A 72,089-nucleotide genomic window follows, 5' to 3' on the forward strand; every position below is an offset into this window, starting at 1 on the left:
TTGTCATGCTTTAAAAAGTACACTTATTTTGATGTATTGATTCACGTACTAAAGCTGTTAAGGGCGAACGAGACGTGGGATGTATGGATCCATTTGCAAAGCTTTATTAAAAGACATGGTCAGAAACAACCAGGGTAGAACACCAGCAAACAGATATGGCACAGGCAAGACACAAGAGTATTCCGTTAAACAGGCGTGGGTTGATCGATGGCGAACGTAATCCAGAGGGGTAATCTGAGGAACTCAAGGAATAGTCCAGGCAAGGTGCAAATATAATCCAAAAGACAAGACGAAAGGGTAATCCAAAATACTCAGACAAGAATCCGAACACGGGAAAGCAGGCAAGGCAAGACTATGACAATGACTAGGTAAACTAGAGCAGGCTCCGTAAAGTAGCTATCAGCTAGGGAAGCAATATGCGCTTACAATACTCGGCAATCTGTAATGGTTTGAATGTGGCTTAAGCTAAATTCACACTACAGGATTTTAAGCCCGATTTAAATCCAATTTGCAATTTAATGAGCTCGCTGACAGGTCGGGCTGTGATCGGGGGAAAATCAGCGTGTCATCGGCGCTCGCTAATCTTTATGTGTGAACTACTCAACGATGCATCAAAGAGGCTTGCTGACGTGTCGCCGATGCCTCGCAGATGCCAAACGAATATCTAGCATGCTAAATATCTGGACTGGTCGGCCGACTGGACATCACGTGGTGTCAGGTGTCTCCACAAGCTACAGCCAATAAGAGAGTAAGGCAAGGGTTGAGGTCAGCAAAAGGGAGAAAAACAGCAGCAGCAAAAAGTGGTTTGGGGATTGTGTAGAGTTGTTGGGTCACAGAGTTGTTGTTAGCTCGTGTAGTGTGTCACCCCCTGTTTTGGATCATTTACGTAGTATCGCGTAGTATGAACACCACAACGACTTTAAGACAAAAAAATCAAGTCATTTAGTCTGAACAGCACAGCGATCTGCCGATGTTTAAAGGGTTAGTTCAGCCAAAAATTAAAATTATGTCATTAATGACTCACCCTCATGTCGTTCCAAACCCGTAAGACCTCCGTTCATCTTCGGAACACAGTTTAAGATATTTTAGATTTAGGTTCGGAACACAGTTTAAGATATTTTAGAAATGTATGTACTGGTAACGTGTCCATGTCCAGAAAGGTAATAAAAAACATCATCAAAGTAGTCCATGTGACATCAGAGGGTCCGTTAGAATTTATTGAAGCATCGAAAATACATTTTGTTCCAAAAAATAACAAAATTACGACTTTATTCCACTTTTTCTTCTCTTCCGGAAATTAAAATTATGTGACTGCTGTGCTGCTGACGTGTTCTCTGGTGCGCCCAATAACAAAGATAACACGTCAGCAGCGTCGTACGTCAGCGGCATCACTACAGTGCTGTGAACGTGGTCTTACGGGTTTGGAACGACGTGAGGGTGAGTCATTAATGACATAATTTTAATTTTTGGCTGAACTAACCCTTTAAAGTCCTGTAGTGTAAACTTATCCTTATATAGTGTGTGTGATTGGTTTCAGGTAAGCTTGTGATTAGTGCAACGGAGCATGGGAAATGTAGTCCAGGGTGCCATATAACAGTTTGTGTAGTGTGAGAGTCAATGTAATCTGAAAAGGTGACCTCTGGTGGCAATCGGACAGAAATCCATGGACAGGATTCATGACAAAACACATGTAAACTACTTGATTATAATTTTTACTGTAACTGTGTGTTCCCTATCTGTCGGTCACTATGAGTTATGTCGAATGACATATTGGGTCTCACTTGGGAGGCCAATCCTCTCTGAGTTTAAGAGAAAACGCCAATGAAAATTGGCTAGTGGATTTTACATACCTCAGCCACTCCCCGTGTCTACGGGTATAAATAGGTGACAGGTCCATCCACTCTTCCGATTTTTGCTTCGGAGCCAAGTGGTTGTATGAAAAGCTGTTATACTCCACAAAGCCATTCATCTGCTGTGTGTCTGGAAGCTGTTCTGGTTGGCAGTATGGTGCAAACAGTGGTGTCCCTTTCAGCGATTCCCCTGGGCGCTTCAACTAAAAGAGCAGATTTCCTAAAAGATCAAATCACAGACAATTTGTTTCATCCATATCCTTCTGGATGCGGTAGTTTCCTGTCCTCTGACAATGGCCATGTCTTCTGTGTCTGGGCACTCAGCACGCTGAAGACGCGTTCGTGGATGGTTCATGCCCGCACTGTGTGTGTGACCATGGAAACGCTGTGATCGCGTCTCTCCTTTCTTAAAGGGAAAGGAGCAGACCCCTCTGTCAGATTTGAGGATGACAGTGAGAGCTTCTCCGCCGGGCAACGCCCCACGTCCCATAGACCTCTCACCCCTTCCGCAGTGCTTGTCCTATGTGGCTGCTGGGTGTTTCTGCTGGGCTGTCTTACGACAGTCATTTGGTTTGCCGCCGGGGGATCAGATGTTGATTGCAGCATCGGGGGATGGGCTGCTGACCTCTGTGGATGAAGATTCGGCAGGGCTGCCCCCCTCGGGTGTTGTCGCCACTGCCGAATCGGACCCAGAGTTGACAGCCGTGCTTGCCCGGGCAGCTGATCGATTGGTTCTCAATGTAGAGCGCAGCTTACAACCGCGTTTTGCTCTGGTTCCTTTCTTCCCGGATGTGCATAGGGAAGTGACGTAGTCATGGATGGCCCCTTTTACAGCCAGAAGCCGCTCATTTCCTTCCTCCATCCTCACTACCCTCTATGGTGGGGCAGCTAGGGGGTGCGTCGACATTCCTCAGCAGGAGAGTGCGATTGTGGTGCACCTGTGCCCGCAAAACAAAGCCACAAGGTCACCACAAACACCTACACAAGGTTTTACAACCTTCGTGTAGAGCCAGTTACTTCCCATGTGTTGGGTAACAGGTAATTGGCGAGAATAACTGGCTCGGTGTCATGCTTGCTGCGCCATTCCCCCTCACACAGGGATGCGAGTGCCTTTTTTCTCCCAGTAGAGCTCCCTGGTTGGCATACCCTGGCCGAGCATCCTCCAGCACCCTCGGCAGTCAGACTTGGCGGAGCAGTCTTTTGCCAGGCCCAGTACTGGTGTTAGCATGCCCAGAGTCCCGGTCAGCCCCTGTACTGGGCTAGGTGTCCATATAGCTTGTTTCCCTACGGGTAATTCCATATGTGTATTTTTCCACGGTAAGATTTCCCTCTTGGTAAACCCCTGTCTTCCCTTGACAGACCCGCTCTGTAAGTCTCTTCTGGCAGCTGTTCCATCCCTCCTCTAAGGTAGGACCTGCCTCAGAGACCATTCCATATGCAGTACTGCCCCCTGGGTCAGTCCATATCAGTATCTCCACAAGTCACCTCCCTATGGGTAGGATGTGGTCTCTGTAGCGACCGTTTTCCTAGACTCGCTTCCCCATCATTCTGCCAAGCTGAAAGAACAAATAGGAACGATTTGAAGCAATCTTTCACTAAAGGTTAGAATCCCTTCCAATAATTTTTGTGGACGTAACAGCAGCATGGCCTTCTCCAGCAGCGATGTATTCACCCCTTTGGTACCAAGGTCAGTGAATTTGCGCTGGGGCTTTAGGAAGGTTATGACCTTAAGCGTAGCTTTTGTGACATGCCACGGCTTGCTGACAACTGCAACGCCACAGGGTTGTGACGGTGTTCAGGTTGTGGCGTTTTCCATAGGACCCCGTGTCATTCGACATAACTCATAGTGGCTGACAGATAGGGAACGTCTCGGTTACGTACATAACCCTCGTTCCCTGATGGAGGGAACAGAGAAGTTTTGTCCCCATGCCACAACCTTGAACCATTCGCTGTTGCCGGGACATGTTCTCGGCTCCTTAAAACCTGAAGAGTGGATGCACCTGTCGCCTATTTATACCCGTAGGCATGGGGAGTAGCTCAGGTATGTAAAATCCACTAGCCAATTTTCATTGGTGTTTTCTCTTAAACTCAGAGATGATTGGCCTCCCAAGTGAGACCTCATATGTCATTCGACATAACGTCTCCGTTCCCTCCATCAGGGAATGAGGGTTACGTACATAACCGAGAGGTTATTCAATATTACATTTAAAGTTTATATATTTTAAATGGTCTAAATTGCAGCTTCATCACAAATGTGTATTACAAATATATATATATATAAAAAACACATCATAAAGTGGAAATTACATTAAAGTCTATTTTAGTTTAAACAAATGCTTGTCAGTACATTCGCCATAACATTTTAACCATATTTCAAAGGTAATAAAAGTAATTATGAAATTATATCAAGATGTACTTAAGTCCTATTGGTGTGGGTCAAAAAAGTTCATTTTAATTGCATTTAATATAATTTTTGCTATACTGTAATACAGTTTCATTCAATTGCAAATAACATGCAAGTAAGTGTCTGAAAACTTTACATTCAGTTTGCACTCATGTATATCCTGTTATATTATAATATTAACCTAATAATTACTCTTTTTCTTTTAAACGTAGCTAAAGTCTTCTTTTAAAAAAATAATAAAATAAACACAATTGAACTGCCGCTGTTTTTTCATGTTCAGTTTTATCTTATAGTACTTGTTGTTTAATGCAATAATTTGGGTAGTCCTTTACAACTCAAATCTTTTTTTTCCCCCAATCAAATTGACTATAATAACACCTCATACTCAAATCAAACATGTCCGTTTCTCTTGGGATACAGTTAGTGGAAAAGAAATAAATCTGACATTAAAAACCTTCCATTCCGAGCATGTTATAATTATCTGTCTTTTAGATCTTCATGGTGTGCTTGAAGTTCAAAGCCACTGAATATGGCAGTGTTTTCTGAGCATACTCAGTCCTGGTGTCAGGATAAAGACGGCGATGTGTGTTGTTTGTTAATTGCTAGACTTGGTCAGAGCTTGTTGCCGTTTTGTGAGGTCCATTCCCATATTCATAGCGTGGACCATTTTATATATTTATTGCTAAATTCTGTTTATCTACTCCAGTTAGCTGATTATTGTTGATTTTGTTTTCCATTGTTTTGCTGAAATGAAGTGCGTACTCTCTCCTTCCAAAATAAATTGGTAAAATGTTCTGGCAAAGTAATGCACATACTTGTTTTGCAATGTGCCCATGTACCCCAGCAAGTTTGTGTGTGGTTGTCCCACTGTGTTTATTCTTCAGGGTTTCTTTATACAGCCGGGTTAAGACTGTGACTTCTCCAAATTCTGTGTAAAAACACAATGACGTAAAAATAAAAAGTATGCCAGCTCTGACCAAACTCAGTAATTAATATCAAAGGTTGCGTCAAATACAAATCCACTTCCAGTCCTTATATGTAAGGCTATATAAAATGAGAAGGCACCATTATGATTGCCAGACAGACTGTATATTTTATGCTCTTAAAACCGTCATGGTTACTGTCAACACCTCAAGTGTGATGGAGCCATTTAATAAACATTCCCTTACATTTCCAAGAGCATGAACATGTGTTCAACCTTAAATATCACTATGTAATCCTAAGTATTAGTATTAGTGGTGTTAATTGTATTATACTAGATAGTACTTTGAAGGGTCAAAGAAGGATAAAAAGTATATAAATGCACGCAGTGCAAATTTTTCGACTAATTTGAAATGTGCACATAAATGAAAGCCAAACTTAATTGGCTTACAAATGATATGTTTGATATCTCTGTTCCGTGCTGATATATTCATATGTGCCATCGGTCAAATCAAAGCAGAACTGAGGAAAAATCGTTCGTTGCTATGTAATTAATGTAATTAGGTATACATGTCTCCTAGCAACTAAAGAGCATTTTTCACAAACATTTGGAATAATTCACAAGTGCAAGCAATAACAGGTGAGCACACTGCGTGTTTCTACAGTCATTGTGTGTGTCTTATACTGCTGTTTACCAGAGCTATTTAAATTCCCTGGAACAGTTTAGTGTTGGTTTGTTTAATAACCCAATCAAACAATCATCTCTGATAAGTGAATAATGCAATCCATTATTGCAGTTTTTCCTCACAGTCCCATCAGTAAGGATCAAGCACTCCTTCATCAACACCAAACCAGAAATGTGTTCATTTTAATTTATATAATGCTGGATATTGTTCTACATAATCATTCATGTTACTACAGTCAATAAAATTATTATAGTAAAAAAAAAAAAAAAAAAAAAAAAAAAAAAAAAAAAAGGAAATAGCACATGTGATTAGTCAGATGATATATTTTTGGTTTGTTTATTTGTTTATTTATTTCATTGTATTCTGCTTAATGACCCAAATGCATTAGTCCTGGATGGGTGTCAATGTATTAATGAACATCAGAAGTTCTAAAAATGGAAAACCTTTAAACAAATGATTATATAACATGGAGTGAATGTAGGTTAACTTGTCATTTGAGCAAATCAATGGTTACAATGTTTGGCACATTAAGGAATTTTAATCAAAATATTTCTGGACGTTGGCAGACTAATTTGCTCTGCATGAGGGGATAGTACTTCTGGAAACTACAATAGTGAGAACTTAAACCCTCATTAGTTTCAGTCTGCACTGAGCATAAACTTTAAATTTAAATATTTCCACACCTGTTTGCACATTTTTGTGCCCACTAACCCATTTTTATTTTATTTACAGTTTTTGGGGTTTCTTTGTTGAATCAGGGCATGGTGCAAGCTTGATTCAAGCCCATTAGGACACAGCTGTCCCCATGTTTCCTTCTTCTCTAAGTTAACGGCACCGTTTTCAGTTCAAACCCTCAAAGGTGGCCCAAATAATTTGAGTCATATCATAAGGGTGACACCTGGCGTGATACTTAGTTATTGCAATATATTTCAGCCTTGAGCAGTGTTCCGTTTAAACAGCAGGTGGCAATCTAAACATACACAATGAAGTGTTTCCCAACTCAGTGTGGACAATCCAGGTAATTCACATTTATTTATCAATTACACATATTTCAGTCATTCTGTTAAAAAAATATATATATTTTATATTTTTTTGTGTGATTTTGTATGTTTTTATATTGTTGTTGTTGTTGTTGTTTTTTAGTGAATGTGAAGTACATATTTCATTAAAAATTAATTTTAAAAATATGAGCTCTTAAATTAGAAAACATTATTCATTTGTTAAACAGTGCAATTTGGTAATGGGACAACAAATATATTTGCTTTGACATTAACTGAGCAAATTTGAGCATATTTAATATCTAAAGTGATTTATTTGTTTTAGTGTCATATCTGCCAGTATTTAGTCTATTATGCATGTATATTATGTTTTTTATTTGTTTATTTTAATTTTGATTATTTCATTTTAAATTAAATTTTGCATATTTAGGCCAAATAGACCAAAACAGCTCAGACACCAATGTAGATCATTTAATTAAAAATATGCTGCAAATCCACAACATCATCCGTATGGCTTTGAGGAGGCTAGTGATATGAATGGCATTCCAAGAGCAGATTACAGTGTGTTTCTGAGAAATCTCACTGCCACTGGACATTACAATTTAGATAGATCTGTTGTAAAACACCTTTATTTCTTGTTATATAATTTGTCCATATCCACCTTTCTAACCCACTTCACAATGAATCATACTAATTATAACCGCAAACCTGACCTTGACCAAGCTTCTATGATCCACAGTATCAGTAATTGATGTCTAACTGTCGCAGTGTTGATTAACAGTAGGCCGACCTTGTGGTGCCAGTGGGCAACTGGTCAAGGCTGTGTGTGCTCTACCACAGATGTCTGGGATGGGAAGTGTGCAATAAATCTATAGGCTCAAAATTAGGTATTATCTACATCACAGAAATGCCAGGATATTGCTTTGTTTGGTTGAGGTATTTTTTTCTAACAGACACTGATGTCATATCCTGGTTTGGATATATGAAGTTGGCTCACTCTCTCTCTCTCTCTCTCTCTCTCTTTCTGTGTGTGTGTGTGTGTGTGTGTGTGTGTGTGTGTGTGGTCTAATTACAGTGTGTGTGTGTGGTGGTGTGTGTTGTGTGGTGTGTGTGTGTGTGTGTGTGGTGTGTGTGTGTGTATGCCCCGGTCTAGTAGGGTAAAGGCCGTTGAGGGACATAAGTACAGCTAGTAGGCGAAGTAAGCGTCTAGTAGGCCTAAGGCCTCCCAGATTTACCACAGCATGCGAAGTGAGCAAGAGAGAAAGCTGTGGAGAAATTTAAGGACATGTATGAGGAAAGAAGGAGTGTATCAGTGTGTGAGTGTCTTTATGTGTGAATCTATTCTGATCATGTCACAGGATTCAGCACCACCACATCAGCTAAAATATTCTTCCATAACATTCTGCGACTAAAACAAATGCTCTGAATAGGAGTAGAATAAAATCTAAAAGCATTTTTTGCATTTACACTGGTGGCCATAAGAAATAATAATAATCATTATTTTTTTTTTTTTTTATTATTTTGAAATAATTTTCCTCCAGAAATCATACTAATATGCTGATTTGCTGTTCAGGAAACATTTCTTATTATTATCAATGTTGAAAACAGTTTTTGCAGTTTAATATTTTAATGGAAACTGTTATATGCTACCAAAAGTGACATTAAGATATTACAAATAATATTTCAAAATATTTCTATTTCAAATAAATGCTGCTGGACAAACTTTCTATTCATCAAAGAATCCTGAAAAAAAGGATCTCAGTTTACACAAAAAAATTAAGCAGCAAAAAGTGTTTTCAGCATTGATGATAAGAACCATTATTAATAATCGACTATCAATAATAATTGAGAATCAAATCAACATATTAGAAGGATTTCTGAAAGATCACTGAATACTGGGGTAATGATGCTGAAAATTCAGCTTTGACATCACAATAAATTAAATTAAAAAAAAATAATTAAATAGAAAAATAGTATTTCTCAATATTATTGTTTTTACTGTATTTTATAAATAAATAAATACATCAATAAATAAATAATGCAGCCTTGGTGAGCATAAGGGACTTTTAAAAATGTAAAAATCTTAATTATTCCAAACTTTTGGCCACCAGTGTAAACTGTCATAGTGCAAATTCACTAACATATTAGTGCTTTTTGAAAGGCTACTGCCCCAGTGTCAGTTTGTACCCTTTAAATTTATTACTTTTTTTTTTGTTTGTTTAGTTTTTATATTTTTAGCACTTAGTTACATTAAATGTTAATTTTGGAATTATATTAAGATATTCTTATTATTATTTTCACTGTACCATTTATCTTTAACAAAATAAAACCACCCAGCTCCTCAAATGAAGCAGTCAGTTTTCAAAAGTTTTTTTTTTTTTTTTTTTTTTTTTTGTAGTATTACTGTTTATAAAGTGTTTTTCAAGTATTTTTGCAGAGTTTATTCATCTTAAATGATTAAACAGATGTTGTTCAATCATGACAATCTATTGTTTGTTCTTGGAAGAGTGAACTGACTGTGGGTTTCTGTGGGAGGCAAATAACAGCACTGCAGCAGTATTCAGCAAGAATATATTTTTACTGCTTCCACTATCCATGGACCAGAAAGAGGGATTGTGAGATGGAGGAGTAAGATTGAACTGTGGATACATCACAGGGCCAGAGGCTGGCGTATTCTGATATTCACTCCAGCTGTAAAAAAAAATAAAAAATAAAATAAAAAATAAATAAAGGTGTAAAGCAGTGTTGGCTGTTAGACTCAACCCAAATCCTGCAGCTTTGTCTGAATGTTTTTTATCACATCCCTCATAGGTTTAATTATATCTCAATGGAATAAAATTCAGACAAAATTGTATATACTTGTTCAACAAATTATATGTTTGTTCTGCATTTAACAGTTTACAAAGTATTGCACAACAAATAAAGCCTTGCGTGTCAAATCCATAACTGCAAAGTCCACTAAGCAAAGTTACATAGACATGCTTTGGATTTAACCAAGAATAAAAAAGAATGGGGAATTGTGGTCACATAAACCTGATACATTTAGGCACCGAGATCTGTTTGTAGACATGGACTTGATTATGGGGAAAATTACATTGCCTTGTCATTGCTTTCCTCACACATTATCAGTGACAAACCAGTTTTGTTGTTCTGTGTTTTTGATTGGTTGCTCTGTTCGTTGGGACTCACTGGATCATTACGGCATCATGTCATTCATGAATTTAATACTCGCAGTCTGGGAAAATGAATGGCTTTGGTGGTGCTGTGCAACCTAGAGCTACAGTCTGGGTGCAATTCTAGAGCTCAAGCAATTCAGAACATTTATGATGTTTTGGATTATAATATTAAAGGAAACCTAATTCATAATTATAAACATATTTTTTTTGGAATATTTGAGACAAAGGCTCAGGACAACTGTACTAACCTCATTGCACATGAATCAAATGTCTCATTAAATGTGTAATAAAATCTAGCCCTCAGTCTCTGCATGAAAAATATGTTCTGACAGGGAGGGGCCAGCGAGGGGTTTCTAAATCATTGACATATTATTTTCAGGATTACAATTTATGTATTTTCCATTTACATGCTTGGGCTATTTCTTTTTCACTGTGAAAAAAAAAATATATGTATAAAACATGATATTTGCCTACCACAAAATCAAGTCTGAGGTGTTCTGATTGGGGGCTGTGCAGCCAATTATGCCAGTATCTCAATATGTATCTGTATTTGTTACAACTGGCACAACTGGCAAAAACCAGCCCATTTTCAGAGGTAATTCTATTTCATTTATAGTTTCAATATTGCAAAAATGCTTGTTTGTTTGTTTATTTGCATGTAAAATAATTATATTCTATATAAATATATTTATATAGAATAGACATGATTAGCGACATGATTTTCATGAATTAATTTACCAAAAAGATTCATTTACTGACTCTTTCTGCAGACTACATTTTATACTAGTAGGTAGCATTAACCCAGCTAAGTTATAAATACCCTAATTTATTTCTGAATGTTTTTAGAATGTTCAAAATGTCAATTAAAAAAAAAAAAAAAAACTTTACTTTCAACGTTACTTTTGAAATGTTCTCTGTGTGTTCTGAAACAAGTAGTTACAGTTATTATACAAATGCCTAACTAAAAATATTTATTGAACAATGTATAAATAACATTTAATGTTTTGAGAAAATTATTAAAGACCAGATAAAAGACTGATCATTCTATTAACGTTACTGGAAGAACATTTGTTCATACCTTTGAGAGAACCCCATAGGAACATTGTGAGAATGTTCCCTGCTACCTTGGAAGTGACATACGATGTTGTTTTTGTGCCACAATTCTGCATTTCTTCTCAAGTGAGTCATTGAATCATCCAGTCAACCAATTAGTAGTTTTGTGATATTCAATAATATAAAGCATACTCAATATCCTTTATTAAAATGTGTACGTACAAATCTCCCAAGAGACTCCCAAAAGAGTGATTATACTGTACATCCTGCAAATCTAAAATTTTTTCATTGATTCATTAATTTGAAAGATTTTTTCTAAAACAGTGATTCATTTACAGGTGACACACACCACTGTGTGTGACGTTCTCTGAAGCTTTTAAACAAAACAGACATTGAAAGCATACGTGATATAGTATTTTATGCAACATCACGTAGATTTTCTCCTGTTCAACTATTAAGATTTATGTCATGTAAACACATCATCAGGTTAATCTAGCTTTATCTGGTGTAAGTATGTGTGTTTGTGTCTGTAACTGATTGTACTTGCATTGACAGATTCTTACAAAGTGTATGGAGAAGGCATTGGCAGATAGAGACTGTTTGTATACAGTATAAAAAAGACAGAGATGGAGCGTGTGTTACACTTGTGGTTTGCTCTTTCCTCTTTTTTCTTCCAGATTAATCAGCGACCACAAGAGGTGAACCCTTTTCCACGTAAACATGGCATGGTGATGTGACACGGCTCATTAGCAAAGAAAATGGTGTATTCAGAGCAATGTGATTGTGGCTTTCTGTTAAGAGCTCACATATTTACAGGCCCCAGCATCGCTGCAGCAGGATTGTGCCAGCCGCAAATAATGTTTACACTTAATCTTTCAACAGAATTAGCGCTCAGAGGGCTAAAATAGTAAATTACGGCCTGATTACAGAACAACTGAACATGTGGTAAAGAAATGCAAGCAGTCATTAGCTGGACGAATGAAGCGTTTAGCCTATGTTGGTACGCTGTTTGAAAAGGCATGATTTCCTAAACTTTAACATGTAAACACTTGTTGCTGGATGAGGAAACCGTCTGTCGTTGTTATCTTCTGCTAGTTTTCTTTCACTAGAGATACATGTTCAGTTTGTCAATGTGTCAAATAGATTAGCAATTTTCATGGAAGACATTTTGTTCTGGTTGTAAACATTTAAACACAGTTTGTTTTTGTTAAATATTTATAAATTATAGTTTGACAAGAAATTTGTTCTAGGCTGAAGGATTTTCTGAGACTGCAAAAGTTCTAACAACCAAAGTGCTTCCCCATTAATTTACATGGTGCACACAGTAAAAAATAAAAGCAATAACCCCATCAATATAACCCCATTATAATGGAAACATTTTGAGGAATTTAATTTAACTTAATTAGCCTGAATTATTATTATTATTATTTCTAAACAATCATTTTTTTATTCAGCAAAGGATGCAGGAAACTGACATTTTAATGTTACATTTCTATTTGAGATAAATGCTGTTCTTTTGAACTTTATATTCATCAAAGAATCCTGAAAGTTTCTAGAGATTACAAAAAATATCTAACATAACTCTCAAAATAGATAATAAGAAAAAAAAATGTTAAAATTAAAACGAGGTAATTTTTATCTCACAATAAAAATAAAAAAAGTCAGAATTGCGAGATGCAAACTCATACTTACGAGTTATAAAGTGTGAATTATGAGAAATAAACTCAAAATTCTGACCTTTTTTGTCACAAATGTGTTTATATCATGCAGTTCTGACTTTATGACTCACAATTGCAAGTTTAAATCTCACAGTTGTGACTTTTTTCTCTCAATTGCGAGTTTATATCTCACAATTCTGAGAAAAAAAATGTCAGAATTGCAAGATGTAAACCCAGTTGCAAGAAACTGTGAGATAAAAAGTCACAATTACCTTGTTTTATTTTTATTTTATTCAGTGGTAGAAACCTTCCATACTGAAGACTGGAGTAATGATGCTGAAAAATCAGCTTTACAATCACAGGAATAAATTTTACTTAATAAAACATATTCAAATAGAAAACCGTTGAAAAGTAATAATGGTAAATAATAAAGAAAAGTAATAATAATTCACAATATTTCAGTTTTTACTCTATTTTTGACTAAATAAATGTAGCCTTAGTGGGTGTAAGAGACTTCTTAAAAAAATAATAATAATTAAATGAATAAATTACCAGCTGCAAACTTATGATTGGTGTATTTATTGAAATTCTTTATATAATTGTAGCACTTTAAAGGCTGCCTAGAGATAAAGGGACCTAAAAAGGTGTCTTTATATATATATATATATATATATATATATATATATATATATATATATATATATATATTTTTTTTTTTTTTTTTTTTTTTTTTTTTTGCAGTGAATGTCAAATTATGATAAAAAATATTCATAACAGCCCCAGGCATAATAATCAGCAGTTGACAGTGATTGTCCTTCACAGTTAGCAGTATTTTTGACAAGCAAGTGAGGTAATGTGTCTTTCATGGTTTGCTGTGTGAGTCCTGGTGGCTGTATTTTAGCAATGAACAAGAATGATCAAGGCACATAGTCTTGAATTGAGATTGGTGCCATGGCAGCAGAATCCCAGTAAGGAAAATTCTAAGATTGTGCCTGTTAAAGTCATATGTATGAAAATCATTAGCGTCATTTCTGTGACTAAAAAGTTTGGAGATGAAAAAGAAAAGAAAAAAGTTATAGTGATACAAAACCCATAGGCAATGTAAAATCTAATTTAGGATCTGGGGCATTGCATAAAGAAGGGAAGCCATTAAATCATAAGATGTCAGCTTCACTTTTCTTAATTATTTCTACTATTAGAACAATGTGTCGCACTGGAGGTAGAGAGCAAAGCTGCAATAGTCAGAGTTCATTTTTTCATTTTCAGTCGCTAACATATGCCAGTATTCCTTCACTGCGGCCACCAGAAACAAATTCAGTTTTAAAGGCATCGCTGAAGTGTAGGCTCTGCATGGAATGCATTAGTCTCAGCTCGTGTCATGAGTGCAGACCGATGGACTCTACAGGCTCAATCAGATAGTCTGACTGCGGAAACACATACCCTCAGCTGTTATGTGTGTTTCAGGCTCTTTAAAACACAGCGAGTTTCAGATCAACTCTGATTGGATTTTTTTTTTTTTCCATTAAAGTTTTTTTTTTTTTTTTATGTTTAATTTTAATTTCAGATCGTAATTCTTGTAGCACAGTGGCCATTGCAAATGCATCAGTAACAAGTTCGGTAACTAAATTGTATGTCAGTTATTTAATAAATGGTTTGGTGATGGTAACGTAAAAAAAATAATGTCATCAATAAGTAATGGCAACATTTGTTTTTCCATTAAATTATCAAATTGTTTTAATTTCAACTTCATTATTTAAGTTAACACTAGATTCATCTTAGTTGAAACTAGCTGCAACTGTTTTTATTTATTTATTTATTTATTTATTTATTTATTTATTTCAAATAATGTAATATACTTTTAGTTAAAATAACTGCCAGTTTGATTATTTTTAAAAAATAAAGTTGAAGTAGCTGGGATTTATTTATTTATTTATAACAGTATATATAGTAAATAAAAGTAAAAGAATAGATAGGAAATTCAAATATTAAAGGTAACGACTAAATATCAGAAAAGATAATCTTGCTCAAAAGTGGTGAATCTTTATCTTTACTGATATCTGTACACTAAAATATCTTTAGATTTTATATGTAAAAATATTTAAGGTATTTAAGTGTATATACAAAGAGATGATTCCTTCTGTTATGAAATTAAGTCACATTTTCTGTCATGTAAATACACATAAAACACAACTGCATTTTACATTTTATATTTAATATATTCCATTAATGTGTTTTTTAAAATCACTATATCATGTTTTTATCATGTTAATTCAAATGAAAATGTAAAAATAATTCTCAGTTGCATATGTATTTGATATCTGTGAATATTTCAAGATTACTTCTCTTTTTCTTTTTTTTCAATTTATTCATTTTGCATTTGTGATTGGAGTTTTTGAATAATCTTTTAAGATTCAGTGCTACCCTATAATAACATTTATTTAAGACATTAAATTCTTTTCATACAAACAAATGTCAAGTACAAAAATAACTAGAAATAATATCAGTGTTAACAATAAGTTTTGAAGAATGGATTTTGGTGGATCATAGACAAAAAAAAAATTAATAGCAGTATAGTTGCTACACAGTCTCTTATAAAGTGACTCAAGCATAGCAGGGATTTCTGAAGACTCTATATTTTCTCAGTCTTTATGTGTTTATATGAAACGCATCACTTCCTCCTCCTTCGACTCCTTTCATCCTCTCATTACAAAGCAGCGCACATTACACTAAAGCCGCTTAGAGTGTCCTATTGGAAATGTCTGTCTGAGGTCTGGCATTAACAGATACCAGAGTTAGTGGTTTCATCTCCGAGCTCCTTTTCCACTCAGCTAATGAACGTCATGGGGCCTTTTAAAAATAGAATGTGTTTTAAAATGAACCCAACAGAGTGACTCGAAAATTATAATGTATAGAATGGCAAACTGATGCAATCTTAAAGACTACAAATAACTTTATGAAACACATGACAGTGAATCACTAAAGTATTTATCACTCAAACTTCCAGTTTGCTTCCAAAACAACAAAAATAAAATCCCAGAAAGCATCGCCGCTCTGTTTTAACAACCATCTGTCTGGTTTTACTCTCTGATTGACTCCAACAGGCTGGAGTGGCCTCTTCAAAATCCAACCAAATCTAATAAGCATTAGCCTGTCAGACAAGCTCAACCTTGTGTCACACACACGTTCAACAATTGGCCACCAGGTGAGAGGACTCACCTGCAGAAAATCCCTTCTCCCCGGGGAACTGTCAAATTAGCAGTTAGCTATTATGGAGGCTTAGGCCTTGGACCCGCAGAGAGGGAGAGAACGAGGAACGAAAGACAGGAGACTCACATAACTGCTCAGAGGCCTCGGGGCAATGACATGGTGCAGGGTCTGAGGCAAAACCGAAACCATATGAACATTAATACACACCCAGGGGCCATTCTCAGAGATTACTTTACATAACGACTAATTGGCCTAATTTGTTAAATAAACACTATATTTTCTTTTGAAGCTTAATACAGGACCACTGGACATAGCAGTCGCTCTGAGCCGAGCAGCAACACCCACATCGGATTTTGGTGGTCTGCTAAAGTCATTTCCCCTTGAAATGAACCCAATTTCCTCTCTGGGTTCAGGCTCATGTGCGTGTTCGGTTCGCCACAGCCATCTAAATGTAGAGATAGTGCTGAATGTAAAGGACGTGTGGACAAGATTGACAGCGGCCAATATTTCGCAGCTACAAAGCATAGGTTATGGAATCGCAAAGTTTGGGTTGAAAACAGAACTGCTAATGTCAGTGTTGTGTAAAATACTGTTGACTTTTCAAGCTAATACTGCTGGGTGGAAAGTCTACAACTACTTTTTATTTGATTTATTATTATTATATTTTTACTCCAGCTGAGCTACACCAATCATAAAAGTGTTAAATTACCAGTCCAAGCATGTAATGGATTCCATAAAACTGGGATAAAAGTATTATTTTTATCCACTAAAGAATTCCAATGCCTTTTATTTTTAATTAAATGTACAGCTAATTAATCATAGACAAGAGTTGCAAAAAAATATTCTGAAATGATAAAAAATAAACTTGCCACAAGACTATTTAATAGACATTGAAAGAAGATTAAATATTTTTTTTTCCGTTTTGCCAGCATTTTTGTAATTACAGTGCATTCACGAGTACACTTTCTTCAGCAAGTTTCCACTACATAAAAAATGAGATCCTTTATGATCTCTGCATTAATGTGAGTTGTTATTGCATTGTGGTTGAAATCTATAAAGTGAAATTAAAACGGTGGGGGAAAAATGAATTGCTCCTCCAACCAATAACATTCATTTGATTGTTCTGATTTTTTGCAGTATGAAAACTGAATAAAAGTCAATAAAATTGTTTTTGTTTTCCGTAAAATGTTCATTAAAATATATACTTTTCCTGTACTGTCAGCTCAGGTCATTAAATGAGTTTTCATGCCTTGCTCAAAACCAAACATATTTGTGACAGGCAAAAATGCTCTTTCAAGTTTTCTGTTTCACCGAGCATTCTGGGAGAGAAATATGGCTTTCCATCTGAGAAATACACATGAGAATGAACAGCATCTGTGTTCTCAAGGATTTTTTTTTTTTTTTTTAATGCAAGTGACCAGCAACACTCCAGCATATCTGTTGGTAGACAGATTTATAGAAATCTGAATGTCTGAAACAGCAAGTCCAGTTTGCCATTTGGATTAGTTATATATTTCTGAAATGTTGCAGGGTAGACAGACTGTCTGTGTCATATTTGATTAGTTGTGTTAATGAATTTAATTCAAAATACAATGGCACTTTTATACGATTGTCCTTTTAACAGATTTTATCCAAAATATAAGCCATTTTCAGCAATGCAAACTTATTCTGTCTCATGCAGTTAAGCAGTTCTGTCAAATGTTGTATATGCTTTTGTGCTGACATTTTATTGGATGATCCTATTCACACTCTGAATGAATTCCATAATTTTACAAGATGATGCTGACAATGTAGATGATTTTGTGCAGACAGATAGACACCGGATAGAACCCCATAACCCCTCACTCCATTCCCCATCTCACCCCTAAGACCCCCATAACCCCTTCGATCCATTCCACACTCACTTTTTGGCTGCTTATGCAACTCATTTCTTAGAAAAAGTGTCCGTGGGATCGGATAGCCCAGGTCCAAAATATCGTACCCTAGTTTTCACGAGCCCAGAACTAGTTGGCTGGCCTCAGATTTATTGTACCTTGCCGTTCTGGAGGAAGATTGTACGCATGTGGTCAGTTGCGAGGAGCCTGCGACCCAACCTCCCTCTCATGTTACGCCCTATATATAACATCCATTCCTCCAGCACCTCCGTTCAGCCCCCCTCCTTCGTTCCCTCGTTCCAACTCCACTTCTCTAGAAGCGCTGTATCCAGTCGGGCCCAGACGACTCTGTCTTTCCCTCTCCCTCGCTTTCTCTCTCTCTCCCATCTGTCACCCGAGCTTCCTCTTGCAGGCTGTGTGTGTTTACCCTCTTTTTCGGCCTGGCAACGGGGCTGCATGCTCAGGATTACCGGAGGCCTTGCCTTTCATCGCTGCCCGCTCCCTCTTCCTTTCGCCGTTGACTCCTGGACTACGGTGGGCACGGGTGTGTGGCTGTGTGATTTTGGGGCTTCCCTGGTTTCCTGCTCACGGAGTTAAGTGGATTTGTAGATACTAAAGAGACATGGATCACTCTCTTTTCGGATGCCTTCGGAGCCCGCATGCCCCATCCCAAGCCCTGCACCCAGCATTCAACCAGTCCTCCCTGGCCCTGCATGGCCGCTCTGACCACGTCTCCTACCCTGACCTCCCGGGAACCTCACCACCCTGCGGCTACACGGGGGAGGAGGGTGGCTTCGGAGGACCTCATCTCAGAGTTCACCCCGCTCAACAGCATCTACACCACTCGCAGCATCAGCCTTCCTGGCACGTGCCGCAGATGTCGTCGATCGACAGTGAACGCCACGGCCTCTGCCTGCCGCACCCTGACGCCGCGGCTCCAGAACTGTGCAGTGCAGGAGGAGCGGGTTCGCAGGGCCTGTGCACGGGCAACCCAGCACTCTCTGGAAGTGACCCTTCTGTGGTGTCGTGTGTGTCTGGAGAATACAGGAGACAGACCATGTCACCTGTTGAGCCGGAGCGACGGAATAGCAAAGGAAAGAGTGACAGTTCAGGTACGCGACTCAAAACGTTTTCTTCCATTGTTAATATGCATTCAGTAAAAAAGGCAGTGTGTATTTGATTTTATTTATTTATCTTGATTGTTTTTTTGTTTGTTTTTTAATAGTTGATAATTTATTATGATTATTACAGTATGAATAATTCAAGTGTTTTCCATGACTTGAGAACTGAATATTGTCGCTTTTATTTCTCATCAGATTTATTCAGAATAGCACAAGTAAAGACTTTATCAATCAAAAATAATTGTTTTTTTTTATAATATTTGTTGTATTTTCTATTTTCTGTAATCTGGACTCAGAACTGAGATTTGGAGTTTAATTGTGATAATATATTTTAATAAATATTAAGGTGAAATGCATTTATACACCAAATTATATGTTTAATATATGTTTAGAAAATAGTTTGGTTTTATTTTAATAGTTTATTGTGCAATATTCAGGAAGAATTCAAAGATTAATGTACCTTTACATTTTGACATAATTAAAATGATTTAAAATAGGATAATAATGATCAAAGAATTAAAAAACTTTATTTTAAAATTCAAACTTCAAATAGCAATTAAGATTTTTTATTTATAAAGTTTAGTCTATATCAAGACAATTTAAACAAAAGTGGTTCATATGTACTAAATGGATTTTATTTGATTTCTGCTGCACTGTAAAAAAAAAAAAAAACTAAGAAGGTAAGTTTTTATACTTAAAAGTTTCAGATTTAATTCAGTGTGTTACTTGTCATTTCTTTGTAAATTGTGAAATTTATTTGCAGTTTCTGAGTGGAAAAGTAAATCCTACACCGTTGTGTTTTTTTTTTTTTCAGTGTGCATTTAACTACATACTACTTAATTTAATACAACTGTCCTCTGTTAGAAAATACATAAGCAAAAGAGCGTCAATAATCTTTACACATCTGACGTTGAGATCAAATTCACGCAGACACAAAACACTCTAATCTGTCCATGAACCGTATAGAGGAATGTGCAAACTTTACAAATAAATCAAACTGAGCAGTTGTTATAAATATGGTCAAAAACAGCTTGAAATTTCTTAGTCTTCATTAGTTCATTAAACAAAAAGCAGGACCAGAATCCTGAATGGGCTGGACACGGCACAGTGGTGTTTTACTGGCAGGGCCTGGTGCTGTACGGATGCCCTGTTTCTTTCTCTCATCAGTCTCAGAGGTGTAAGTCACTCTGGCATTTACCCTCAGGTCTTTAATAGACCACAGGTGAAAGCCGCCGTTAAATGCTCACACTGCCCGCAGCTGCGCTTTTGATACCCCCAAACACATATGCACCATTTACTGCTGGGGAAAACAGTTAAAGCTGCAGCTGGAGAATTTTTATACAAAACGTGACCCGTATATTTCAAGAACAATAGAAAATGTCACACCTACTGATCTAAGTGGTTTGACACTGATGTACAGTATTTAAAATCGGCACAGAAAATGTAACTGGATTGTTATCCACGAACACACAGATCTTGCCGTATAAAGTGTAGTTGTGAAGAGAGCAAATGTCTTCAGGAAAAAAAGTCACTGCTGTGTTTAAAATGATTAGTTCACTTTTTTTTCACCTTTACAGTAGACTGAACTGAATTACCCCAGCTTATACTATACGTCTAAGATTTCTTTCTGTCTGTTTAGTCATACCATGAAGGGGGTCTAAATGCTGTGGCTTTTCAGCCAGGTGCCTGTAATTTATGGCATGATGGCATACTGATGGATAGGCCCAATGGTAGTAGAAATTTCCAGAAGGCTCCTGTTGGCACTTGCATTGCCTTTACACCAAATCCAGCTTCCTCCAGTCTGTTGGCAGTTATCAAAGCCAGTGTGGTTTCCATTTAGAGCCGTGTCACGTAACGAGATATTGCAGCGATAGGCTGAACAGATTATAGATTATTTTGAAAAGTTATGTTGGATATAAATTATGAGTTTCAAAGCTCATAATCTTGTGTTCTGTAAAAACCTTGGATTTCTAGAGCAGTTGTATTTTTATTCCGGTTTCAAAGGAGCCAAAAATTCAACATCTAAATCACACCCGTTCCTGAATGGCAAGCCAAAAGATATTCTTTGGAAACATATTATTTTCCTTCAAAGATTTTTTTTTTCTTTTTTAACAAATTGTACGAGCTGTATCAGACTCTCTCTGTCTCTCTGTCTATTAACTGATTAGTGTTTTCATTACACTATTAGTCATATTATAAAAAAAGTAAACATTTTGAGATTTGAATATTAGTTGGGTAGAAAAGAAAAGGGCTGAACATGAAATTCAAACGCACAGTAGTTCAGATTAGAAATATTAAAATAAAATGTACATAAAATTATAAGGAATGGAGTAATAATGATAATGTTTTTGGTTGCTATTCACATATATATACACACTGTTGTGACCTGTGATTTGTTATAATTTAAAAAGCTATTTTTTTATTTTTTTATTTTTTTTTTGCTTTAGCCAGTTGCTATTCAAACATGGCAAAAATTATTATTGATAAAATAAAAATACAATCAGTTATTTGCCCTTGAACTGATATATTTTGCTCATGATAATCTATTCAGTTTCATTGTTAGCTAGGCAGTACCAAAGTAAATGTTTATTTTTAACTGTACTATTTAAAGTAATAAATTAACTAATAAATTATTAGATCCAGCTGTGATTTTGTACCCTATATATTCCTATTTTTTAGATTAATTTTACCTCAGTAATATAGATGCATCATAACTTTATATATTACTCTATAAATTATATATTTTATAACAAGCCTCAATCAACACACATACAGCTAAGGTTGAATTTGATCATTTTTGGACCAATCAGAAATGTTCCTTGGGAAAGCTTCATGTTTTCTGTTAAAGGAGTAGTGTGTGGAAAATGAAGAGTAAACTGATCTGATTGTTGAAGAGTGTGAACGAAGCCCTGTTGATTCAGGCCAGATTTGAAAGCATGTGTTCCATTCTCTGGCCCTTCTCCGCCTGCTAAAAACACCAGAGCCATATCGCCATAATAAAAGGTGATTGGCAGGCCAAATTGTTCTGCTTTCATTTTTATTTTTGTTCGTTTATTTTATTTCGGAGCCCTGCAGTTTATCACACCATCTTATTTTTTCACCCCTTTGCTTTCCCTTAACGTTTTTTTTTTCTCTCTCTCTCTCTCCTTTTCTTTTTCTGAGCATTTACAGCGGCTGGAAAGTGATCTGTTTTTCATTTCAGATTCCCAGGATGGGAGCTATAAGTCAGACGTGAGCAGTAAACCTAGGAAGGAGCGCACAGCGTTCACCAAGGAACAGATTCGGGAACTGGAATCAGAATTTGCTCACCACAACTATCTGACAAGGCTTAGACGTTACGAAATCGCTGTCAACCTTGACCTCACAGAGAGACAAGTACGTTCAATGCTGAGTCTGTTTTCACATGTTACCAACAGACATAACACTGGCACTTCCATTGGCTTCAAAAATATTTTTTTGCTTGACTAGTTAAAAAAAAAAAAAAAGAAGGCTTTGCAAAGACTGACTTCACTTAAAGTGATTAAGTCATATAAAGTGTTAGTAAAGTTAATGTTAGTAAGTTTCAACAAATTAAATAACAAGAACTCATTTAATGATATAAATCTCAAAATATTTCAGTATGAGCTCTCTAGAAATATGTTTTACATTAAAAATGAGTAACGTGTTTTACACAGGGCTTTGTGTTGAGGAGTCCAGTTTATTTGTTAGGCTTGAGGGAGGGATTGCTTCTAAATAAAAATAAGTAAATAAAAAAAATATTAAGTAAAATAAGTAAATAAAAATGCATATTGAATCATGTAAATAATGACAGTGAAGTCTGATCAACTGTCAAATGTAGCCATAATGTTAAATCTCAGGTTCCAAAATACATTATATTTTATTTATGCGCGTGAACACACTTTTTATGTATATATTATAGGTCTCTTTGAATTTAAGAACATTTTTGAATGGCTTTTATTAGATAAGACAGAGAGAAAGTGACAGAGAGAGAGAGGAACAACAGGAGTTGGACGCGATCCGAGATGGACTTGAACCAGGGTCCCCATGCACATTTTTATTGCATATTACATTAATTCAAAGGCATCCAATTTTCCCATCTGCTAATTAACTGCAATTGCAATCATATAAACCTTTCAAAATAGCGACAATGAAAAGCATATAGAGGAGACTGGGGCTAGTTGCAACAGAAGTGTATAGTATCTCAGTTGCTATAAAATTTAGAGTAAATCAAACTAATTTAAAAGAAATGTATTAAGTGCAATTTCTGTTGGTTTTATTTATATCAGAATTTGGCGTTTTTCAATTTCATAAATTTACTGTTTATACTTTATTGCAAATACAATAGTAGCTGTTTAATGGCAGACTTAGTTGTGACAACTTGCCCCATAGACATGCCCTGTTGTTGAGGCACTTTGTCACAAAAGTTCTGAATAATCATGGAATCATTTTAGTTTATATACAGTATAGATAGATAGATAGATAGATAGATAGATAGATAGATAGATAGATAGATAGATAGATAGATAGATAGATAGATAGATAGATAGATTCAAAATGGCCCACACATCCCACACAGCCATTCCAGAGTTTAGATTCATTCCAGCATCTTGACCTAAAAAGAAGCTTTACTTTATATGCAACTCACTTAGGATTTGCATTTTTGTGTTTTATTCCCCTTTCTCTTTGCTACTCCTCCACACAATTGCTTCCTATCCAGTAACTCCCAGCACAGATCCAATAAATCTGTGGACGTGGGTTGATCTCAGACCTTAAACAAAAAAGCCTGAAAATCAACCCTTTCTGTGCACCTTCGCTGTATTATTTATATTTATATTTATATTTATATTTATATTTATATTTATATTTATATTTATATTTATATTTATATTTTATTTATTCAGACACACACACACACACACACACACACACACACTTTGAATATGTATACAAATACGTACTGTTCTGAAATAATATAAATGAAATGGGAAATATGCACAGATCCATAAAATCTTGTAGTTATTAATCCAAATAACTGCAAAAAAAGTTATCACACTTCATCTAAATGTTTTTGTCATGTAAAGTATCTGCCGACTTACTTCAGAGCTCACTCTAAAATACCTGTGCTGCGCTTCCTAAAATAACCCTCTCAGCCTGAAATAATCCCCCTGTCAAACCGGGGGTTGGGGGGGGGGGGGGGGGGTGAGGCGCCACCACTCGGCCCAGATCTGATCGACCCGTTTTAGGCAGCAGCTTGATCATCCCAGTGGAGACACAAATACAAGTGTCAAGTCAGGACATGGAACTTGGGCCAATGGGCGACCAGGAGTTTTGCATCAGCACATAACTGACCAGCAGTTTTGGGCAGTAACGCATTACTTAGTAACACGTTACTGTAATTTGATTACTTTTTTAGTAACGGAGTAATCTAACACTTTATAATTTTCAAAATAGTAATTAGAGTATTACAAGCCGATGTCTCTATATGTTACTGCCGCGTTATATTGCTGACAGAATGCAGTGTTTTATAATCTTGAGACTGAAAAATGGATGTAGCACACGCTACAAGACTTGATAGGCGAATGCAGAGACGTGTGTGTGCAGAATGCGAGAGAATAAAATGATTCACAGGACTCCCGTAAAATAGAAATAACTAAACATAAAATATCTAAAACAAATAAACTGATATTCATCTTTTGCTCAAAAACAACATGAACTCATATAAAATATAAATGATTAACAGACGCAAGTGTATGCAGGGTTTCTATTTAGGCTATAACACATGTTTGCAATGCAGTGCTGAAATTTGCATGCTCACGAATCCTCTCATTATAACACACGAATTGTAGACATTATGAAATATTCATTATGCATATACAACAGATTGTTCTTTGCTGGCATTCTGCCAAACAAAGCACGCAGCAGTTAAAAGTCTACTTTAGTTAAAAATAGCAGTGTTCTGTGAATGTTAATGCTTTAATAACAAATATTTATTGGGAGCGTGTATCCTGGGATTTCGTAAATTTCATGGAGAAAAAAAGTAATGTAACTAGTAATGTAACTAATTACTAATTACTTTTGAAATAAAGTAATCAGAACTGTAACGTGATTACTTTTAAAAGGAGTTATCAGTAATCAGTAATTTGATTACAGATTTCAGAGTAACTTGCCCAACACTGCTGACCTGGTGGAAATAGCCTAGAGAGCCAATGCTAGTGCCCCACAGAGCCAATTATATTGCTGATCCACCAAACTTACCAGAAATCTGCTCCAGCAGAAAAAGTCCACCAGATCCACAGTTGCTTTAAAGATTAAAAGAAGATAGGAAGGACCCACAAAACATATGAAATGAGGTGTTTTAGTTGGTTTATGTATGTGGTCTATGCGTGTGGGATCTGAGTGCTGTGTTGGCAGAAGTCTTTGAGAGAAAGACTTTAAATCTGTCGCTCATCCAATCTGATACAAGTGTGCAGTTTGAAGGGGGTTCTGATACAGAGGGCATGATGGTGGTTTTAGAGTGGGGGTCTGCGTGCCAAAATAACTCTTTTTGGAAAGTGCCATAACACACACCCTAACACACGTTCCCACAAAGTGGCGTTAAGTTACCCTGATGCAGATCTTGGACGCCTGTGTTGCTAAGAGACCAATAATGTCCCATAAACATTGTGTGTAATTGACTACTGTATAATAGCTTTGCCAAAAATGTATCTCCTAATAAGCAAACAACACTAAAGTATTCATTTGTTTCTACTTGAATAATATATATTATACAACATTTATTTGTTCATAATTATTCTTACAAGTATAAGTTCAGAATCGAAGAACTGACACCCTTGCAGTTGCAGAAAACAAAATAACTAATTTTTTTCAAAATTCTAAACATTTTAATTTTGCCAGACAGCAGCACAAATATGTCCATCACAGTTTTCATATAATGTAAAATAAATTTAAATAAAAATGTTTAATATAAAATATTGCATATACACAAAACTAAATAAATAAAATTGTATTTAATATTATGATAATTCAGTTTAATTAAATAAAACATTGAATTAGAGCATTTAAGTTCTTCCCTACAGTCAATGAAATTCATTACTTGAAATATAATAAAGATTAACCAAAATAAAATGAAGTATTAAAAATAAATGTATTTCTGCTAATAGATATATAAACTAATTTAAAAAAACACACACAACAAAATTGTTTAACTCATGTTGAAATTCATATTGAGAAATAAAATGTACTATTAAAAATGACACTATCAACAGTTGCATTTTTTTTATTTCATTCCATTTTAATTCTACCTTCTCGAATTTAAATTTGAAATAAAATTATCCATCTTGTTTGCTTTCTATATACTTTATATGACTACTTTAAAAGTATTTCTCTTGCACACAGGTAAAGGTGTGGTTCCAGAACAGACGGATGAAGTGGAAGCGGGTGAAGGGAGGTCAGCAGGGAGCCGCTGCGCGGGAGAAAGAACTGGTGAACGTAAAGAAAGGAACTCTCTTGCCTTCTGAGTTCTCCCCAATGGTCGGACTACACCATCCCATTGGTTCGCCCAGCAATGAGGACGACAGTCACGACAGTGACCAGAGCTCTGAGCATGCACATTTATGATGCCTGCACTCCAGCCAGTCACAACCTGCTTGTTTCCTCAGGAATCAACTATGTTGGTACTCTGAAGGCTGTTAACAACTAGTACTGGGCCATGCTTTATTTTATTCTGAGTGGTTAGGGTTTTTCTCTTGGTCTGTGAAACAGACAGGGTTGCAAACCAGAGCTCAGCCCCCGGTGGCACCGAACTTTGAAGATTAGTCTAAATATTTTTCAAAGGGGTTTAAAGGTGGCCACATTTTTGAAGAGACTATGCATTTCAACCGATTTTAACATTGTAAATAAATGTAAGTTTGAATGTTGTTAACATTCCACATGAGTGCCTTTGAGAGGATCTTTGCACTGTTTTAATTTTTGCCCTTATGGTTTGCTACTGTATTTAGACACAGATTTTGATAAAAATACCATTAATTAAAAACACATTGACATAATCTGTGACCACAGAATAAAGATTATCATTGTCTGTTTGTAAAGAAACAAAGGATGCCATCATTTTTTTAATTAATTGATGAATTATATTGAAACAATAGTTTTATACCTACTTTTTTTTCACAATTTTGCTACTTTGGATGGAAACAGATTGAAAATGACTTGGCATATTGATAAACATTTAATTTAGAAGAATAATAAAATAAAAATCTAACATATTATGGGTATCTTTTCACTTGCCTTGCCAAAGGCTTGTGTACTTAAGGACTGGAAATAATGTTCCATGATCACTGAAGGAGTGATTAAAAAACATTACACTACACTTCTAAAAATTGTGTTTGGTAAGATTTTTGCTAATGTTTTTGAAGAAATCTTTTATGCTCACCAAGGTTGCATTTATTTGATCAAAATTACAGTAAAGACAGTGATATTATGATATATTACTACAATTTAAAATAACTGTTTTCTATTTTAATATATTTTTAAAATGTAATTTATTCCTGTAATGGCAAAGCTGAATATTCAGTATCGCTTGTAACATTATAAATGTCTTTACTGTCACTTTTGTGATAAATTCAATGAAATATTAGTGAAAAAAGTATGAATTTATATATATATAAAAAATAATAATAATAATAATAATAATAATAAAAATAACTCTTACTGACCCCAAACTTTTGTATGGTAGTGTTCATATTTATAAATGCAACACTACATATGGCATATTTTTCAGTTTTTTTGTTTCTGTTCAAGTTTACAATGTAGTTCATATCTTTTATTTACCTTATAAATAAACAAATCTTAGGAATTTCAATTTCAGCTTTTTTTTTCATGATAAACCTTCCCAATAAACGTCAAAAAAAAAAAAAAAAAAAAAATCAATAAATAAAAATGTTTTAATGGAAACCTTACCAAAGGTTGAAGAGGATTATGTTATGTAAATGTTGTTGAAGAAGTAATATTATGGTTTGGTGTTTCTGTGAAGACCACGTGAGGGAGCATTCTAATTTCTGGACTGGCACTTTATCGAGTCGGCCAACTTCTCAAACGTCTTTGCTTATATATGAGAGCAGCTGGTGATTCGATAGCTGCAGAAGTTTGGACTCGTTTGATTTGTGGCTTTGCCGTTCCCCCGACACATAGGCAAAACCCAGGATAAGTGGATTTGTTTTCAGTTGTGGTCAAAGCCAGCCATGCATTTTCCCTCTGTGAAAGACGTTTTTGATTAGCCATCCGATTTAGATGTTTGTGTATGATATACTGTGATCAAAGTGAGACAAAGAACGTTCCCCTTGGGGAAACAATTCGTGGCTTTCGAAATGAATGGGAAATATATTTATGACCCCTCAAACCCTGCCAAGCACCCAGCTGCACTGATCACAGCCGTGTCTAAACAATGCATGATGAATATGGCCCATCAGAAGCGGCCCCAAACAGACAAATCAATAAAAACACAAGCAAATAAACACAAATCAAGACAAACATGAATTGGGTATGAAAAATACACCACTGATCACAAACAAAGCTGAACACAGACACACACGCAGGTAAACAAGCAAGACTTTTTTTCTGTTTGTCTTTCCAAACAAATGTAACTTTTGTATGCGTTAGTTGATTTGCTGTTGGTGTGATGTTTCTTTCTCTCCGACCACTTTGAATACTGTGGAAAGAAATAGGATCTTAAAAGGGATGGTCCACCCAAAATTATTTACTCACTCTTATGTTGTTCCAAATCTGTATGATTTCTTTCTTCTGTAGAGCATAAGAAAATATCCAAACAGTTTCAGCTCCCATTGTCTTCCAATCTCTTTAGTTACCAGTTAACATTGGTTGAGTAAATGGTGACAGAATTTTCATTACAAACCTGAATGATTTTTTCTTATGTGGAACACAAAACTTATTTTTATAACTTTTTAAAACGTCTTTATCTTTTTTGTTTTTTTTGTGAAAGTGAAGTCCAAAAAACCAAAACCCCCAAACAACAACAACAAAACAAAAAACAGACATTATTCTAAATCTCTTTTGTGTTTTACAGAAGAAAAAAATAAAAGACATGAGGGTGAGTGAATAATGATAAAGTTTTCAATTTTGGGTGAACTATTCCTTTAATATTTAATCCCCCTCATGTCACTTTTTTGTGGAAAACAAAAGAAGACATTTTTAAAAATGTTGGTTACCAAAAAGTTTCCATTCCTATTGACTTGATTGGTCAAGTAAATAATGGAAGTCAGTTGGAACCGATGCTGTTTGGCTACCACCTTTCTTTCTTTCTTTCTTACTTACTTTCTAAATGATGAATTTACATTCGTGGTGGACTATCTTTTTAAAGATTTTAAAGATGTACTCACTCTCATGTTCTTCCAAACCTGTATGGTTTTCCTTTTGGAAGAAATTTTGCGTGAACCGTCATTTTAATTCAGAAATGTTATTTCTTGTTGTTACATTCAAATGTGCCCACAGCGATTGTCATGAAGCAGTACCCTCCGGGCACAGTTTTATTTGCACAGAGTGCAAGATAATCCTATTTCTTCCTTGCATTCAAGTAATTATGTAGCTTTATATTGTTCTCCTGAGTATCTAGAAATTTCACAGCCAGTGCGTGCATTGCAAGAGGAAAGTTTTCCTTTTCCATCCAAAAAATAAAAGAGTTGTTTTGGAGTACCTCTGGCCCATGTTACTTTTTGATCCTGAATGAACCTTCTACCTTGACCCCACAGGGAATGACTTTCCTTTAGCAGGAAGGGTAATGTTGTCATTTCTTCATGCCATGCCAAGAACAACACAGCCAACTGAAGAGTTTTCCACACAAGGTCTGAGAGTCTGCTCAGCCTCCTTCCAAAAAGTGATTTAGGGTAATTTTCAGCACAACTGTAGGTGTTGATGGATGACGTTCACTGAGGTACAAAACCCCGTATATCACGTGACTGTTGTTATTTTCTTTCTGATAGCTGAAGGAGCCCAATCTTTTCTTTGTCTTTCATCAAAGAACATAAGTGACGGTTAAAGAGACTGCAGCTCTCTGCGTCAGTAAGAGACATGTCTAGAGAGTAAAATGACAACGGATAAGCCTGCTCTGAATTTGTCAGTTTTTGCAAACCGTTTGGGTCAAGGCCAGGTCGTGATGCATCTGGGACACATTAAAAAAGGCCATCTGTGAAAAATCTAGAACGGTTTACTTAATGTTTACTTAAGTAATTAGACACAACTTTGAATTAAAATCACATAAAAAGCACACAATCATCTGTTTGGGAATATCTTCGAATTACACACCTTTAAAAACTATTAAAATGCATTCTGTGTTCTTTCACATTCTTTCATTCCACTGTACTGTATGTGTTTGAACCTGCTTGAATTATGAGGATTATGCATTGAGACAGATTTAATAATAGCAGTTCAGACCAATCCAGTGATGTGGTTTAATCATAATATCACATACTCAGTATTCGGCTAGGACTCAGGAAACTTCTGAATCTTAAGCATATGGCTGGATGATACAGGATGACAAAATGCAGGAAACCACAGACCCTCCAATAAACTGGCAGGGGACCATGACTGACGGCTGTTTTAGCCATTTAGAATCTTATTTATTGGCACAACAGTCACTTTTACTACAGAAGATCTGGCCAGGAACTGAAACTAACAGAGTAAAATGTGACTTCACACCTGGAGCATTAAAACCCACAAGTCACAAGTATGATCCTCAGAACAGACTGCATGGAGAAGAACTCCAATTATGGAATTATGAATACAAGTAAAAAATGACTTATAGAAAAGAAAATAGAATAGAAAATATTAATAGATATTAATAGACATTTAATACTAATAGAAAAGTTATGTTTTCCCTTTCCTTAAATATACAATAATATCTGTGAATTTGCCATTTATTAATTACTATGTTTTATAATCCAGTGCTAAAAAGTTAGATAGCTTATAAAAGACTTAGACAAAGATATGACTGAAAAAAAAATTTACATACTGTATTTCCATTGTAATATTCTGTGTAGAGGCTGCTTCCACTGCATTCATATCCATTCTGTCACACAATGTTGCCACAACAAATACATTTAACCAATTCCTCAAAACATAAAAAATAGAGTCATCCTTTGTGTGTTAAAGTAATTTTAATTTACAGCCCATTTTGGGTCAATTTTATAATTTTAACCCAGTATAGTAATTTTTAAACAATAGTTGAGTTTTGGTAAAGTTTTGAAGCATGTTGTGTTGAACATTTAACCCAACTTATCCTAGGTCAAAACAACCCAGCGCTGGGTTGCCAAAATGATCCAGATTTGGGTTATCATTTTCCTGCTTTATGCTGCATAATGTGTTTAATATAAATCGTATAACTGTCATTGTACAAGCATATGTGCTTACAAAGAAAATGGGTTCGGTAGAGGCAATATCACACAGCAGAGGTAACACTTTTCTGCTCACTCCAAGTGAGGAGTCATGATCAGAAATGCATTTTAGAGTAAACTGAGGGGGAAATGTTGATTTAATTTGATTTCATTTAATAATTTCACACTTTAAAAACAGTTCTCACATCATGCACAAAGTTGGCAGCAAGTTCCCTTTGAATGCAAACACAAACATGTGCACCACAAATGCGTTTTTTCCATTTGGGACCACAATCCAAGACTTGCAAGTGAGAAGTGATAGCACATTAGTTTAATGTTTGGCACCAGCTGAGTGTTTAATGTTTGGGATTCAAGAGGACAGTTTATCATAATTTTATTGATTTATCTTGATAGGACTACATCGTGTATTTGTGGCAAAGTGTGCTCATTAATCTTTAGAAGTGGAGAAAGCAACCTTCAGAATGTTCTTTGGCAGCAGGTTTGCAGTACACTACTGAGGGGGAAATGATTGTTATCAAGTTTGTCCAAACGATGGCGTTACACAGACACAGGCAGATTATTTCCAGAACCTTCTACAATGGAGGTAAAATAATGACAAATTTCGGTTTAAATTATGTGAAAACATTTTTCAGGGTTTTATAACTGTGACCGATTTTATATTTTAACTTGCATTAACAATGCTTGCATTTTTATGCCTTTTATTTTCATGGCTTGCATTTTTAGGGGCTGAAATTTAACATAGTTGTTTATTTAAACTGTCAATATTTCAGTTCAAAATATTTCACATACATTTTCATAATACAAAATTAAATAATTCATATTCACCTTCCAGAGTTCACTTCCAAAATATTCAGTCTATTTAAAAATAGGAGGTTTAATATTCGACAGGCAATTTTCAGTCCATTTTATTTCACTTCACAAATTCTACTTCATTTTCACTTCCACTAATTCAGTGGTTCAAATTCTTTATAAAATTCAGTATTGCACATCCAGGAACTGCAGGATTAGCAGTAAATTACAGATGTATAATCTGCAACTGTTGTTAGTCTCTCACCAGCAGGTGGCACAAGGGGGTGTTGATGGAGACCGAAGCAACAGGTAGAGCAAGTCATTCATTCACAAACACAGAAATGGAGCAGAAATGGAGCAAGCGGTAGAAGTTATGATTATCAGTACCCATATGTATTTGTGGAAAAGCTGATTAAGACTCAAGCTATGTTAATGTTTAATTCAGCATGTGAAGCCACATGTAAGCAGCTTTCTCTACCAAAGGACATTATAATGCTATTTTACCTGATGAAGAGCTAACGTTACATCTAAGATATTTAGGCCCGGTTTCACAGACGGGACTTAGACTAAACCAGGATAAGGCCATTGTTCAATTAGGAAATTTAAGTAATTTTTATTAACATGCCTTAGAAAAAAAACATTACTGGTGTGCATCTTGAGACAAAACAAAGGCACTGATATATTTAAAGATCAGTCTGTGCAAGTTTCTTTTTAGTTGAAACAGCTCAGACTTACACTTTAGACTGGGACTAGGCTTAAGCCATGTCTGTGAAACCGGGGGATATTATTTTTGGTTGCTTAGTTTCCTTAACTTTATACCATGGCTTGTGTGATGCTGAGTTGTAATACTGGTGTTTCCCTGGTGTTTTCTTACAAATATTTGTGTACTAATAAAAATATTTCTATACTTAGAGGTAGTATTGTCTAAGGCGAGATATTGGCAATATATATACAGTCAGTTTGCCCTCTAGGCATTTACTATAGACCTGTCTGTAAACATTAAATTGAATGAATTATTGGACTTCGTTTTATACTGTAAGGTATATTTGCAGATGATCCCTAAAGCAGCCTGGGCTAATATGTAGCGAAAATCAAACCTAAAACAAACTTTACCACACTTGGTTTTCTATGGGAGAAAAAGGCTTAGGTGGAACTTTGTGGTTTGTGTTAATATTCTGGAGTCATCTGCTTATCTGTATATAGTATATTTGATTAATTAGACACCGAATTTGGTCATTTATAATTAATGAACAAACCACGTTAAGTGTTTTCTTTATGGGAAATGTTTAACGTGCAGTATTCTGGTTTCATCTGCTTGCCTGTATATAGTTTGCATCATCAATATGGTGTATACTGAGATCTGAGGTATGAGGTCTATTACATCGCTGTAATAGTTCACTGAGGCACGTTAAGCATTTGAATGTTTCAGAAGTGAACTCTGGAAGGTGAATATGAATTATTGTATTTTTAATTATGAAAATATGTGTGAAATGTTTTGATGTGAAAAATTGACAGTTTAAATAAACAACTATGTTAAATTTCAGCCCCTAAAAATGCAAGCTCTGAAAATATAAGGCATTAAAATGCAAGCACTTTTAATGCAATGCATTTTTTTTTTTCAGTTAGTGCAATTCAACATTCTTTTTTTGTTTCAAAGACATTTGTCATTATTTTACTTCCATATTTCTGCCTGTTCTCACTGATTGAGCCTCAGAGCAGAATGCAAAGTCCAGCTGCTGGTTTACTGTCGGGGACTTGGTTTCCCAATTAACTGTCTGATCCAATCTTGCATTGTATCCCAGCCCACCTGTATACACACTCCATGAGATTCCAATCATTCCAGGGTGCTTCCCAACACTCCCTGCCTCCACTGGAGGACCACCTGCATTACTGCTCACGCTACAGTCAACCTCTGCAGCTCATGTCGGACATTCTCTACCTCAGAAAACATATACATTGAAAAAAATAAAATCAAATAAAAAATAATACATTAGTTAATTGTTTATTGTTTCAAACATTTAAACCAGACAGGGTCAATCTTACAGCAGTACTCAACAATCACAGTCAGACTTTCAAAATCCTTCTTCACTTGAATAAAGATTATGATCATTTAATTTTAAAGCACAGCCACCATAAAATCAGACTTTTTACTTTGAGATCGTTCTGAGGTTGAATACAGATTTAAAATCATAACAACGGGTGCCCCAACCTTTTTTACACCACATACCGGTTATATTTTGAAAATATTCCTGCGGACTGGAGCGGGGTGGGGTATATACATATATATATTTTATTTTGTTAATGTTGATTGGGGCTGGTGGGGGTGTTTTATATATATACTATGTGTGATTTTAGGGGTGTTTTTTTTGCATATATACATATACATTATATATAAAACTGCCTCCTCATTTTAAGACAACACCGCACTCCGCTGATATATATATATATATATATATATATATATATATATATATATATATATATATATATATATATATTACATATGTACATATTACTAAACATATTGGATAGTATATTTTCCTACATGGCGCAAATATGACTAAATATGATACAACACTCGTTTTTATAAAGTAACACTGTCTAACAGTGACACCCGCAGGTAAAGTTACAGCGGAGGCTTGCCCCCTTCGGTCCATAAACTTTCTGCAGAGACCCTAAAGCGTGCCATGACTTTTCTGAAGGCTCATAGAGATGAATGGGGGAAACTCACATGAGAGAAGGCAATGTCTCCATCGCGCTATAATTGGATATGATCGGTTAAGTTTGGATGTGTTTGGTTTGTGTGATAAATCCCGCCTCTTGTTTTCGTGCAAGCTCTCAGTCTGAAGGAAGAAGATTATGGAGTTATAGGCTGCATCCGAAAACTTAGGCAGGTGACTTGCTGCCTCACTGCCGTATCAGGCAATGACTTTGCAGGCAGCGTTTTTGCACAAAGGCACCTAATGAAACTGATTTTGGACAGGCTTCTGAGGCAGAGTAATGGTTTAATGATCTACAGGAAAATATAGAGAGCTTTGGTGATAACTAAGTGGATATTTCATTACTGCAATATTAATTTCTCTCTACAAATGACATAAAAAGTGGAAAAGGTTGATCAAAAACATACATTTACACACAAACTGACCACCGACCACAACTTTCAGGCGCGAACTGTCACAGAATGGGACACACAAGATTGTGGGATATCAAAGGCAGTGAAGGATACAACTATGCTGCCTTCAAAAACCGGCCAGATGAAGGCATCTCAGGAGACAGGAACTGAAGCTAACATTGAATTCGAATGTGCCTTGATGCCTTCCTACCTTGGAATGAGTCCTCCAAAGGCAGCATTTTTCAGTTTTCGGATGCAGCCATTGACTAATTCTGAAGTAAGTAAACAACTCTCCCGCTTAGATACCACTACTTTGTGTCAGGTCAAAATAAAACTTGAAGTGGTCTGAAAGCGTGATGACTGCGTCAGTTTTTAGTGAACATTCAGCGTGATAAAATGAAAGATACACTGTATCTTCGTGACTGTGGCAGTGTTTACAGAGCTTTTATGACAATGACCCGAAATAAGTTGACTATTAAAAAGAAAATAAAACATATTGGTAACATTTTACAATAAGGTGTCATTTAATGAGTTAACTAACATGAACAAACAATGAACATTTATTACAGTATTTATTAATATTTGTTTACATTAGTTAATACAAATACAGTTGTTCATTGTTAGTTCATGTTAGTTCACAGTGCATAAACTAATGTTAACAAACACAACTTTTGATTTTAATAATGCATTAGTAAATGTTGAAATTAATATTAATTAAGATTAATAATTGTTTATTGTTTATTAATAATAGGCTATTGTTTATTCTTAGTTCATGTTAACTAACGTAGTTAAATATTAACTAATGAAATCTTATTGTAAACTGTTTCCAGAATATTGTTCAAATTATTACTGCCTTTATTTATTATTTTGGAATAAATACAAAAATGCATAAAAACACTATTAAATGTATAATTAGTATTAAAAATAAAATACAAAAATAATAATAATAAAATACAAAATGATTTATGACGGAGTCAAAGGTTTTTTAAGTTCAATCTTCAGAATTTGGATCAGAGCATTGAATCAGTCATCATGTGGCAGAGATCCCACGCACAGAGATGAAAGTTCGGTCCACCCTGCATTTCCTCGCATCAAACCAGCGCAGGGGAACCTGATACAGTACATCTTCACTTATTCTGAACCCTGTTCATTTAACCTGCTGTATGAGTTGTTCATCAGTTATTCACCCTGTTCATTCAAACAGCTGTGGCTACTGTGAACACTACAGCAAAGATAAGTTACCATGCAATGAGAAAAAACAACTGGCCCAGCTCCCATCATTCCGCAGGCGAGGAAATCTGTGTGGATAGGGAAGATCTGGATCCAATTTTCCTAATTGGAGATCAACTGGGAAATGACACTCCTTCTTGGTCCAAGGGATAAAAAAGTGCCCAGATATTTCTGTGGACCTGAGTCAAGGAACATCACAGCTCATAGGCCAAGAGGAACATCTGCAGTGGAGAATTGGGAGAAATCTCAGAGACTCTAAGAGAGAGCAGAACTGTGATGAGCTGCTTAATCAGTCAAATTAAAAAGTTGTGGCCTAATGGTTAGAAAGTTGGACATGTAACGCAAAGGTTGTGGGTTCGAGTCTCATACCGGCAGGGATTGTGGGGGAAGTTAATGTACACTGCTCTCTCCCACCTTCAATACCACGACCTAGGTGCCCTTGAGCAAGGCACCGAACCTCCAATTGCTACCCGGGAGCTGCAGCAAAAAATGGCTGCCCACTGCTCTGGGTGTGTGTGTGTGCACACTTTGGATGGGATAAATGCAGAGCATTAATTCTGAGTATAGGTCACAATACTTGGCCATATGTCACGTCACTTTCACTTAATATGGCTTTTGTGTAAGATCCATTTCCATCCATCCTTACAAGTATCTGGCTCTAACAGCAAGAGAGAGATATATCCTCTTTGATCTATTGTGGAGTGTAGGTCAACAGAATGTCAGGAGGCCAGTTTAATAAAGCTGCACTTGATGCACAAATTCAATGCAGCCATCAGGATGCACTACCAGCTTAAACAATGAGGTCAAATTCATAAATAAGGTGGGGAATTAATGACAACAGGCCAGTTTAATGTACCGACCAGGCTCTGGCCTGCTTAGCTTTAGTGAGGAACTAGACTCTGCCTACTGCATGCAACAGCTGCATTTGTAGTCTGTGCCTTAATGAAGCTGCTCTAACAGAAGGATAGCGCATCCTGATAAGCTCAATACGGCCATCAGGATGTAATACCAGCCTAAACAATGAGGTCAAATTCATAAATAAGGTGGGGAATTAATGACAACACAATTTGTGTACACGGGACCTGTACAGAAGGCACATTAAATTGGTTGCAGATGGGATCTTTTCAATTCTACTTAATTTGTATGCAAATTATACACTATTATGACATGAAACTGACGTGAATGGGTTCCACCTAGTGTGCTGAGTACAGTAGAGGTGGTTTCATCAACAAGAAAGATAATCCATCCACCTCACAGGTGTGGCATATCAAGATGCTGATTAGACAGCATGATTATTGCACTGGTGTGCCTTAGGCTGGCCACAATAAAAGGCCACTCTAAAATATGGAGTTTTATCACACAGCACAATACCACAGTTATCGCAAGATTTGAGGGAGCGTGCAGTTGGCATGCTGACTGCAGGAATATCCACTAGAGCTGTTGCCCGTGAATTGAATGTCAGTTTCTCTACCATAAGCCCTCTCCAAAGGTGTTTCAGAGAATTTGGCAGTACATCCAGCCAGCATCACAACCACAGACCACGTGTAACCACACCTTCACCTTCAAGATCGTCTGAGACCAGCGACCCGGACAGCTGCTCCAACAATCGGATTGCATAACCAAAGAATTTCTGCACAAACTGTCAGAAACTGTCTCAGGGAAGCTCATTGCATGCACGTCGTCCTCATCAGGGTCTCGACCTGACTGCAGTTCGTCGTCTTAACAGACTTGAGTGGGCAAATGCTCACATTCAATGGCGTCTGGCACTTTGGAGAGGTGTTCTCTTCATGGATGAATTCTGGTTTTCACTGTACAGGCAGATGGCAGATGGCAGACAGCGTGTATGGCATCGTGTGGGTGAGCGGATTGCTGCTGTCAGCGTTGTGGATCGAGTGGCCCATGGTGGTGGTGGAGTTATGGAATGGGCAGGTGTATGTTATGGACAATGAACACAGCTGCGTTTTATTGATGGCATTTTGAATGCACAGAGATACTGTGACGAGATCCTAAGGCCCATTGTTGTGCCATTCATCCACGAACATCACCTCATGTTGAAGAATGATAATGCGAGATACTGTGACGAGATCCTAAGGCCCATTGTTCTGGAAGCTGAAAACATCCCAGTTCTTGCATGGCAGCATACTGACCGGACATGTCACCCATTGAGCATGTTTGGGATGCTCTGGATAGGCGTATACGACAGCGTGTTCCAGTTCCTGCCAATATCCAGCAACTTCGCACAGCCATTGAAGAAGAGCATTCCACAGGCCACAATCAACAATCTGATCAACTCTATGCAAAGGAGATGTGTTGCACTGCGTGAGGCAAATGGTGGTCACAACAGATACTGACTGCCCCCCCACACACCCCCGAAACCCCAATACAATAAAACAGCACATTTTAGAGTGGCCTTTTATTGTGGCCAGCCTAAGGCACACCTGTGCAATTATCATGCTGTCTAATCAGCATCTTGATATGCCACACCTGTGAGGTGGATGGATTATCTCGGCAAAGGAGAAGTACTCACTAACAAAGATTTAGACAGATTTGGGAACATTATTTGAGAGAAATAGGCCTTTTGTTTACATAGAAAAAGTCTTAGATCTTTGAGTTCAGCTCATGAAAAATGGGGGCAAAAACAAAAGTGTTGCGTTTATAATTTTGTTCAGTGTATTTATGAAAAATACACTTTATTTGTGTGTGTCCACGGAACTGCTATGAGGAGCCTGCTGAATAAATTGGAATTGGGATGTTTTCACTGGAATGACCGGGAGTGGTCTGTTCGTGCTGGATTTGAAATCCTCGCCTCCAGGGGACCCCCTCAATCAGGCAGAAAAGTTTGATGACTCTGCGACTTCCATATATCAGCCCTGGAAGGATCTAGAGCCTCCACACCTGCGTTCCTATCTCAGTCCCAGTGCCCTCTATCACAATCCGGAGTTTCAAGAAGATTGAAACAGGGGGTAGTACAGCCTGATGTGTGCAACCCACTCGACACGGGAAACCACCACCACTGAAGCGCTGTACCGCCAACACCAAGAGCTCCAAAGAGCATGCTGAACTCATTCATTCTTCTTCTCTCAGTAGAGTAGTCAGGAGCAAAATGATGTGATTGCCCGGCTCCGAAGCAAAAAGCTGTTATACGTTGCACCTGGTGCCTAATTATACTCATTTAGTTACACTCCAGAGTATGTGCGGAGTGGGGCAGCAACAATTTCCCTTCTGCGCTCCAAACATTTAATAATCACTCCGCTCCAGCTCCGCTCCATGTTCACAATTTCCCGCTCCCACTCCACTCCACGCTCACTGATACCAGAAACACCGCTCCGCCTTCGCTCCATGGCTAAAGTATTTCAGTATGTTTGAAATGTTATGTTCATAACGTAGCCTATATTAAAATAAAATAAATAAAATAACAGGAGAGTTTCAAAGTGGCTTAGGCTATTGTGTGCAAACTTTTTTTTCCTACCACATGCCAAACTATGGTTGTCAGCATTAAAATGTATAATTGCTGCTTTCTGCTGTGCACATTTTGTTTGTGATGAAAATAATAGTACATTTTCGTCGGTTATTTTATCTACAGATCAATGCATTTCTTACAGATTTCTGCTCATTCAAAATCAGATACACATAAAGTAGCACTGTAAGATGACATTTGTTTGAATGCAATATTGCGAAAGCGTTTGCGTGTGAATGTGCTGTGCCTGTTTAAATCATGCTTTAACCCGGAAATATTCAGTAAAAGGAACAGACAAACTCTTTGAGAACTAGCCTATAAATTCCCGCTCGGCTATTGCCGTTATTATAACCTTCTGATTTGAGAGATCCATCTGTATCAAGCTATAGCTAAATATGTTTAACATGTGAATTCTTGCTAAATATGCAGTTATATTACGGGCCATTGGCATGAATTGTACTCATGATGGAGCGGTGGTGGAGCGCTCTTGGAGCGAGTGAAAACCATGATGCTCCAGCTTTTAAAAAATCCACTCCTCGTTCCAGTCAAAATCACACTGCTCCACTCTGCACTCCGCTCCCATTCCGCTCCGCTCACATTCTCTCGAACACTCTCTCGTTACACTCGAAGTGGATTGGTCTCTCAATAGTCTCTTACAATAAATAGTAAAAAAAAAAAAAAAAAAACATAAAGGTCTCACTGCAGACAATAAAAGTAAATGGTTAAGTAATGATTAAAAGATAATGGAATTTTAATTCATTTTAAAGGGGTCCTATTATGCTCTTTTACAAAGTCTTGAATTTGTTTTGGGTGTGTACTAGAACAGGCTCTCATACTAGGTCGTTCGAAAAACATTTTTTTTACATTATTGCAACAGCTCTCTCCCGAGTCTGGCATGAATTGCTCGAATAGTTCCTATATCAAATGAAGGCCCGCCTTCTGAAATACGAAATGTGCTGTGATTGGTTAGCTGGGCCAGTGTGTGTTGTAATTGGCTCCACTTGATGCCTTGTCGGGAAATGTCATGCCCCTTACCATAGCCGCCTGTATAATATATTTTATATATATTATATATATATATATATAAAACATTTGTTTTAGATATTTTGTCAGCATTAGTGTTTATAGAAAACATACTAAAATGTATGTCTGAACCACACTTTATGTGTGAATATCTACAATTACTAATGAGATGCCATTGTCCTCTCCAGCGAGCTGTTAACCTGTTAACCTTCCTATCTAGATTATTGAGAAAATAAGCTGAACATGAGAAAGAATCATTTCGATCTGTTTAAGACAATAGGGTGCATTAAATATTCAATAAAGATACAGGCACAATCAAGATCTTTTGAAGAACTACTGCACTGTTCCTCACAATTTTGTCCTCATTCAATTCATTGTATTGAAAAGAGCTGTCATGATATTTTTCATTAATGTTCCACAGAATTAATAAGGTTTGTGGTTAGAACAAAAATATGATGGTAAGTAAATAAAGAGAGAGCTTTTATTTTTGAATGAATTATCCCTTTAAGTGTTGTTCAGAGACAGCACAGAAATACCAGAGAAAGCATCTGCACAGTAAGCTACCAGTTTTGAAAAACTTTCTTAGTGTAGCCATAGTATTTTATAAAACTCTATGCCAACAGAAACACTGTTGACTTCTATTAGTTTTTCGGGGCTACATTTTTGAATGTACAGAAGAGGCCAATTTGGCTGCAAAGCCCCATTTTCTCTCTCTCAAAGAGAGAAACCTCTTACAGCATGCATGAAAATAAGTTAAAATAACACTAAAAGAACTGAAGTGAACTCCAAGTTATGTTTCTTCATGTTTATACAGTCTACCTTAGACAGGTCTAATTGTCAATTTGATAAGATAAACATTACTCCTTCCATTCGATTCGATTCAATTAAAGTTTATTTTGTAGAGTGATATCATTTGAAGACCAACAGGGTTGTGCGTCATGCTTAGTGAGAGAGCTGGTGACAAATGCTTTAACTCATTTTGCCTTGAAAATGAACCAATGCTTTACAGCAGTATAATTCACACAAACATGTACAGTGTACAATCAGACATTAAGTATGGCAAAAGTACCCTGAAAGATTGATTGTCAATCTGAACGATTTTATTTTTTAACACAAAAATAGCAATATGATAATGATCATCTTAAGGTGGAGTGACTTTACTGTTCCTCGTCAAAATTTTATGGACGAAATCTTGTCATTTCAATGAGAATCCACGTGATTGAGAATTTCATGTGAGGGTGCAAAATTTCTGAACACAGAATATGCAAAGGATTCATATTTCTTCATGCTTCATGCATTCATGAAATTTACACATACTATACATTATCCCTCTTATTATGGTTACTTAACAATTACTTGAAGTGTCTATTAAATATTGATGGGGGATTGGTGTGGGCCCCCTTCCCCACTTCTGGGACACCAACTATGAAATTAATACAGCATTCAATTTCCTGGCTAATTAAAGTCTCAGTTTCTCTCTTTGAAAGGCTCAGAAAATATGTTTGAAAAATAGTGTCTGGCTTGTCTATCTTGTGTTTAATGTGAAATGTCTTTCATCTTTGAAAAAAGGTATTTTTACGAAAATGATTTGCAGCTAATTCTGACATGAAGTGTCATGAAAACATATCTAAATCATATTCATGGTTCCTCCAGGATCTTTCTCTCTCTTTGACAGACTTTGTTTCTCTCTCCAGCTCAGCTTTTCAAACATCAATACATTATGCCCAGTTCATTTCCTCCATGCTGACTGACAATGTGTCCTTGGCCATCTGGCTTTTTCCAAGCATTGGACTCTGACTGTACGTCAGTAAAGGTCACAAGGGCCTCTTTCTATGGGCAAATAGGAAAAGGTAATGGGTGCTCCTCATTCTCTGGTTTCCTTTTAATAATAGTCTTTATTTAAGAATTTGGGAAATTAGGTGAGTTGCCACAAACCTTCCCTTACATAATTTCCTTTACAGACTAAACTACAGTATAAGCATGGACACACAAATATTCCAAGTGTGCTGAGGTGAAAATATACTACTTCAAAAAATAGATATCTTACTAGTTATGGTAATCAGACTTTTCAGGAGGTTGACTTGAAGAATTTACTGTACACTCAACAACCTGGAAACAGACATTTAACTGAAGTGGACTGATGGAAGAGGACTAGAAAGCTGGGAGGAGGACATTTTTAAAGCTGACCGCAGGTGTGGTCACAAATGCAAAAAGACACGAACAGTGGATTAGAGCAGTGGTTCTGGACCCACATTTTACATTGGACTCAAGTGGTGACCCAATTCATTATCAAAATTGTTTACTGTACAAAATTTAATTTAAATGATTTCATGCTCTCATCAGCCAGTAATTCACCCCACAAAACTCATTGTGGTCGGCACAAACCATGTTTATCCTCAGTGTAAATTAACCCATATTTAATGCAGTTTGAGACATTTAAAATTTTTCCTTATGTAGTTTTGCTGATGGGTTTTAAGTATGAGGGCATGTCACACAACCTGTCCATGAATAAACTATCTGTGATGTCAATAACAAAAAAGATGACAAAAGTTTTCTTACGCTTTTAAAAGTTAATAAGTTAATATGTATTTTGTACTATTATATTTATTATGCATGATTATATGTTTAATTGCATTTTACACTTTTCATTTATTGTTTATTAAACATAAAACATGTTGTAGCCCATTTTGGTATCATGACCAGGGTTTAAATTAAGATTTTGTTGTTGAACCTACAAGCAGCTGATCTAAGAAAAATATATATACTACTGTTGAAAATTTTGGGGTCAGTAATAGTTTTAAAATGTTTTTGAAAGAAGGCTCTTCTGCTCACCAAGGCTGCAGTTATTTCACCTAAAAACAGTAAAAACTGTAATATTGTGAAATATTATTAAAATAACTGTTTTCTGTTTTAATAAATATTAAAATATAGTTCATTCCTGTGATGAAAAACTGAATTTCAAAACTATCATTACTCCAGTCTTCAGTATCACACAATCCTTCAGAAATCATTCTAATATGCTAATTTGCTGCTCAAGAAACATTTGTTTTTTATTTTATTATTATTATTATAATTATCAGTCTGGAAAACCGTTTTGTTGCTTAATATTTTTGAGGAAACCATGATAGATTATTTAATGAATAGAAAGTCTAAAATGTAACTTTAGATTACAGCCCGCAATGTACCGCATATGTAAACAGAATTTACAGCATACCTATTTGTAACTATAGAGTACCTCCACGGCACCTACTTATAGGTATAAGGGAACTATATGCAACGTTTAGTGAATAAGGGGGTAATAACCTGCAAAATTATAAAGCATTTATACTGTAAGTATTTTATAACTAAAGGGCACCTTTTTTGAAATTACGTGGTATGTATGTGTAACAGTGAGGATCATGTAGGCAGGGTCAGATTCAAATGCAGCTTTATTGCATCAGCGTAGTCAAACACAGGCAAGGGTCAATCACCAGCGAACAGTAACAGCACGGCAAGACAAAAGAGTAATCCAAACACAGGCAGTGGATCAAAACACAGGAACAGACTAAACTAGAATACAAAGAAATGCTAGGTAAGTAGCAGTAGCAAACAATACTTCGCAGTGAGTGTGTGTGAGAGAGCAACGTTTATAGTGCTCCTGAGGGAAAACAGGTGTGCGTGTAATTAGTTCCAGGTACGGGGCTTGTGGTAAATGTAGTCCATGGTGAGAACTGACTCATTTTGTGACAGTATGACACAAAGACCGCAATTTTCCGCGTGAGCATAATTTACAGCTGTACGTACGTGTAGGTAAATGGAAACAATGTGCAACATTTGGGGGATAAGGGGGTAATGACTTGGAAAATTAAAAGTATTTATACTGTAAGAGTTTCATAAGTAAGGTGTAACTATTCTAAGATTACATGGTATGCATGACTTTGATATGGTATGATTTAGAAAAAGTTGCCTTATTGTAATAACACAAAAAATATGATGCAATATATTTTTACACTATGTACTGGGTACTTTATTGTTTTATTACAACATATATCATACATGACATTGATATAAATAGTAAACTGTAGTATAATATAGTATGATTTAGTAATTATAGTAAGGTTAAAAACCACCATAGTAGTCTTTAAAAAATTTTACCATAGTTTACTTAAGAATATATGCTATAGTATTTACTAGTGCAATTTACTAGTGATATGGGATCATGGAGATAACTAAAGTATGGGGAAATTATGTAATGAGTTTCTGCTATGATTTGGTTTAGAAATTTCCATATGAAAATTTACCTGATGAAAGGGCATTGATCATCTCACCAGCGAATCACATGAGCAGCTTTGTACCATTGGGGTGCTATACAGTGGAAAACTAGATTACCTGTGTCCAGCTCCTCCCAGGATATAACATAAATATAACATCATAATACACAACACGTACATAATTTATGTTTTTGTTGTTGTTGTTTGATAGCTGTAGTGCTGTTGGTGCACTTGAGCTTCCGTATGTGGTTTGAGGCAAGTAGAATAAAATGTACTACAACATTTTTCTTAACTACTATGCAAACATACACCCTTGTTATATGTACTGTAGTTACTGTGTAAGTGTAACATCTGCGGGTTGTAATTTAAAGTGATCCCTTGTTACCCTTTTGTTATGTGAAGTTACTGTGTGAGTGTAACTTCCGCGGGCTGTAATTTAAAGTGATCCCTTGTTACCCTCTTGTTCTGTGTAGTTACTGTGTAAATGTAACATCTATCAATGGTACAATGCTGCTGACGTGATTCGCTGGTGAGATGACCATGCAATGCTCTTTCTTCAGGTAAATTTTCATATGGAAATTTCTAAACCAAATTATAGCAGAAACTCATTACATAATTTCTACATACTTTAGTAATCTCCATGATCCCACATAAAGAAACACTTGAAAATACTATAGCATATATTCTTACTATTATAAGTAAACTGTGGTAAAAAAAAATTAAAACTATGGTGGTTTTTAACTTTACAATATTTACTAAATTATACTATAGTTTTTAGTGGACAGAACGTGTAACAACAACCACATTCTTGTAGTAGCATTGACGATGCATAAGCCTGAGTAGTGCACTTCAGTTCATGGATCTCTAGTTCCTAATGAGCTGACTGATCTGAATCAGGTGCGATAAATAAGGGAGACAAACAAAATGTGCAGAGCAGTGGGTCCCGAGGACTACAGCTGATGTTGAGAACCACTGCTATAGTATACTACAGTTTACTATTTGTATCAATGTCATGTAAGATATATGTTGTAATAATACATTAAGTACCCAGTACATAGTGTAAAAATATACTGCATCATATATTTTGTGTTATTTTAGAACAATGTTGCCTAACACAGTAAATCAGTGTAATGTGAAATATTATATTTAATAAGATAACGATAAAGATATAGTTCTAAAAATCGTTTTCAGTATTAAAGAACAGCAGAGTCCACACCACAACTATAACGATAAAGACAAAGAAAAACGATATCGTTGGAATCACTTTTCAAAACGATTTTTTTCCTCGCTGCTGAACGAAAAAAAATTGACAGCCAATCAGAATCCATCCTGCTGTAAAAAAACGCGCTCGAGAATTTAAAGCGGCAGACGAGCGTGCGCTTAGAATAAAACAGGAGAAAATCGTTCGCTGGTCTGTGGACGCTAATATCGTTATCTTTTCCCCTAGTTATCTTTATAGTTTTATCGTTCTTGGTGTGAACGGGCCCTCCCATAAGTGTAAAGTCATGCATACCATGTAATCTTAGAATAGTTACATCTTACTTATGAAACACTAACAGTATAAATACTTTTAATTTTCCAAGTCATTACCCCCTTATTCCCCAAATGTTGCACATTGTTTCCGTTTACCTACACGTGCGTACAGCTGTAAGTTATGATCACACTGAAAATTGCGTTCTGTGTGACATACAAACAAAGTGATTTCAGAATAGGTGGCCTTTAGTTATAAAATACTTACAGTATAAATGCTTTATAAATTCACAGGTTATTACCCCCTTATTCCCCAAACATTGCATATTGTTCCCTTATACCTACGAGTAGGTACTGAGGTACTCTATAGTTAAAAATAGGTATGCTGTAAATTCTGTTTAATTACGCGGTACATTGTGTGCTGTAATCTAAAGCGTTACTGTTAAAAATATTGAATTTGGAAAATAAATCTTTTAGACATTATAAATGTCTTTTCTGTCACTTTTGATCAATTGAATGCATCCTTGCAGAATAAAATAATTAATTTCGTTCCCGAAAAGAAAGAAAAAAAAACTCTGTTTAGGATCATTCTGCCTAGTTTAAACCTCGTTGTGACCCATCAGAACCACATGATGGTAGGATAGTGAAGTGAAGCTATAAACACAGTCTACTGGAGTTATAACATGAGTGACCACCTCTTTCATCATTCTGTTTCACCTGCAGCTCCTAACTGCCCACTAGAGACAAAAAGAGGCTGCTAGATCTCCACATTTGTCATCCATTTGTGAGAAGAGCCTCATTGGTATTTTTTTTTTTATTAAGGTGAAGACAATGGCGCCAAGTTTGGTCGCCCTCCAGTCCAGCTTAGATTTGTGTTGCTTAAATAAAAAAACACTTTTGCTTTGACTTTATACAACCTCCAGTCCAGTGTGTGCTTAAATAAAAAACAAGTGCTTTGACTATATATACACGTTTAATGTGTTTTGTTCAGAGGATAGTGTTATTAGATTGTGTTTGGACTCGTAGAGTTCACACAAAGGTTATTCACTTTTCCCCTCCGCTGAGAACACTTTGACAACTTTGTCCTTGCAGAAGTGCCAACGGGATAAAGCAAGCACATCCCCATAAGTGTAAGGTCACTCGGCAGTGTAATCACACAGTGCTCTCATTCACTCTTGTACGGAATCCTGTAAACATGCCTTCCTGTGTGAAAGGACAAAGTGTGACCCTTAACCCCATGTCGACCCCAGGTCTATCTCCACTCTGTCGCGCTCCTGTCTGTCTGGAAACAAATTTATGCCGTTTTCATCAATCATTTCTCAGTGCTGTTTATGCCGTCATTCAGTGCATTTGAGATTGCAGGAAATATGTGATAATGCGGGCCTGTTTTTGTGTTGTTGGTTTTTTTTGTTGTTTATCATTTTAATTGTTAATTATCACACCAATGAATTTATGCCGTCATTCAGTGCTTTCTGCTGGCATTATACACCGGATTCATGCAAGAAGCCACAGGGTGATTGACAGCGCTGGTTCTAATGCCATGCTACAGGCGGCTCCTCACATGCATTTTGACTGGTCTTTCATCACCCTCGCTTCCCCCACATATTTCTGCCAAAGTCTGGCATGTGTTAAACTGTCTGAAATGAAAGACAGAGTAAGTGGTAGAAGGAGACTAAGATCAGGCCAGGAAGAGTGGGAGGAAAGTGAGTGAGAAATAAGGAAACCAGCATTACTTGACTCATCCATAACTTGAAACTGATTGGAAACAGTTTTGGGAAGCAGCTGAAAGTAATGAGTCTACTAACATAACTAAGCATTACTTGACTCATCCATAACTTGAAACTTTGGTTTGCCATTTTTAATGAGTCTCTTGCCTACATCGGTGCTGCAATTTTGACTTTCTTATTAAAATAAATTTTACAAAAATAATCAAATTAATTACATAATATGGCTAATAATTATTAATTGCATATGAATCATTGAGAAAAGCCCCCAAATGAAGATACTTTACTGACATATAGCTCTTTAATAGACATTAATTTACTGTGGCAGTGAATTTTTCTATGCTGGATTTGTAAAAAAAAATGGAATAAATAAAATTCATGAACATAAATATTAAGTACCCCTGCTTTACTGAGAAACGTGACTGCGTAAACGTCCCAAAAACAATTAAATCAATTTGCTGATTATAAATGTTTGCATTTCCACAAAATTAACCGAAATAAGGTAAGTTTAACATCATTTAGTTAAGTACTTTAGAAAAATCATAAAAAACTGGGGGAAAAAACTAAAATAAATTAAATAAATATAAATATTAAAAATAAAAAAAACTAACAAATATGACACAAGCACATAACAAAATGATTAAATGTAAACTGAAATGGAATTTGAAAATATAAAAATTTAAGCAAATTATTCGTATTGAATGTGTAATAAATACTATAATATGATTATGCAAATAATACTAGCGCATAACATAGTACTGTGGCAACATCAAAAACACTAAACAGACAAGGACTCCATTAGACTTTTTACTTTTGTTGCATTTTTTTTATTCAAAAACTTGAGAGACTTAGGAGGAGTTTTCTTCCCCCAGGCCATCAGCTTCCTAACTATTAAATATACTTAATATTGAAGATCCCTACCTTATTGACTACTGACAGTGTCCACCTGTTTGCACATTCGCACATCTATTTAATAAAGAGTAGTTTACTTTAGCACATTTTTTTTCACTATATATAAATTTATCTACAGTATACAATTTAATATTTTTATATTTTAGTCTTAAATATGTATTGTTTCTTTTATGTAATACTCCCTGCTATACCTCATGTATATTTTTTTTTTTATAATATTACTGTCCATGGAGCGGACCTTATTTCACTGCTGGTTATATATGCTCTATTAATTTGGTATGTTATAAAAATCTTATTATTATTATTATTATTTTAATTACTTGTTGTTTAGCCAACAATTTTTCCAGTAGCATGGCTGCAGATCATCCATCTATTTATCCATTTTACACACACTTTATCCACTGTACGGTCACGGGGTGAATGCAGTTCAAGTGATTTAAAATATGGGAAGTTTGGCAAGGTACAGATTTAAAGTAGCTTCCCCAACACTTTCTGGAAAATAACAAATGTTATCTCACTAAAGTCACATCATTCTCTATTATATGACATACTGTATAGATGTGTGACGGATATTTAAAATCCTGTCTGTCTTTTTTATTACACGCAATGTAACTGTCTGTCTTAAATATTTTTTTTATTCTTTTATTAAAAAGTTTGTGACCTAAAGCAGGGTTCCTCAAATCTTACCCTGAAGGGGCAATGCGCTGCAGAGTTTAGCTCCAACCCTGATCAACCTCACCTAACTGTAATTTTCTATTGATCCCGAAGACACTGATTAGCTTGCTCAGGTGTGTTTGATTAGGGTTAGAGCTAAACTCTGCAGGAAAGTGGATCTTGTGGGCCAGATTTGAGGATCCCTGACCTAAAGAAATTAATAATACTTTTGATAACTAGTAAATCATTTGATATGAGATGAAGACTTTAGGCATATCAGTACCTCAGGCATATCAAAACTTTTATTTTATGGTTAGTGTCACGGTCACTCAGGCAGGAAGGTACGAGGAGACGCTGGAGAATACTTCGAAGGAGCTTTGTTCAGGAAACAAGGAGACAACAAACACTGGAACATCGGGGATGACCCTGGGCTTGACGGGGGATCAGTAGCCCTCCCTGGGCTTGACGGGGGATCAGGAGCCCATCGTGAGCTTGACTCGGGAACAGGAGCCCTCCGTGGGCTTTACTTGGGAACAGGAGCCCCTCCTGTGCTTAACTGGGGATTGGGTATGTGCTTACGTGGTGCTGGCACCGGCTGGTGCTCTTGAGGAGCAGGCACAGCAAAGTGCTTTCAAAGAGCTGGCACTGGAGTGAGTTTAGGAGCTGGAGCTGACACTGGAGCGAGCTCTGGGGCTGGAGCCGACACTGGAGCGAGCTCTGGGGCTGGAGCCGACACTGGAGTGAGCTCTGGGGCTGGATTACCATTTGGTAATGACTGGGCTCAGGAACTAATGGTTGACTGGGCTCGGGAACTGCTGGCTGAGGAGTTCCGGATCGGGACCGGAGGCTCTCCAGACACCGGATGACTGCCTCCTTCCAGTCAAGGTTGGTTGTGTCTGGGAGCTCCGTGGGATAATGGTATGTTATCCCAATCCGGAACAGCGTCACAAGTGTTTCCCCCTCGAGGGAGCTGGCAAGGGCGAGTGGCACGAATGCCCTCGCATAACTGACCGGGTCTGGGCTCGCCTGAGCCAAGGCGATAAACAGGGCTCGTTCCTCCATTAGGGGACGTGGAGGAACGCACGCAAAACCTAAACCAAAACACTATTAAAAAATGGAAAAATAAACACGGGGAAAGAGAATGCCGCTTACAATTCGGTCTGCTGTTCTGCCACGGTCACTCAGGCAGGAAGGGACGAGGAGACGCTGGAGAATACTTCGAAGGAGTTTTATTCAGGAAACAATGAGACAACAAACACTGGAACATAGGGGATGACATTTAACAGCAGACCAAGAAACTTGGGTTGGGAACACTATTTAAACACATGACTTGAGGGGAAGATGAGGAACACCTGGGATCAATGGAAACACATGGGATCAAATTAACTAATAACTCAAACAATCAGGGAGCAGGAACACACACAAAACACGGGACAGAGTCTGACAGTTAGTGGGTCACCTCATGTTAAAACCGACATGTTAAAATCACATGACCAGCTGAATACTACTCACTTTGTCTTAGTAAAATTGGACACATTTGCACACAGAATAAATTAATTATGGCATCAGTAACTGATAATGTTTGTATGATGCTGCATCCACACCACTAGGTGTCAGTGTAAGTTGAAGACATATTAGCCATTACAACATTACATTTATGCATTTTAGCATATGCTTTTATCCAAAGCACTTCACACATTTTGAGTTCATGTATTCCCTGGGGAATCTAATATGACCTTTGCATTGCTAGAGCCAAGCTCTGGGATTTAAGCTACAAGAGAGCTCATTTATCAGATTATTTTCAGATTGATTTTAAGTAACTTTTTTTATTGGTTTTAGCTTTAGTTAACTATAATGACCCTGGTGAAAACAGAAAAGGAAAACCATTCAAGTCAACTGAAAATAACATTATTTGTGGTTAAGTTAACAATAATCTTGTAATCAAAACATACTGTAGGAAATAAAGGGCTGCAGGAGTTTTTACTTACATTTGTTAAAAATTAGATTGCAAAAACCATTTCACTTACTTAAAAATGTGCAAAATAGTGAATGTAAGAAAGAAAGAGGAAGAGAAAGGGAAAGTGCACTAGCCTTCCCGTGCAGTTGGATGTTATTGTTTGACGAACAAGACTGTTGCGGCTGCATTGGGGTGAGTTCCCAGTAGAGAAGGGCCTCATAAATCTGGACTCTGACTGGAAGTCCCTAGCTGTGCAGGTTGGATGGAGGAAAAAAGTCATGAGTGCTCAGAATATGGAGAAACTGCTCTACAGTCAAGCCAGAGGGGCCATGAAATAACATCAACAGTGACCCAGACACTGTACACAGCACAGGATCATAGGGGTCAGCTGACGTCTACATATGTGTTTGTGTGTGTTATAATATTTTTCTGGATCTACATGGTAGAAGACATGACATTAAATTCCTACTCCAACTTGAAGTTTGAGGTGGGACTACATTTACATTTAATCATTTAGCAGACGCTTTTATCCAAAGCGACTTACAAATGAGAACAGTAGAAACAATCAGATCAACGAGAAAACAACAACGGTATACAAGTGCTATGACAAGTCTCAGTTAGTCTAGTACAGAACACGTAGCCAGGTTTTTTTTGAATATGATAGACAAGAAAAAGAAAAAGGTAAGTACTAGTATTAGTTGGTTAAGTGCAGGCGAAAAAGATGAGTCTTTAGATGTTTTTTTGAAAATGAGTAAAGACTCAGCTGTTCGAATTGAGATCGGGAGGTCATTCCACCAGCTGGGAGCAGTCCAGGAAAAAGTCAGTGAGAGTGATTTTGAGCCTCTTTGGGATGGCACCACAAGGCATGGTTCACTTGCAGAGCGCAAACTTCTGGAGGGTGCATAAGATTGAACTAGTGAGTTTAGGTAAGTTGGCGCCGTGCCAGTTGTCGTTTTTTAGGCAAGCATCAGTACCTTGAATTTGACTTGGACTAACTGTTTGACTGACGGGGAAGCCTTCTGGAAACCTGTTTGACTAACAGTCATTAGTTTTGCAGTTCCATTTGGTTTGAAATCACACACTTCTGGTGTAAAGTGACATTCTGGAGCAGCATCACTCTATGTAAAAGATGTATTATTGTAATCAAATTCCTTTCATCTCATCCAGTTAAACATTTTGAATGTAGATTTTGAACGTGCATCAAGTAGATTAAGACAGTAGTTTAATTATTTAGATATGCCTTTATGGATTCTACAGTTTTTAGAGAAATAAAACTTTATTTAAAGACATAAAACTGCTCTGCTTGTAATGTATTGCTGGTTTTCAGATTGATAACAGATTGCAGGCTCTGCTGGCTTTGGCAAGGTGAGCTAGTCGTACCTCATGTACTGCCTCAGTCTAACGCTCCTCCAGATCACTTATCAAAATATCATTACTGTGAATCGGTGGGTCTTTACTGGCTTTGCTTCAGGACCCACATTTAACATTAGACATTAGTAGCAATCCAGCACAACCTGATGGGCTTATCGTACAAAAGAAATAAAAAAAATAAGATAATATAAGAAAATAATATAAGAAAATATCCTTACAAACAAACACTGACATTTATTATATGACCATGAACTGCATATGTCAAATATGATATGCAAAATGATATAGAATTATATGCAAAATGATATAGCACATTTTATATGAATAAAGCAACTATCTGCATCATTTTGCGTATTATTAAAATAAAACGCCTCCATTATGCATACATAGACATATATATATATATTTATATATATATATATATATATATATATATATATATTGTGGCGGGCTGAAGAATCACACGACAGGTTGAAGTGAAAATTGCAGCCCCGGAGGGTGTATTTATTGACAATTCGGTGTAACCGTGAAGGTGCCAGAGGTGTCAGGTGCTCGTCCTTGGAGCTGCGTGATCCTGTTTGCCGGCCGGCTGAGTGCACGGGGATTTGGTGTCCGGTGCTCGGGTGGGTGCGGGTCGGTCAGCAGCTTTCTGAAAGGATAAGACACACAACATTAGTTGGCTTGTCGTCTGGAGATCCTCTCTCCCTGTGTCATCTTCGAGCGCAGCTTTTCTAGTCCTCTCCTCATCCTCTTCAGCTGGGACCGATCATTGCGTGCAGGTGAATCTCCTTCGTTGCCAGGGCGACGCTGATAGGTGCCCGGGACACGGCTCACCCCCCCCCCCCCCCCCCAAGCGTCGTTCTGGTTCCTCGGGCGAGGGGGGAGGTGGGGGCTGGGGGAGGAAGAATACCTGACAGACCTGCGAAAGCTGTCCACAGGCGGGAGAGTCCATCCGCATTGGCGTTGGCGGTTCCAGCTCGATGTCGCACATCAAAGTGGAAGTCCTGGAGCGCCAGGAACCACTGTGTCACCCGGGGATTGGTGTCCTTAGCCCGGGCCATCGATTGTAACGGGGCGTGATCGGTGACGAGGGTGAATTTCCGTCCCAGTAGATAGTATTTCAGCTCCAGGACTGCCCACTTGACGGCCAGCGCCTCCTTCTCTACTGCCGCGTACCGTTGTGGACAGCTTTCGGCTGATGTAGACCACCGGGTGCTCCTCACCGTCTTGTACTTGGGATAGTACGGCTCCCACCCCGGTGTCGGATGCGTCCGTCTGCAATAAGAAGGGACAGTTAAAGTTGGGAGCACGCAACACTGGCTCAGACGTGAGTGCCGCTTTTATCCTTCTGAATGCTTCTTCTTCCTGGGTTCCCCACTTCACCTTCTCCGGCTGTCCCTTCTTAGTGAGGTCTGTCAGAGCTGTCGCTAGGGATGAGAAGTTAGGTCAACCAGCCAACCCCAAGAAGGCCCGTACCTGTTTCTTGGAGGAGGGCCTCGGGGCCGAGAGAATGGCTGCCACTTTCCCCTTTTGCGGACGGATCAGGCCCCGGCCCACCTGGAAACCGAGGTATTTTGCTTCAGGTAGGGCGAGGTGGCATTTCTTGGGGTTGGCGGTGAGCCCCGCCCGCCACAGTTCGAGAAGCACCCTCCGGAGCCGCTCCAGATGGTCCTCCCAGGTCTCCGAGTGAATGACGACATCAATGTAGGCTGCTGCATAAGCCTGATAGGGTCTCAGCACGATGTCCACCATCCGTTGGAAGGTCGCCGGAGCTCCGTGCAGCCCGAAGGGGAGAACCCGGTATTGCCAGTGGCCACTGGGGGTGGAGAAGGCGGTCTTCGGTTTGGCAGCTTCCGTTAATGGCACCTGCCAGTAGCCTTTGGTGAGATCAAGCAGGGATATGAACCGGGCTCTCCCCAGCCACTCCAGCAGCTCATCGACACGGGGCATCGGGTATCCATCGAACTCGGAGACCTCGTTTAGGCGGCGGAAGTCGTTACAGAACCGGAGGGTGCCATCTGGCTTTGGGACCATGACTATGGGACTGGACCAGGGACTGCGGGAGGGCTCGATGATCCCTAGCTTCAGCAACTCCCGTACCTCCCTTTCGACTGCGTGTCGCCGGGCCTCCGGGATTCGGTAGGGCCGCTGTTGCACAATGGAGGTGTGCGTACGTCATGCTGGAGTATGCGGGTCCGCCCGGGACGTGGGGAGAACACATCAGAGAATTGACCGACCAGATGTTGGAGCTCCTTCTTCTGGGCGGCCGACAGGTGGGGGCTGACGTCAACAACCACGGGTGAGGAGGCGGCTAGGGCTGCAACCTGAGTCCTCGTCCCCTCCCAGCGCTTAAGGAGATTGATATGGTACAGTTGACTTTCTTTCCGGCGTCCTGGCTGGCGTACTCTGTAAGTCACGGGCCCCACTTTCTCCGTGATGATGTATGGGCCTTGCCATTTGGCGAGAAATTTGCATGCGGCGGTTGGGACGAGGACTAGGATGTAGTCACCTGGCTGGAATTCCCGTGGTTGGGCCGCCCGGTCGTATCAACGACGTTGGGCTCCTTGGGCTGCCGCCAGGTGTTCCCGGACAAGGGGCATGACGCGGTCGAGCCTTTCCCTCATCTCTCTCACGTGCTCGATCGTGGTCCGATGGGCGGTTGGCTGCTGCTCCCAGGCCTCTTTGGCGACATCGAGCAGGCCACGAGGCTGCCGCCCAAAACGGAAGCTCGAAAGGTGTAAATCCTGTGGAGGCCTGGGGGACTTCCCGGATGCTGAAGAGGACGTATGGCAGCATTTGGTCCCAATCCCATCGGTCGTCCGCAGCCACGCGGTGGAGCATCTGCTTTAACGTCTGATTAAATCTTTCGACCAGTCCATCGGTCTGAGGGTGGTAGACGGTGGTCCGAAGCTGCTTTACCTTAAGGAGGCGGCAGAGGTTAGCCATCATCCGGGACATGAAGGGGGTGCCCTGGTCGGTCAGTATCTCCCGGTGTATGCCGACCCGGCTGCACAGCAGGAAGAGCTCCTGGGCGATGGCCTTGGATGTGGCGCAATGGAATGGCTTCGGGGTACCGGGTCGCATAATCCACGATGACTAATATGTGTTTATGTCCCCGGGCGGACTTTGGCAGCGGCCCTACTAGATCCATTCCTATCCGCTCAAAGGGCACCTCGATGATGGGCAGCGGGATTAGCGGAGCTGGAGGAGGAGTATGTGGCGACGTCCGTTGGCAGTCCGGACATGCCTGACAAAACCGTTTGATCTCCGCCTCCATGCCGGGCCAATGGAACCTGTCTCGGATTCATTGTGCAGTCTTCTGCGCCCCTAGGTGGCCAGCCATAGGATGGGAATGGGCGAGCTCGACGATTGTCTGTGTCCTCGTGTGTGGGACTACCAGCAGCTTCACCTCCTCCCCTCTCCGCTGTGCAACACAGTACAGCAGGCCATTCTGGACCACGAAGTGTGGGATTGGGTGTGGTGGTGGTTGGACCTCTTTCCCCTCAACCACTCTCACCTGCTTCCAGCAGTGCTTCAGCCGATCGTCCCCGAGCTGCTCCTTCCCAAAATTTCCCCCACCCCTGATCTGCTGGAACACATCATAGAAAAGGTTAGAACTTTGGGGGGGGGGACTCACCATCTCGGGAGCTGTCCGAGGCCAGGAGGGCAGGGCACCGGCGGGGACCTCGGCTGAAGTTCTTCCTCTTCTGGCGGTTCCCGGCAGGGCTGGCAGGTTGGGTGACTTGGGCGAGCAGTTGTTCAAAGCCTGGCCAGTCTCTTCCCAGCAGGACGGGTATGGGTAAGTCCTTGACCACGCCCACTTCCAGTGGCCAGGTGCCTGTCCTCGTGGAGAGGGTCACCCGTCGGGTGGGCACATTCTGGGTGTCCCCTGAATGCAGGTGATGGATAGGCGGGCTTTGGTTCCCATCCGTGGGGGAAACATGGAGGACTGGACCAGGCTTACCGCGCTACCAGAGTCCAACAGGGCTGTATACGGACGGCCGTTAATGAAAACCTCGGTCTGGTGGACGGCACAGCCTGCCAGCCAGGCGCGATTGGGAGAGTGTGGTGGCTCCATTGGCATCGGCTTGTCTTGCATGCCGGGAACCGCCGACCTGCTGGCTGTGCGCTGGGTGCCCTCTGGCGTGCGTCGCTCCTGGTATACCCTCCGGGGAAATGGTGGTGCTCGCTCCCCAGCCTCTCGTCGCATCGTCATCTCCGCTAGCTCAATGGCCTCAACGAGCTCTCCCACGGTGTTTGGATTCCGCATTCCGGCCGCCTGCCGAAGGGGCCGTGGCAGGGCATGCAAATACCGGTCCACGACGACGCGTTCGGCCACTTGGGCGGCGCTGGGGTCCCCGGTGAGCAACCAGTGATGGGCGAGGCGGTTGAGTTCGGCGGCTTGGGCGCGGGTTGGCAACCGACTGTTATACTCCCATGTTCGGAATAATTGGGCCGCGGCGATGGGAGACAAACCTACGCGCGCCAGGATTTCCTTCCATAGTTTGTCATATGATTCCTTTTGGCACGCGGGCATGGTAAAGTAGGCCTGCTGGGGTTCCCCGGATAGCAACAGCGCCAGTATCCGCGCCCACTCTTCACGGGGCCAGTCCTCTCGAGTGGCGATGGACTCGAACATGCCCAAATAGTGTTCCACGTCGTCGTGGACAGTCATTTTTGGCAGGAGCTGAGTGGCTTGAGTGCGGGGGTCCGGCAGCGGAGCCCGCTGAGCAGCCGCGAAGCGGAGAGCGGCGACTTCGCGCTCCGTTTCGCCTTGCCGAGTGGCCATATGCTCAACAATCTGCTGCTGTCAAATGCTTATTTCCGTCAGGTGTTTTAGAAGCTCTTCCATAGCTGGGGAGGGAGTCACCGCCTGACGAAAAACCAGAGGGAGAGAGAAGGGTGGCCATATAAAACAAATGGGTGAGACAGTAGAGTCGTGTGGGTCCGTGATTCTTCAGCAATCTGCCCACATTCTCCACCAGTGTGGCGGGCTGAAGAATCACACGACAGGTTGAAGTGAAAATTGCAGCCCCGGAGGGTGTATTTATTGACAATTAGGTGTAACCGTGAAGGTGCCAGAGGTGTCAGGTGCTCGTCCTCGGAGCTGCGTGATCCTGTTTGCTGGCCGGCTGAGTGCACGAGGATTCGGTGTCCGGTGCTCGGGTGGCGGGCGGGTCGGTCAGCAGCTTTCTGAAAGGATAAGACACACAACATTAGTTGGCTTGTCGTCTGGAGATCCTCTCTCCCTGTGTCATCTTCGAGCGCAGCTTTTCTAGTCCTCTCCTCATCCTCTTCAGCTGGGACCGATCAGCCCGCGGTGATTGCGTGCAGGTGAATCTCCTTCGTTGCCAGGGAGACGCTGATAGGTGCCCGGGACACGGCTCACACTATATATATATATATATAAATATATATATATTTATATATATATATATATATATATATATATATATATATATAAAATTATAATTATTTAGGCCCTATGGAAAAATAATGCGATAATAATATTTTATTTATTAATGCACCTGCCCTGCCCCAGATCTGTACTTCATCTTATTTTATACAGTTGACTGTCAGAAACATGATACAGTGGAACAACTCACTACGTGATGTAGCCTATACAGTGCACTTAAATGCCCTTGAACTTAAACTGTTGTTCGTCTCCAAACAACACAGTGGTGTTTCGTTTCTGAATGAATCCTCATTTTGAACAAATCATGTCAACCAATGATTCAATGATTCAGTCATAAAGAGAGCCATTTACTGCATTCCTTTGAACGATTTGAATGAATGAATGACTATAATGTTTATTAAGAGATTTACCATCACCTACTGTCTGTTTTTGTTTCTTATTTAGAGTACCATTCAATTAAAATAATTAAATAAATGAAGTGATCGTTCACCCAAAAAGAAAAATGCTGCATCACTTAATTTATTGTATGGAACATAAGAGAAAATAATGAAGAATGTTGGTAACCAGAAGAAAAATAAGAATCTTGGTAACTAAGCTGGTTTGGTTACCAATGACTTTCACTGCAAGAACAAAAAACACTGAGATGTTTCTCAAATTATCTTCTTTTATGTTCCATAAATTATGTTGGGCTGCTGTAGCCTAAACGTTTATGTGTAATAAATGTTATATTGAATCAAATAAAATACTTCTTTCTAAAGCTACTTTTTGTAATACCTAGCCTACTTGATATTGTTCTCTTTTAACATAAAAATGGCTTAAAAATTATTTTGGGAGTATTTTCACAGCCAAATTTAATTTGTGATTAATTATGTCTAAGATTAATTGCCACATCATGTAATTAATTAGAGCAAATCTTAATCAACTGACAGCCCTAATATATACTTTTGTGTGTGTGTGTGTGTGTGTGTGTGTGTGTGTGTGTGTGTGTGTGTGTGTGTGTGTGTGTGTGTGTGTGTGTGTGTGTGTGTGTGTGTGTGTGTAAGGGATAATCAATGGCTAGATGTGCATTAAACGATTTGAAAGCACGACGCGGAGGCAAGGAACCACCCGACGCTCAGCGGAGTGCATTCAAATCGTTTAATGCACAGCTAGCAGTTGATTATCCAGCCTATGTCATGGTCATTTGCCAGCATTCACACATTAAAGATGTTAATAATATTTGCACTGCAATATTTGACCAGAACGATAAAAATTACGGTTGTTTTCGTCAGTTACAATTTAGCATTCTACTCGCTATGGATAAGACAGAGCAGACAAATACATTAAGTAGTGCAGTATGATTACATTTATTTGAATGAATTATAGCATTTATTTGAACTATTGAGCGAGAAAGAGATGTGTGTGAAGTAGCCTACCTGCGCCATGGTGTTACTTTCGCTGATAAGAAATACAATGTAGCAATTTAAGCTAGGTATTTTATACAGGCGCAGGTCAGTCTTGACAACAGCTTATGTGCTCCTGAATGTAATTCAGACACGGTTGGATGGCAAAATTGAATTTATTTGAATGAATTATAATAAATAGTTAAATAATAGGCTACATCAGTTCTCCCCATTCAAAATAAGGACAAATACACTCACCTAAAGGATTATTAGGAACACCTGTTCAATTTCTCATTAATGCAATTATCTAATCAACCAATCACATGGCAGTTGCTTCAATGCATTTAGGGGTGTGGTCCTGGTCAAGACAATCTCCTGAATTCCAAACTGAATGTCAGAATGGGAAAGAAAGGTGATTTAAGCAATTTTTGAGCGTGGCATGGTTGTTGGTGCCAGACGGGCCGGTCTGAGTATTTCACAATCTGCTCAGTTACTGGGATTTTCAGGCACAACCATTTCTAGGGTTTACAAAGAATGGTGTGAAAAGGGAAAAAACATCCAGTATGCGGCAGTCCTGTGGGCGAAAATGCATTGTTGATGCTAGAGGTCAGAGGAGAATGGGCCGACTGATTCAAGCTGATAGAAGAGCAACTTTGACTGAAATAACCACTCGTTACAACCGAGGTATGCAGCAAAGAATTTGTGAAGGCCACAACACGCACAACCTTGAGGCGGATGGGCTACAACAGCAGAAGACCCCACCGGGTACCACTCATCTCCACTACAAATAGGAAAAACAGGCTTCAATTTGCACAAGCTCACCAAAATTGGACAGTTGAAGACTGGAAAAATGTTGCCTGGTCTGATGAGTCTCGATTTCTGTTGAGACATTCAGATGGTAGAGTCAGAATTTGGTGTAAACAGAATGAGAACATGGATCCATCATGCCTTCTTACCACTGTGCAGGCTGGTGGTGATGGTGTAATGGTGTGGGGGATGTTTTCTTGGCACACTTTAGGCCCCTTAGTGCCAATTGGGCATCGTTTTAAATGCCACGGCCTACCTGAGCATTGTTTCTGACCATTTCCATCCCTTTATGACCACCATGTACCCATCCTCTGATGGCTACTTCCAGCAGGATAATGCACCATGTCACAAAGCTTGAATCATTTCAGATTGGTTTCTTGAACATGACAATGAGTTCACTGTACTAAAATGGCCCCCACAGTCACCAGATCTCAATAGAGCATCTTTGGGATGTGGTGGAACGGGAGCTTCGTGCCCTGGATGTACATCCCACAAATCTCCATCAACTGCAAGATGTTATCCTATCAATATGGGCCAACATTTCTAAAGAATGCTGTCAGCACCTTGTTGAATCAATGCCACATAGAATTAAGGCAGTTCTGAAGGCGAAAGGGGGTCAGACACAGTATTAGTTTGGTGTTCCTAATAATCCTTTAGGTGAGCAAAGCGGTGCTACCTTAAATTTTAATGAAATGCATTTTATTAGATGCATTTAAAAAGCCTTTTTTCATAAAAGTTTCTTTTATTAGTGTACTTTACGGATGTTTAATTGATGTCTTTTCCATTTTTCATGTAGTGCTTTTTAATTGATATAAAGACGGAATTGCTTGATTTAAAGTCTTTATCATTTATGATGTGGTGTTTTGTGATGTAATGGTTAATACCTGCTCTGATACACTTCAGGCTTGCAACACTGTATCAAAGTCTCTTTAAGACTAGGGATGGTATTCTATAGTCTTTGACTGTATTCGCGGCCGGTAGTAACGTTAGTCTCGCAATGTCTCATTAGGTTCAGAAGCAGAGTTAAGTCTCAACAGCATAATTTTTTCCCCTTCTGATACAAAAAGTCTTTGAATGTGGTACAGTAATTGCCCATTTAGTATTCTTTTTTTAGTATTAACCTCACCCTTGTCGTCTTCAATCTGCTTCAGCTCTGCTGGTGTTATTTCCTTGTACCGTTTTTCTTTACATTTCTCGTTTGATGTTATATTCTCCAGTTCGTCCAGTTCATCTTGTGCCTCTGCCCATTTATCAAAATTGCCACAATGACCGTATAAGCTAAATGACATGCGAAAATCATCCATTTAGACTAGCTAAGTAAGTCGGAAATGTTTACTGTAACTGTCTCACTCTGTGTTTACTGTATTACTATTCAGCTGTAACTGTATGTTTCTATGGTACCAATGTTTATAGGAAACACATTCATATAGAACGTGATTAAATTGACCTGGAACTACACTGAAAAAAGTGTTTCATTCATCCAATTAAAAAAATAGGGTAATGATTCACATCTATATTTTTTTTTACTTGAGCCAATGAAAAATATAGATGTGAATCATTACCCTCATTTTTTTTAATTGGATGAATGAAACACTTTTTTCAGTGTACCTGTGCAATTAAACAAAGTTAATCAACACCTGTCAGCCAATCAGAATCGAGTATAATATTCAGACAGACCATGGCATAAATAAATATATAAGTGACATGACATACAGCCAAGTATGGTGACCCATACTCAGATTTTGCACACACACACACCATGAACACACACACCATGAACACACACCCGGAGCAGTGGGCAGCCATTTATGCTGCGGCGCCCGGGGAGCAGTTGGGCATTCAGTGCCTTGCTCAAGGGCACCTCAGTCGTTGTATTGCCGGCCCAAGACTTGAACCCACAACCTTAGGATTAGGAGTCAAACTCTCTATATATACAGTGCCCTCCACTAATACTGGCACCCTTGATAAATATGAGCAAAGGCGGCTGTGAAAATAAATCTGCATTGTTTATCCTTTTGATCTTTCATTCAAAAAATTCTTACCTATCATAGAAGTATAACAATTGAAAGTGGGGGGGGGGGGTCTCATTGTTAATTGAATTATTTCTATTGTTAGTGTTGTAAGAAATTATTTGTGCCCAATTATTGCAACGTCCTTTTCCCAAGATAACAGCTCTGAGTTTTCTCCTATAATGCATGAAGAGTTTGGAGAACACCTGATAAGAGATCAGAGACCATTCCTTCTTACAGAATCTCTCCAGATCATTCAGATTAACGGCTCCATGTTGGTGCTTCTTCTCTTCAGTTCACCCCACTCATTTTCTATAGGGTTCAGGCCAGAGGACTGGAACGGCCATGGCAGAAGCTTTATTTTGTGCTCAGTGACCCATTTTTGTGTTGATTTTGATGTTTGTTTTGGATTATTGTTCCAATGGAAGATCCAACCACGGCCCATTATAAGATTTCTAACAGAGGCAGTCAGGTTTAGATTTTTTTATCTTTTGGTATTTGATAGAATCCATGATGCCATGTGTCTGAACAAGATGTCCAGAAAAACAGGCCCACAACATTAAAGATTCAGCAGTATATTTAACCCTGGACATGGGGTACTTTATATCCCCGTTTGTACTAAACTCATCTGGTGGGTTTGCTGCCAAAAAAGCTATTTTTTTAGTTTCATCTGACCATAGAAGCCAGTGCCATTTGAAGTTCCAGTTGTGTCTGACAACTGAATATGCTGGAGTTTGTTTGTGGATGAGCAAGGAGATTTTTTCTTGAAACTCTCCCGAACAATGTGGTGATGTAGGGGCTGTTTGAAATTTTTTTTGGTTTTGTTTTGTTTGCTTGTTTTTTTGTTGTTTTTTATGGCTTTCTGACCCCAAGACTCAACTAATCTCTGCAATTCTTCAGCTGTGATCCTTGGAGAGTCTTTGGCCACTCAAACTCTCCTCCTCACCATATGTTAGGACGATATAGGCACATGCCCTCTTCCAGGCAGATTTATAACATCTTTAGTTGATTGGAACCTCTTAATTATTGCCCTGATGGTGGAAATGGGGATTTTCAATGCTTTAGCTCTTTTCTAACAGTCACTTTCTATTTTGTGAAGCTCAACAATCTTGTTCTGCACATCAGAACTATATTCTTTGGTTTTACACCTTGTGATGGATGATTAAGGGCATTTGGCCTTTGTGTTCCTCATAATTATAATCCTGTGGAACATGAAGTCATGGCTGGAAAATTTCATGCTCCTAGTTACCTGTCACAGTTATGGACTTCTCACTTAGTTTCCTTATTTGTCCATGTTCCTGTTCTTGTTTAGTTAATTAATTAGCCCCACACCTGTTTCTGTTCCCCTCTGATTACGTTCTATATTTATAGTCTGTGTTCTCCAGTATTCCTTTGTCCACTATTAATGTTGATGTAATGTTGTATACTATGTTTGAAGATTGTTTGATGATTAAAGTGATTGTTGTGCTAAAAAAAAATATCAATGGTAATATACTTCAGAGATATTTTTACTCAATTTCTAGGGGTACCAATAATTGTGGCCAACATGCATTGGAGAAGAACAATTATTTCATCATTAGATTTTCTCCCCACTTTCAATTGTTTTACTTCACCACATCTCTTTTCAACACTGATAATAAGAAATGTTTCATTAACACCAAATCATGATATAAGAATGTTATCAGGTGCAGAGTTTTTAGCTTTATTTCAGTTACCATATTTTCTTACAATTTTAGTTAACAATAACAACACTGACATTGTTACATAAATACAGTAGAAGGAGACATCAGTTTGACATGAATTACTTAATCATTCATTTGTTCAAATATACTGATTAGTTCAGGAACAAAATTAATCTTTATAAGAGAATCAATTTTTCAACGGATTCATTCAAAAACACTGATTCATTCAAGAACGAAACACAGCTAATGTGTGTTTCTCGGAAACGCATCTGCAGTGTCTCTGTTTGGATATATTTTAGTCCAGGGCAAAATAGACAAGGAAACTGACAATATTTTGTCTAAAATGTAAGTTACTCAATATCAACTTCTTGTTTATTATGTTAAAGACAATATCACAATCGTGCTTTTGGTCAACAACAGCGCTCTTCCACATGTAATATTGACTAGCCTTTTTATTATTGACTATTTGTTGTACAAAACAGTGTGAATTGTCAACTACGCCTTGCTCTGGGTTGCTCTCCCATGAACATGAATAGCTCCCTCATATCCAGTGCTGGCCTTTGCTTATTTTTACATCTCTATATTAAGAACATTTTCAATGAGCTGTTATTAAGTAAATCTCCCTCTGCAACACTGTGATCCAAAACACGTTTTTTAACATTCAGACTTGCCTAGAAAATGCTCATTCTGAAGCTTTGGCAGTGAAGTAGTGGAGACAGCGTGAAGTATTGCAATGACAGCGAATGGTTTGTCCTGCGTCGTGGGTCTCAAACTGCTGTTTAAGTTGGCACCCAGTGTGAGGAGGCTTATGTGCCAAATACCAAAAGCTTTTACACCCCATTGATAACCTGACTGGCAGGGCGTCCTGTTACTCAGCAGATTGCAAATCAATGCCTCATTTCACACCACTGGTGGCTACACAGGGACTACTTTCTTTACATGCTTCAGTACTCCACCATTTCCCCTTTTTTGCAGTGTTTATTCAAGATACTTCTGTACAATATAATTACTGATAAACCCCGCTTCTTTTGACCTCCACATTGTTTTATGTGGCCTTTGCCCAGCATTGCCAACCGGGCAATATAGATCTGCAGGCCTCAGCATACCGCATTTGATGTGATGGTTTCTGCTGTGTTCCCCAAGATCCCTCCATGACTACACGAAGGAACGCTGGCCGCCAGACTATGCAGCTGCATGCTGTGCTGGAGAGCAGGGACATGCGGTACACTGAAGCCTGGCCACTCCTACTTCCCTCCAGTGACAGCTCGCATCAATCTTTCACCACATCCCCTCGCAGAGAGGTGGAGGAACGCAGTAGAGCATCAACAATAGGCTCAGCTGTCTGCCATTGATGTTTGCAGCTCAGAGGCTATGTTATTTATAAGCGCTGGCTAACTTGGGGAACTGTTTGAAAATACTCATTTCTGAGGCCCGGATGATGGATTGAAACCTTCCATGATGCCCCAACTACTAAAAAATTGCAATAGATCAATGAGGGAATATAATAACAGCACCTGGGGTTAAGGCCTCTGGCACTTCTCGTGCCTGCCAACAGATGTAAACACATCGGAGGGTTGTTTATCTCAAACAACATTGATCCTTTTCATGAAATGTTCTGATATGCTTGTTTTTCCTTTCTGTTTTTTGAAAGTAAGTCATTTTACTTATGTCTTGGGGCAGGCAAAGATGGTGAAAGATGGTTTCAGAACTTAAATTACTGTTATGCCCCTGATATACGCTATATATTTTATTTTGCAGAGTTTTAAGCAATCATAAGTCTATTTGGATCACCAACAGCGGCCCTCCGTGGGCACATTTGCTTGTTTTTTGATTCAGTTCACCAAGTATGTGTTAGATGAAATTGGATGAAATTGTAGACCTGCTTCGGGTGGCCAGTGTAGGTCAGTGGGCCACAGCTCATAGGCTTAAGAGGATGGGTGGTCCTACTTTAGGCCTGCAGACCACTGAACCTAACAGCCATGTAATTAGTCCCAAGAACATAATGAGATGAGCATGTGATTAGAGAGGAAGTTAATCTCCTGCAGTGGACTGTCTGTGGCCCAGCTGTAGGCGTAACGGTCTCTACAATAATCCCATTATTCTAAAAGGCCATAAAACTCAGTCCAAATAAGAAACAGTCTATAAAACCAGCTACTTTATACAAGCATAGCTTCACCTTCACTAGACTGTGCAAATGTGCATATGCTACTCCTCAGCTCTGCTAATGAAATGGAATAACACTATACTGCGCAACGAGATTATGCAAAGGAAGTGGGTTGATGATATAAAAATGAATACTGAATCCTTATTTGATGTGAAATACAGTAGCAAGCTAATATTCCAACATTGTACTCGTTTTTGACTAACAACCACAGTGTTACTGTGTTAACCAGTGGATCAGAAAGTATACACACACCATCTCAATCTTAATCAGTATCTTTTTCCTGTTTTTATGGTATAGATACGGTATAATATATTGCATCATAATAAATGCAGCCTGAGCATAAGAGACTTCTTTTAAAAACATTTAACAATCTTAATTATTCCAAACCTTTGACTGACAGTGGGAATGAGACTATTTGTTGGTTGACCAGTGGCAAATCCTCATACTCATTTCACATACTTTTACACTATGCTATCGTAGTAAAGTAGTGTGATTAATGTGTTTACATGGAAAAACGGTGTGCATTATACCTGGATGATGTAGTTTGTCAAATGAAAAAACTATGAAATTTTGGCCTTCACATGCAAAAGCTAGTGGGAACACGGGTGTTTAATAATCTTTCCTTTGTAAAACGGCAAATGCTTCTGTGTACTTAACAGATATTATGAGTGCCATTTGAGACGATTTAAGCTAATTCATGCACTTTGAGCACAATACAGTGCTTAAATCAAGTGAACAGTAATATTTGGAACACAACTATTATTTTTGCAGTTCCATTTGGTGCTACTAGTGGCACAAAAAGCTCCTCACCTTTAAGCAAAACTTTCCTATGTGAAATATTTCAGTTAGAGCCAAGAGAGTATGATTTAACCATTAATGTTGTTATAACACATATTATATATGTATGTGTATGCATTTGTCTTTTTCTTGCTTTTGCTTTTTGCTTCTCTGTTGTAGTATGTATTATTAGTAACTATAACTCTGTAAGAACATATTTTCACATATGTTAGCTTGATAAAGACCCTTTAAACAAAAACCTTTTTATAGTGCAGTTGTCTGTCAGCTTTGTTAGTGTGAATGGTTTCAACTCTCAAACACAAAATAATGACATTTTTTGCACCCAAATATAAAAAAGCGAGGCCCCCCAGATGATTCGTAGTGTCAAGCGATATATTTACAAAAGAATTAATGCTTTGGGTTGAAAATCCCTTCCACACTGTTATAAAGCACCTTATGTCCAGCAGACATTCTGCCCTCACTGTGACAGGACTTAAGTTTCGTAGAGAGGAGCTGAGATCCCTATTATGAGCTCTGAAGTAGTCTTAATGACCGCAGGGATACAGTCAGACCTGTGTCTGCTCTTCAAACCCAGACAATAAGCCTTTATTTTTACTGGGGGTTGCATAAGTGTACTCTTTCACTTAAAGTGGGTGTGTTTGTTGTGGGTGTCTGTGTTTTTTAAGTTTATTTTTTTGCCGTTTGATTGAGTTAAAATTTAATGAGTTAGGGTTTATATCGTAGGGTTTTTTTTATAAGGATATTTTTAATTGATGTAGTCAAGTGGGTTTGTTAAATTTAATTTATGATTTCCTATTGATTTGGAGGTGGTGCTGTTTTGTTGTAATGTTATCAATAAGAGTGAGTTGGACTTTTTCTCTCTATTGTTAATTTCGTTTTATGCCAGATTTAAAAAGAGAAATGACCAGGCAAAATACATTAAGGATTTTGGAAAGCCTGCAGATTAAAAATCTAAATGCATCTCTTTGGGTTTAGGTTTGAAATTCCTAATTATGGGCCATTTTGGAGCCCTCTGTGGCTATTTTCGGCACACTGTCTTATAACAATATGGCCCCATTGCTTTTATGTTGGTTTGATGTTGTGTCCTTTAGGTTTACATCTTCTTTGCGTGGTTTCCAAGAAAAGCCACATCTTTTGTGTTTTACCATGTTGTTCATACTGCTACTATTGCTCCCTTTCTCTTGCATCATTTTTTCTCTCTCCAAGGATTCTCTCAGAGCCTCTTGGGAGTGTGAGTCGGTGGTCTGTGGAAAATATTTGTGTGGTAGCATTGCCTATTTCCTGTCTGATTTAGAAATTCATCAATCACTGGGGCTTTCCAGTCAGAATGGATCTAGGTTTAGGATGCATGACAATTGCATATGCTTAAAACGGTTTATGGCCTTTTTGGTGGTCCTGGACATAAATCACACATTCCAAAAGTTTTGTGGCACCATACTATGAAAAGATACATATGTAAAGTAATTGCGCCTATATTATTTACGTGACATCATAGCACCAGTTCTCCGCTATCACAGCATTAAATTAATGAAATGGAGAGTGCATTTGGTATTGCTTAGTCCTTAATAGGCCTACAGGTGAAATGGTAAAATGCATTGCTTATTGGCTCTATAAATGGCAGGAGTGCAGCAACAGCTATTATATGCATATCTATCTGTAGCAATGGCACAAAGTTTCTCTATGTGTATTTGGACTGAATCGGGTATAGCCATAACTTTAACTGACGTGTACTAAATTATTTTTTTTTATTTTTACATGTAACTCTATTCTATTTATACTATTCATATAAGCAAATATGACTTGTAAAAAAATTTTAGTAAGATGTTTTCTCTCTTATTCTCACCAAGTCTGCATTTATTTAATACAAAAATATATCAAAACAATGATATTGTGAAATATTATTACTTTAATTTATAATAGCTGTTTTCTATTTTAATATATTTTAAAATGTAATTTATTTCTGTGATGCAAAGCTCAGCTCAGCATCATTACTTCAGTCTTTAGTGTCACATGATCCTTCAGAAATCATTCTGATGCACTGATAAAAATGACTCTGTGGTGAAGTAAATACTACGGAAAAACAAGTGCAATTTCTACATAATTTAGTTCAGTTAAGAATTTAAAAAAATAGTAAATTCTATATCAGTATCAAGCTTTTAGAAATAAAAGGTTGCTTTTGTTGTTAGGTTTAGTAACTTGCTGTTTCGTGACATCCGGGGTTCATTTTCTACTCAAAATGACCCATTAGTACTCAAACACTATCCACTGATTGTTAACGTCATTGTGTATTGTGTACCAAGTATTGAGGTCTCTGTGTTCAATTGGGTATTAACTCTATTGTGTAAAAATATTATCTTAGAAAGTATAACAAGCTGTCTACTGCCTTGTTTATTTAGATGTTTCTAAGTGATCCATGTGCTTTAATAGCATAGCTTTTTTCCAGTGCTACATTGTTAGAGTAATGTTTGCAAACAATGATTGAGTAAAATGTACTTGAGTATTGCAGAGTGAACTTCGAACGATTAAGTAGATATTACTCAACAAACTTTACACTAACTGGCCAAGTTAAATTTATTTATTCTTTTTGTTAATTTTACATAAGATTTGACTTAATTCTATACTTAAATGTACTTAAAAATATGTTTGCAAAAACTTGCAAAAGAAAAAATAATTAAATTGTACTCTTTTTTTCAGTGTATGCTGATTTGCTGCTCAAGAAACATTTCTCATTTTTGATGAATAAAAAATAAACAGCATTTATTTGAAATGTTTGAATTTTTAATTTAATGCACCCTTGTTGAATTAAATTATTTAATTTAATTTAATTAAGTAATTTAAAGTTTAATTATTTATTTAAAAATCTTATGTAAGTTTGAGGTGTGGGGATTTTAATTCATATCAACTCATCATTTCATAATTTCTCCAAAAAAGAATTTGTCAAAGTAAATTGTTCTTGATTGAAATAAGTAAAATTTTTAACGTTTGTGTGTGTACAAATCTACCAAGAGATTCCAGAAAGAACATTTAAGTATCCTGCAAATGACAACAAAGTTCGATTTTTTACTTTTGTTCTTAATTCATTGACAAATACATAAACTATCTAAATTTGCTGAGCTAAAACAGATTTGTTCACGTCTACTCAGTGCAGTGTGCTTAAGAAACATATAATGTCTCACTCTGTAGGTTTTAAACATTCACATAGACACCCCCCCAAAAAATAAAAATAAAATAAAACATGCATGATATAGTATCTTAGTTTAACATTAATCTTGACAAATTTGGATTTCTGAGACATGTCCATTAAAAACTGCAACATAGTTATCTACGGTAGTTTGAACTTGAAATCACCACCTTGAATTTACACTCAAACAAATATATGTCCTATTACTCGGTAGAATTCATTATTCCTTTCTGAAGTTATTATTCAAGCCTTTCTAAATAAGGCATTCAGCAGTATTTCTTAACAGCAGAACAGGGAGAAAAAATGATAAAGAAGGGGAGGAACGCTTGCATGAGCTATCAGCTATAGATTACATACTATCTGAGATTTCCTTCAGACTGCAAATAGCACACAGCATATTGAATGCTGAAGCACAGACAATCTTTAGAGGAATGAAAATGAGAGCACTGCTTCTTGACAGTAATTGGTTCTCTTGAGTCTGTGCTCACTTTCAAAAGAAAGAGCTTGTCTGGTGTGACTAATTTCTGCTTTATGGCAAAACTAAAGAATGACAACAACACACTCCCCTTCAGGGACAGAAAAGCGTTTAATTTGGGGTAAATATCATTGTGTGTGGACAAGTGAACCTTATTTTGCATGTACATGTGTTGTCTATCACAAGACTATAAAAGTTTCCCATGTTTTCCTCTGCATGTGTAGTTTCCCACCAGCTGAAGGGTCCAATTGACCATAAAATTGCAGTCCATCACTGAGGACGTGGGACAGCGGCGGGCCAGGCGGCAGATCGCAGGCGACCCCTCATTACTCTGCTTCCTCGACTGCCATCCTGCATCTGGAATCAATTATACATGTCTGGCGCTAACAAGAGAGGGCGTGCTGATGTGATTCACACGTGATGCATCTTTTATTGTTATGGCCCATCTGTTGCTTGCTATGACCAAGGTGGTAAATCCCACTGGGGGGACTCACTTCCTGGGGCATTTGTGTGACAGCGATACCAGGATTTCAGATTTGTAAATGGGGATTTTTGGAACAGGTCAAATGCAGATAGAGCCTTTTAATTCTAAAAAAAAAAATGTTTTCCACTTGGAATTATACAGTAAGGTTCTATTGTAAAACATTAACTGAAGCAAAACATTAATTGAAGTAACAATTTTCAAGAAATATAAACAGTTTAATTATAATTTGTTTTAAAACATAAAACTAGTGTTTTATGTAAACATCTTCAAAAACAACATTTTGATCGCTATTCACCACATCCGACATCAAATGATTGTGACACTTATATTTCATTGCATACAGTAATTGCTCTACAGTAAACCCATTCAAGTTAGTTCAATTTTTGCAGATGA

General features: G+C 38.0%; 1 protein-coding gene across 1 annotated transcript; it reads left to right on the top strand.

Moving 5' to 3' along the window:
* The first annotated feature begins 17,445 nt into the window (after nt 1–17,445).
* On the top strand, nt 17,446–27,402 carry LOC109096177 (homeobox protein MOX-2-like). Its single transcript, XM_042776835.1, has 3 exons — nt 17,446–18,939; nt 22,151–22,323; nt 26,344–27,402. The coding sequence occupies exons 1-3, from the start codon at nt 18,450–18,452 to the stop codon at nt 26,563–26,565; spliced, it is 885 nt and encodes a 294-aa protein (XP_042632769.1). The 5' UTR covers nt 17,446–18,449; the 3' UTR covers nt 26,566–27,402.
* Nucleotides 27,403–72,089: the final 44,687 nt, after the last annotated feature.

The sequence above is a fragment of the Cyprinus carpio genome, chromosome A19, assembly GCF_018340385.1.
Source record: "Cyprinus carpio isolate SPL01 chromosome A19, ASM1834038v1, whole genome shotgun sequence".
Lineage (NCBI taxonomy): Eukaryota > Metazoa > Chordata > Actinopteri > Cypriniformes > Cyprinidae > Cyprinus > Cyprinus carpio.

Bases quoted from the DNA above. Each gene is read 5' to 3' on its own strand.
- LOC109096177 (XM_042776835.1), top strand. From the start codon at position 18,450: ATGGATCACTCTCTTTTCGGATGCCTTCGGAGCCCGCATGCCCCATCC. The intron at 18,940-22,150 runs GTACGCGACTCA...TTTTCATTTCAG, and splicing joins AGGAAAGAGTGACAGTTCAG to ATTCCCAGGATGGGAGCTAT. The intron at 22,324-26,343 runs GTACGTTCAATG...TCTTGCACACAG, and splicing joins TTGACCTCACAGAGAGACAA to GTAAAGGTGTGGTTCCAGAA.